The sequence below is a fragment of the Rhea pennata genome, chromosome Z (genome assembly GCF_028389875.1).
Source record: "Rhea pennata isolate bPtePen1 chromosome Z, bPtePen1.pri, whole genome shotgun sequence".
Lineage (NCBI taxonomy): Eukaryota > Metazoa > Chordata > Aves > Rheiformes > Rheidae > Rhea > Rhea pennata.
The window spans coordinates 1384400-1455951 of record NC_084702.1 but is presented as its reverse complement, the minus strand read 5'-3'; the positions used below and the strand labels follow the sequence as shown (position 1 = coordinate 1455951).

At 44.4% G+C, this 71552-nt stretch overlaps 2 protein-coding genes across 2 annotated transcripts; both read right to left on the bottom strand.

The window, feature by feature from the left end:
- Positions 1–13031: 13031 nt before the first annotated feature.
- MELK (maternal embryonic leucine zipper kinase) lies at positions 13032–32630 on the bottom strand. Its single transcript, XM_062599803.1, has 14 exons — positions 32555–32630; positions 31882–32025; positions 30923–30991; positions 29751–29843; positions 28542–28640; positions 25649–25717; positions 24972–25070; positions 23968–24054; positions 22603–22731; positions 18547–18772; positions 16817–16910; positions 16219–16387; positions 14551–14654; positions 13032–13310 (listed from the first exon to the last, which is right to left on the bottom strand). Exons 1-14 carry the CDS (start codon positions 32564–32566, stop codon positions 13058–13060), a joined length of 1647 nt encoding a protein of 548 aa, XP_062455787.1. The 5' UTR covers positions 32567–32630; the 3' UTR covers positions 13032–13057.
- An 11549-nt stretch (positions 32631–44179) lies between these two features.
- Positions 44180–69766, bottom strand: SLC49A3 (solute carrier family 49 member 3). The gene is made up of 10 exons (XM_062599402.1): positions 69631–69766; positions 64538–64696; positions 62978–63197; positions 53565–53641; positions 53310–53447; positions 52638–52754; positions 50861–51013; positions 48806–48963; positions 47612–47724; positions 44180–46224 (listed from the first exon to the last, which is right to left on the bottom strand). The coding sequence occupies exons 1-10, from the start codon at positions 69748–69750 to the stop codon at positions 46070–46072; spliced, it is 1410 nt and encodes a 469-aa protein (XP_062455386.1). The 5' UTR covers positions 69751–69766; the 3' UTR covers positions 44180–46069.
- Between the last annotated feature and the right edge of the window lie 1786 nt (positions 69767–71552).

Here is a 71552-nt window from a genome sequence, read left to right as displayed (position 1 = left end):
ACTCTAGCATTGGCAGCTCCAGTGCTTTTTAGCTGGCATGAAGTAAATTAGAAAATTTTGTTGTATAAAACAAGAATAGTATAGACTATTCATTATCAAAATAATGTTAATGAAAGGAGAATATTTTCTGTATGTTAGAAAACACACAATATCCCTGAAAGATGATTTTCTGTGTAACTTTCTCCCATGTGCCCCCTTTCACATTCAGCCTGAGTTGCCATACGCCTACCTCTGCAATTTTGGGGACAGCTCGTGAATTCCCTACTAAGGACTATTGTAGAAGCACACAGGAGAACCCTGTAATGCTTTCACTGAACTTGTTTTTCAACACACACACGTGCACACACACAAACAACAGCTAAAATCTAAATCATCACTTCTGTCTTCCTAAAAGGAGGGCTGAAATATTGAAGTAGCTGATTGCCAGATTTAGCTGGAGATTAAGCTAGGTAATGTTGTAAGAAACTTCTGGACTTCGCAGATAACGGAAGAGGAAAAGCTATTGGCTTGCTCCAATCTGGGCCTAAACTAACACAGCATTAGCAGGAAAAGCTACCAGAATTTGAAACCAGGTAATTAAAAGGCAGCTTGACGAACTCTCTCCAGTGATGATTGTTAAAGTACACTGAAAGGGAGTAGTGGCTTACCAGGAACATTAACATGCCAAAATAACCAGATGAGGTTGTCAAATCAGTAAAATAGGACTCAATATGGAAAGAGTAAATGTGCATAACTTGATCCAGAAGGGAAGAAAAAATGGTTATACAAGGTAAGATATAGCATGTACTCAGGGCTGTTTGTGGTTCCCTGCCGAGCACCGTTGCACCAGATCAGCATAGCCTGGAGCAGGACAGTAGATCATGAACTGTGCAATGGACTTCTTATTCTTGAGGTTAGCCCCAGGCACCTTACAAGGAGGGGCAGGACAGGCACGAATGGAGCAAGCCCAATCCAATAACCAAGATCTCAGCAGAGCTGCTAACAATCAAGCGAGAGTCCTTATCAGGTCTGAGGTCTTGACAAGACTACTGAGCGTCACATTACGATATAGTATGATACGTATCACAGTATGATACGAAGTGGAAAACATTTTCCTTCCTTCTCCTGCTAGTTAGGGGAGCTGAGCAGCATCAGTGCTTACGAAGGTAGCCCGTGCACTGCGCTTACCTGGCTTTTGCTTCGTGACACATCACGTCTTCCACTCATGGGGGCAGATGTGGTGACTGGGAATAGCTGTCAACTGCAGGAGCCACAGTTTCTCCTCAGCTGGTCTGCATAAGCCAGACACGTAGTAAGTTTCTGTTTTCCTCAGAATTTTCAATCAAACAGGGCACCATTCTTTCAGCAATGGCATCTATAGTTCAGTGTCCTGATTTCAGTCATCATAAACTCGTCTATTAAAATGCCACAGTGAGTTGGAGGGAAACAGAATATTTGGCAAAAAATAAGGTCTATTTTCAACAGAAACAGCAACCAAGTCACTGACAGGCTTCTTCCCTGGGATCCAAAAACCAAACAGAACCAAGAGATAAAAACTTCTACAAAAAGAAAGAAAGAAAGAAAAAAAAAGGTTAAAATAACTTTTTGCAGCAAAGCCATTTTTCTGTGAATCTGTGCTACAAACCTATCTGCTTCACTTGTGGTGGGATCCTTGGATAACCTGGGATCCAGGTTATCCAAGGAAAAACTGGCAGAATACGGCTTTTAATATTCCTTTTAAAAATTATTTCCCATTTCAGCCCAGTGGAACCGTAGTGTTCTGGGAGGCAATGAAGAGCAGAAGCTCTGACGTTGCTGCAGACACACAGACACCATGCGCAGAGCCGATCGCTTGGCTCTTCGCCGCTGCCTAACGCTGTGCTGGACCTTCAGCCCAGGCCAGCCATGCAAAAGCATAAAGTGGCACACAAGCCCCGCGCACGGTGCTGCTGTCAGAGATTCATGCTGTCATCGCTCACCTGGGTGCAAAACGCCATCCGTGGTCTCGGCAACCTACCGTGACAGCACATGACGAACGCGCTGGTTCCCAGTCAGACACCTACTGCTCGTTGTTCTCAGTCCACAACGACACAGCAGTGCCTGAGACATCTGCAATTCCTAATAAGAGGAGAGCTGTAGATATTACTGCGTTTTCAAGTGTTCCCATAAAAATAAGCTACCACACACTATTAGGGAGATCTTTGGAGAGGAAAAAAAAGTGCAGAAGTTTTCCATGAATCTTCTGCTGAGACTCCCTCCAAATAGCTTGTGTCTGTTCAGCTATAAGATGTTTCATTTTCAGTCATTCAAGATTCCTTCCACCTGAAACTTTTATGTTTAGCAAATGAAATCAATAACTAGATCCATTTCTGAATCTAGCAGAAACTACCTAAGTGACATGTGCTGGCAATACAAAATATGCTAGCAGGCATTTTCATCTGTCCAGATTAGCTTGGGAGGAGCAGATTGGTAAAGCTGTCCTTAGTGAATGAGAAAATGGTTCTTAAGTGACACGAAAGGGCTCTGTTGTCCTGGGTGCTCACCTACAGCCTGACTGCTTGGCCCATCTCCATCCTCTCCGAGGTGCTTGAGGCCAAGAGCTGGGGCTGCCCCTTGCCCTGCTCTGCTCCCTCACAGGGTGGTGGGAGGGCCCTGGCTGTAAGGCTCTGTCCTGCTGGCGACCAGCCCCTGGCTCCCAAGGAGCCACTGGCCCACACAGTGCTGTGAAGCTCAGGAACATGAAACATTAAAAACCATGGACTGCTTGAATACATTAAAAATGGTCTTTGAAAAATCTGATGTTCTATTACTAAAGGTTAGTCTGGATCCAAAACACAAGCTGGGCTTGTGCATCATCAGCTGCACAAGCATGAAGAACAGCTACAGTAACTTTGGCCCAAACCCACAAAAGTAGAGATGCATACCAGTGCCTGATGACACTGAGTACTTTCCTATAGAAAGGCAACAAGGATGGAGGTCCCAAGATGCAAGAAAGCTTGCAAATGTCAAAGGAAATGCAGAGGTGAGAGAGACTGGGTATGAGAAGGATGGTGTGAGAGAATCTCCTGGCCTACAACCGATGGTCAAAGTCATGTTAATCACACTGTGACATGAGGAGCGTTCTGTGTGATGCTCGACACAAGTCAAGCTGCTCTGCTCACACAACCGCCACATACGTCGGCTTGTGAGAAACAAGTCACTGGCAGATCCACAAGACATACAGCAACAAGCTCAAAAAGGCTCTCAGAGAAAGTGTCATCCAAGCAGCACATTGGTGTTGCATGTTTGGTACTAATACTAAATGCTATGATCATGTTTGTCTGGGTTCAGGCTCTCTGACCACACTCTTCACCATGGGAGTGGTTTCATGGACTGTTATGGGCAGCATATTCTGGCCAGTCAGGACAGAATCAGTGCACATAGGACCAGTTTTCTACTGTTGACAATGCAAAATCCTAAGAAAAATACAAGGCCATCATAACCTCAAATGTGACAAAATTTCAGCTGATTACATCTAGAAGACGACTAAAATCTTGGGTTAGAGAAGCTGCAGTCAAAGTAATATTCAGACAGCATGATGCAAAAAAAACACAACATATTGCTTAGCATCCTTTGGGGAAAATATTTGGCATAGTATTGTTAAACAGAATTCTACTAATTATTTACAAGGCATACCCTTAAAGAACCATTCCAAGATTAAATTAACATAAAATGTATTAATAAAAAAAATCACTTGCAAATACCTTCTGTTTGGTGATTTCCTTGTATTTTGTTTACCTTCTATAAGACATAATGAGGCCATCTTGGTGCTAATTGTGCCTCTGCTAGAGACATGATTCAGGACCACAGCTTACTATTGTTGAATGAAATTACTCAGAGAAATAATTGCTTTTCAGGATGAGCTTGTGCTCATTTATATGATTATGATTGGTTGATTAACCTTTTTTTCTTCTTTTCCATTCTGTGCATAGTAAGCAGGATCTTCTGCTTTTGTAACTTTATCATTTTAATAAACCTTGGCATGCCAGCAGCAAACCAGAGATCATTCTGACCTGCCTATGGCCACCTGAGCCCTACTTAATCAGTTTAATTAATTTACCTTCCACAGTTTTTAGTATCAAGTTTAATCAATGCCATTTGATACACCAAGAACCCACTTATCACTCTTGCTACACCTTACTTGGGACTTATAAAAGCTCTTGAGTTTCTCTTTTTAAAAAGAAACTAGCTTTCTCCCTAAGACCGTTGCTAAGTAAACCATATGCATGAAAAGTCATTAGAATTCACTGTTAAGATTTCCTCCAAAAAGGAGAAAAACAAGAGCAGCCATATAGATCCTTCCTTACACAATCCACTACGTAATAGCCTCTAACACACCACAGAAGCATTTAGGAGTGCAGGACTCGCCCTTCGCCTCGTTTGTCCAAAGGGATCAAAGCAATCTCCTCTGCCAGGCCTAGCTGCCTGCGCACGACGGTTTGTGCTGAGCTGATGCATACTTTTTCTGGGTGCTGGCACTTGCCAGACTCCTCCATGAGATGTTTCAAGCTGCTAGCACGGCAGCAGAATAACATACGTGTTTGAGGGCAGGAAAGCACATGGTTTCGTGTCAGGCTGCAGACTGAAAGAGCTCTGCACAAAGCCTGGCAAACACCAGAGTTGACACGAGAGGCTCTGGAGCAGTGAGGGAAGGAAGAGTGAGTCCAGAGTCTGAAAAGGGTCCTCTTGTGGGGGGTTCTTTTACATAGCAGGATGATTTGAATAAACCTTTTCAAAATCTTTTGCTGGGATTATTGAAATTATTTCTATTTCCCTGCAGCTGAGTCAGCTCCTTTCTGAGAGAGATCTGCTTGAGAGTCGAGATATCCATATCATCTCAGGTTAAACAAAACATCTCCAGTGACCATGAAAACAAAGTTAACCCAGAACGATTTGCAGTCAGGACTCTGGCTGGCTTTTTACAGGGAAAAGGAAACCAGCAAACCAAACGCTCAGATTAATTGCATAGATTTGCTCCTCCCCAGGGAAGAGTAGCTTTGTCTACTGAAAATCCCTGCCAGAGAATGAGTACAAGCATTAGCCAGGATTTTGAGGTGGCAAAGGAGCCCAATAGTCTGCAACCTAGCTCTCCACTGTATTCCTCACAGCTTAGTCCCTCTCCAGTCTGCCCTGAGCTAAAGCAATCAGCGCACAGGCTTTCTCCCCTGCTACTGTCACCATCCACAAGCTCTCTAGAGATGCTTATGAACTCAAGGTTAATCATATTCCCGAATCTTGTATTCGGGCCAGTGCTTCACAGCTCTGCTAGAGTGCAGCCTGCACAGGACAGGCATACAATTTGTATGATTGGTTAGCTATGAGTTCACAGCATTAGGACCAAGAATTCAGGATTTAAGTTTTTTTTTTTTTTTTAAAAAAAAAAAAAGTGCTGAAGGTTGGACTTTCACTTTCTTTCCCAGTTTTCCATATATTACATGTTCAAAAACAGCTTGCAATTAAAACACACAGATTTTAAGCATACAGAAAATCACATGCATGAAGTTCGCGTGAAATGCTGTCCCCAGCTCACTCCTTCCAAGCTCTCTAAGGTTTAATTCATTCAACCACGGTGCCCCTCATTCCTGACTCCAGATGTTAATTCTTATCAGCTCAGCTGCAGGTCTACACAATTCACCCTCTCCAGGTACCTATAGGTGCAGTTTCACCCACAGTTTCCCCAGAAGGGGATATAAGTACAGCACAAGCTTTTACCTCCCAAGTCTGAGCTCACAATAATTGAGAGGAGAGAGTAGCTTATTTCATTCACAAAACAATAGGAATCTAAGTTGCAAGTCACTTCCTTTTCCCTCTGCCTCTCCTAAAACACCTGTCAGCCCCTGAGTGAGAGGGAAGAATCGCTCCCTCAACCCAATGCAGCAGCTTTCTTTTACTGTCCTGCCTAGAGAGTGTACTTGAAGGGTAACCAATTACGCCTTCTTGCACACAAAACTAGAGACATCAACAAAAAGAGCTCATCTTTACTCCAAAACAAAATGCCTTTTCCCCTCCTGATTAATGATATCCACTTTAGAAATAGGATCCAGAATAACCTACTCTCCACGCAGACAGCACATCCTCAACACATGCAGCTCTTCTGAGATAACTTCTCTGATATGAATTCATACGGAAATTATTTTGGATGTAGAAAAGATACACGGACAAGCACAGGGCTGGGAGCAGTGTTCCCACAGGCTGTCTAGAGAATCAATGGCTATGTTCCAGGTTTACAGAGTCTCGTGATCTGGACCAGATTTGTGAGCACAGCACGTTCTGCTGTCCAAGAGCTGGGCCTGTTTATCGTGAAGAAGAGAAGACTGAGACGGGATCTTATCAACATCTATAAATACTTTGAGGATGTCAAGGGGATGGGGCAGGACTTCTTCAGTGGTGCCTGCTGGAAAGCAGCTCTGCAGAGGACCTGGAGTCCTGGTGACACCAAGGTGGCCATGAGCCAGCAATACACCTTTGTGGCTTGGAAGGCCAGCAGTATCCTGAGTTACATGAGGAGGCATTTCCAGCAGGTTGGGGGAGCTAATCCTCCCCTCCTCCTCAGCCTTGGTGAGGCCACATCTGGAGTGCTGTGTGTACTTCTGAGCTCCCCAATACAAGACAGACATAGAGCTCCTGGAGGGAGTCCAGGAAAGGGCTACTAAGATGAAGGGCCTGGAGCAACTTTCATCTGAGGAAAGGCTGAGAAAGCTGGGCCTTTCAGAAGACTTACCAAGATATATAAATATCTGAAGGGAGGACCTCAAGAAAATGGGGTCCCGATTTTGTTGGTGGCACCCAGGGTAAGGACAGAAGGTAACAGGCACAAACCAAAATACAGGCAGTTCCCTCTGAAGATAAGGAAGAACTTTTATGCTGTGAAGGTAAACTGGGACAGGTTGCTCAGGGAGGCTGCACAGCCTGAATATCCTTGGAGATATTCAAAAGCCATCTGGACATGTTCATAGGCACCCTACTCTCAGTGGCTCTGCTTGAGCAGCAGGATTGGACTAGATCTCCAGAGGTCCCTTCCAGCTTCAACTGTTCTCTGCTTGTGTGACAGGCAGCATTTCCTCTGAAATCTTAGGTTGTTGATAGGCATGGTCTTCTAGACCTTATTAAACTGGCACAAGACCATCTCGTTATTCACTTTCTCTGTTGGGGGTAAGCTCGAGCCATATCTTCTTACAGAGAAGTTCATATGGACCTTGTTAGGTGATATCAGCCGAATCAACAAGGTAAAAGCTGGAATAATTTAGATATGGGAGTCCAGATTAATTTGCCTGAAGAAAATGGGGAAACACTCATGAAACAAAGGAGCAGCAAGGCAGGAGCAGCTACAGCACCCAGCAAGTGGACAGTAACGAATAATGTGTCAATAGCAGCTTACAATACTTGAGACTTATTTCAAAACAGATCAGCATGTGCATAAGGCAAGAAACAAACTAGATATTTGCTTTTTGAGGAAGCTGGTTAGCGAGGTTTTTCTATTTCATGATTTTTTACTACATGCAGCCAGCAACCAAAGAAAAGCTGCTTGTTAGAACATCTATTATTCCTTCTGCTATGGTAACACAATGAAATTTGTACATTATTCTCAGTAAGATTGCTTTTCTTTCCTCTCCTTACACAAAAAGAATAAGTTCCTTAAATTAAACTCATCTTAAATGCACTATTTTCCCAACACTTGAATAGGCTTATTGTTTCCACCATTTATATTTAACATTAAACTTTAATCATGAAGTTGTTAACCATAAAAAATTATTTAATAAGTGAGTATGGGACATTAAAAAAATTAGTAAGTATTTCAGAACAAGCACTTGAAAAGAAAATTTATGCATAGAAACAATGGAAAATTACAATTAAGAACTCTAGGGATCTCAGAATGATTTGTCCAGTCATTACATAGTCATTTCAATTTAAATTAAAATTGTAACTATTTTCTAGTCTACTAAAAATATGTGGTGTCGCATTAAGAGTTTTAATGGAGCTTTCTCTAGGGAATGCAGAGAAGCTAGGCTGTAGCACATAAATAAGTGTATATTGGACACTGAATAAATTTTATGCCAAAAAACTAATACAATAAAAACAAAAATGACAGTGGATTATTCTACATTCTCTAATGAAGCACAGCTCTAATACTAAACCAAGGAAACAGTTCACAGGGTGTCTGATTCTACACCATTTTGTCAGATTTGACTGACAAAAATAAATATGTATGCCTGATGTATTTTTAACTTTGTAAACTTCTGTGTAATATGATGCTGCATATGTTGTTCATGTACTATGTTAATATTTAACTGTACAATTGCCTCTTTTTCTTACCATAGAAAACACAGAATAAGTTGATAGGGTATAACCAATAGCCCTGATTTATACAAAACTGGATTAGACAAGGTTTTAGCCGCTGTAGAAAGTGCTTTCAGAAATAAACAGAAGTTTGAGTCAGTTGATTCAAATCTAGCTAAACACATAGTTCTGACAAAACAAAATATACTAATATGTTATTACAAAACTAGTCTTAAAGTGGAACTGAATAGTTTCTCTAATTCAGAAGGGACTAAAGATCCTAGAATGAAATGCTTCTGTCCTGGAAGTCAAAGCCAATTTTAATAAAAATCAAGGTAATAATTCACGCCTGCTTTACTCGCCAGAACTATACTTCTGATTTCATAGAATCACGTAATCGTTGAGAATGAAAGAATGAATGGAGGTTACCTGGTCCACCTCCCCTGCTCAGAGGAGGGCTGGCTGGCACAGGTTGGCCAGAACCATCTCCAGCTGGGGTCTCAATACTTCCAAGGGTAGAGGTGCCACAATCTCTCCAGTATACTGTCCTTGTGCTTGGCCATCCTCCCTGCTCAGAGAGAATTCGCTTTGCTTTTAACTTGTGCCCATTGTCTCTCATCCTGTCACCGAGCACCACTGAGAAGAGCCTTGCCCTGTCTTCTCTGCTCCCTCCATCAAATCTTTACATCTATCAAAACCTGCACAAACCTCCTCTTGTCCAGGCTGAAGAGCCCCACTTTTCTCAGTCTCTCCCTGGATGACAGATACTTCAGTCCTTTGTCTTAGCAGCCCTTCACTGGATTCATTCCAGTAAGTCCATGTCTTTCTACTTTCTGTATAAAAGTGCAATATGTAGTGTGAGATAAATGGCATAATGAATCTAAGAATGTATGCATGTACTCTGAAGTTACAAAAAACTTCTTCCAGGTGTGAAACAAGCTTTCAGGACATAACTACTTTCAAATATTTTAGGAAGTAACTGCATTTTTTGCTACGAAACCCTAAAGCTTTAATCCTTGGGTTCTTAATTTTAAAGCAAACTGGCTTCAAGTGGTTTGCAATATAATGTTATCTAGGGTGGTGTCTAGATATTTGATATTTTCCATTTGTTTTTTAAACTCTTCACAATTTTCATAAATTGCAGATATCAGCAATACAATAAGGGAACAGTAGTTATTTGATGCTAGTTAAATAAAACAAGTGGCTGATAATTAGTCTGGTAGTCTTAGCCCTGACCAAATTTGGAAAACAAATTTGTGGTATGCATTTGTTGTTTTTAAGGCAATTCTCACTCAAGACTCAACCATTCGCTTATTTACCTTTCAAATTTCAGCATCCTTTGATTTTCCCCTTTTCTCCACATTAATTCCATCTTCAGATCACAGAAACAGGCAACTTAATTTCTCTTTATCAGCTTCCTATTAACACTGGCAACCTAACAGATCACCTGCTTGCTTTCCTGCAAAATCATCTGGTCAGACAAGTTGAGGGAAAGTGGCAGGGAGAAGTAAAACAATGAGATTTTCTAAACAAGATATTTTCTGTGCAATAACTTTTAAGCAGGAGTTTTCAGACAGGTCTTTCCATGAAGCTTTAGTGTAAAGAAAATTTAAAGATTTGAGCAGATGGGCTGTGTGGTTAAAGTAGGAAGGATTCTCTCTTGGCTATTTCTCAAAATAAAATAAAAAATGAAATACAGCTTTAACAAAATGCCAGAATTTGCTTAGTCTTTTTTTGGAAGCTTTTTTTCTTTTTTTTTTTCTTTTTTTTTTTTTTTTTTTTTTTTAAGAAAGACACAGTAGAATTGATTTGTACTTCCAGAGGGCATTTAATATTGCAACATATAGGAAATTAAACTGAAGGATAAGGATTATTAAAAGAATTACAAAGATAGGAGTTAAAGAACTGAAAGGTAACCTGCTGGAGAGGGGAGAGGTTCTAGTGTTTTTAATAATTGATCTGGAACTATTTTTGTTAAGTACTTTTATTTTTTTTTTACTGTTACACAAACTGTAATGTGTGAATGAAGTTTGCCAATAGCACTAAGTTAGAGGTGAAAGGAAGGGAATAGAAAGGATGAATTGAGAACTTGTGCAAAAGAAAGAGCATGATATCCATAACACAAGATATTAGAGTAAGTAGTTGTAGCAGAAGAACGGAAGATTTGCTACTCATGAAATATTTGCAAGCTGTCAGCTGGAATACTGGAAATACATGAATAGGGACTGTTTTGCCCACATGCTATAAAAGAACTCAAATCAGCTAGAGGAATGCTACATACCAGAATGATGAAATGCTGGTAGTCGTAGGAGCTTGGTTTACTCAGTCCCACAAAACAAATGTTGAGCAGTTGTGATTATACTTAAAGAAAACTCAAGAAATAGTAGCATCACAGAAAAGTACAACTTTCACATGACAATGACTAGAATACATTTATGTACAATGACCATGAATTAAATTTAGACCTAAAAAGAGACACTGATAAATACAACTTTACACAGTCTGACTGCCTGCAGAGTAGTACTTAGATCTCTGGGAAGCAGAACATCCCCTCTGGCCCTGGGTTTCTACATACAGAGGCTTCTCCAAGCTTGGCTTACAAACTACACTACTGGTCTACCTATACATTTCCTTTAGTTATTAACCCTTATTCTTTTTTCTTGCTCAAAAATCCACCTGAAATCAGCTTCACATCTTCAGCAAACTCAGTAAAAAACATTTCTGATAGCATAGTGGTACTTCAGTTTCAAGAAAAACACAAAAGGAGTCTCCTTGCCCATTCTGGCGATTTTTGTCACCAGATATTATACATTCACAACAGGGGACATTAACCAAAAACATTACTGTAGCCTCAGAAAAGGAACCTTATTTCACACATCAGAGCATGTGAAACAGCTTAAGAACAAGTGGGAGAACTGTTTCATTTTAAAAAGAAAAAAGATCTCTTACTGTTCGTCCTTTTGTAACATCAGCCTTGTCACCCTTAGCAAGAATGTAGAAATTGACCTAGAATGTACTTTTAAACCTAAGATACTTTACTACTAATTTGAGAGTTAAATACTCCACAAATATAAGAGCAAGCAAGCATTTCAATTCTTCAGCCACTTATACCTTGCACTAGATTGGGTTGGTGTCCAAGACAAAGATATTCACGTTGACAATATAGCTAATATCTTATTCATTCACTCCTCCTGTTTGCTAGCCTTGTTCAGATGAGATCCAAGTAGAAGTCATACTCTTGGGAAGACTAAGCAAAAAAAACCACAAAAAGCTGGGACAATATTATAGTACTCCAGAAATACCAGCCATATCCCATGGTTACATTTTCAGCTGGTTTCCAACTAATATTTAACAAACTCAAATTTCAACACTTAAAAATCCAAGGAAGAGTCTAATATTAAATACTAATAAATACTAAAGTTAATACTTTCTGTACTTGGCAACTGTGTTGTTTACATCTAAACACTAATTTGCTAGAACAACAGGCAGTAGGCATGCTTTTTTCAGCACTAACTTGAGTTTGTTCCTGTCAAGTATCACCTGTAAATAGCAAACTAAACAGTGAAAATCCTTTGTTTCCTTATCAACACTTCCACCTTTTCTTGAAATCCAGATGCCCCACATTCATTACCTATGTGAAAAGCAGCACAGGGACAACATGGCACTGGAAGAAAAACATTAGGCCCTTATCTTTGTCAGTAACAGGTTGGACAAGCAAATCCTTCTACTTTGCTTGATATGCATAATAAATAGACTGGTCAGTAGTCTGCTTTTAATCAGCACCTGGATCTCAACTCCTAGCTGGAAGACTCCAAGAATACTCAGTTCCTGCAGAGGCCAATATAATCTTTAGTTAAGGAGCAGTAACACATGCCACAAGTGCTTTTATATATATATATATATATGTATATATATTACACACACACCCTTTAAATATCTGCAGCACACTCATTAACCACAGTATCCTGTCCAGATTTTAACAGATGTTTTCTTTGTGCTGTGTTTGTATAGAGAGGACTTCAACAGATCTTCCTTCTCACTGCTGCAGCTTGGATTCATACTATTGTGGTTGTGTACTCCTGCTCAAATGCATTATTTAATCAGGCTAAAGTCAAGCCCTGCTACAGGATAGACATAGAATTCTATTCATAGTATCCAGTAACAGAGCTAAAAATTTTGCTCTCAGTACTGTTAATTACACCTCTGAACCAACCGTAGACAGTACGAGTTCTAGATAGCTTCTTCATTCAGGACAGTTCAAAGGCGCTGGAATTCTTATTAAAACACTCATGGTCAGTTAATACAAAAGCATCAGCAAGTACATAGCTGTTAATCATCACAAGGTGCAGTAATGCATCACAGTTACATTTTATATGGGCTGATGTTTTAAATCCTAGTATCGTTGACTTAATATTTATTGAAGACAGTCTTATTTTGTACAACATATTGAGCATATAGTTTAAGTCTCATCTGTGGTTACCAGAGTTAATGACCTCAATAAATCTTATAGCAAGACAGGAGCAGAATTATGCAAATAAGTTTCTGAACATGTACTTGATACCTGAAAACATATCAAAATAAGTTTGAGCATAAGACCACTATTATCCTTTATCCACACACAAAAAATAAGAGGGGAGACCAGTTTGTGGAATTTTATTTTAAAGAAATTTCTCAAAGAAAACATCCAGAAAACATATACACAAAGACAGATGATTAAAAAGGCAGAAGTGACAGATTTCTAATATAGCTGTCTATGTGACAATTAGTTTTCTGAATAGGTTTTTTTAGATGTCTTAGGCAGTACAAAATTTGTTTTCTCAGCACATGCATCAGTAAGCCATACTTTGCAGCTAGATAAAATGTCTTCCACTAGTCTCTTGTAGACCCAAGCATCACCTTTAAGCCGTTGTCTCCTGATACCCACTGCTTCAGAGTTACTGAGGTGGCACACTTCTAAGTAAAACTCCATAGTTACTTTGCCAAAATCTGACCGGGTTTGACATTTCAGGATATAACTATACAAAAAAAAAAGGAAGGAGAGATAGAATAATCATTTAATGTTTATATTTGTTTTGCAAAGAAAGTTTGAATGGATAGAGAACAAAAGCACTTTATAGTGCACCCCATTGGCATACAGAATGCTGGGAACCAACTGAGAATGCAGCTAATAGAGCTTTAGATACTTCAGTTTCAGAATATTACCTCTATGCACAAACATTAACACATAATACTCCATCTTATGACTTCAGCCATAAGAATTACTGCTACCCATAGACTGACTCTCACAGAACTTGAAGGCAAGGACACATTTTTACTACAGAAGACCACTCCCCACTGAGACATTTGTGATGAGAGTCTGGCTATAGCTCATTTTTTTGCCTGTGCACAGAGCAGAAAGTCTGATCCTGAAATTTAAATTACTATAATGCCAAGAGGCACTTCCGAGCAGTTAAGTATCCTTACAGATTTTGAGCTTAGAAATGTATCAGCTTAAACAGTTCTAACAGCCTAAAAAATTCTATCCACATTGACATCTTCAGCTTGAAGTTTCAGCTCACTGCAGAATTGCATCTAGCCCCAGAGAGTAATGATCTTCAAAGCTGAAATATATACTACTAATCTTTTACAGTATCTATCACTTAGAAGATCCAAGCATTTTAGAAGGTGCATGAGTTTAAGGCATGATAACTTTTCATACATCAGAAAATTAGGAAGACAGACATCAGGCTTTGATCAGAAGCAGGAATCAAACCCAGTCTCAGTACCTTAGTCCATTTAGTAAACTTTATAAATTAACATAGGCTTATATAATGGTGTGCATTCTGTGCAGGTTTTAAGGTACACTAATTTGTTGCAGATTCATTATTTAACTGCTATGAGTTAGGGTCATAGGCATCTACATCACATCATGAAGTTGTCCAGTTTGGCTGTGTTACCATAGCCTAACAAACCGCTTGCATCTATGATTTCACAAGAGAGACAAAAATTCACATCACGCTCTAAGATTTACCTTGCCATTACTAGTTAATGTCTGCCAGTCAAGGAGCTCTACTGGAGCTCATTTAACATTTCATTTGTTTTTCATTGTTTGGACCATTTATTGCACACATGTCCACTTTGTGTTCTCTATGTAGAATAGAATCTTTTTACAGGAACCAACATGGCACAGAGAAGGTAATTTTAAATATTTCACTTTATCTAGGACTGGGGTACTGATTTAGACAAATAAAAAGTTAAGTCAGATTTTACACTTACCCCTTCTGAATATATTCTACATTTTTCATTGGAAGGACAGCAATTATTTCATTCAACACCTGGTCTGGATTCAGTAGTTGAGTTGTGGTAACATTACAGTGTGCCTAAGAGTAAACAGCTCATTTAAAAACGTTAGGTGCAGGGGAGGTGGTGGGAAAAAAAAAAAAAAAAAAAAAAAAAGAATTTTCCTCCTCAGACTGAAGTTTCCAGACAAAGCTTTAGAAGACCTAGCCATAGTGTCAAATGCTTCAAATTCCCAGTATTATCATTAAGACATTGTAGAAGAAGCAGGAACACTGAAGAAACAATTTCTGGTGTATTAAAGTATGTACAAAACCTAATCCAGTATAAAATCTAAAGTAGCAGTGATGATCTAGCACAGCACAGTGATTATTAAAAGCCTTTTATCTAGCCAGGAGAAGATTCCTAGACAAGGTTATTGAAGAGACATATATAACTTAAAGTACCGTACTGCATTTTCCATAGTGGGGAGGCTAGCTACAACATGTTGCTCAGCTAAGACTATACTTGTTACAGGCACTGTTCCTGAGGTTTTTCTAGTCCTAAAGCATCACAAAACTGAAAAAAGTAACTTGATACTATGAATTTATATATTTTTAATCTAATTGTTTACTAATTTATATATTTGTCTAATAAAGGACATCTTGAACATTGTTCAGATACCCCATATGTAAAAGGAGAAAGCCTTATGCCAACTGTAATATGTAGCAAATATTCATCTAGCTTCTGACAGTCACAGAAGACCTGCAAAGACAGGATTATAAAAAAGCTTGAGAAATGAACAGGTTAAGATACTTTTTAAAGGAAAAAGTATTTTAAAGGAAAAAAGTGTATTTTGTTCCCTACATGTCCCTACTCAGACTAAATAGTACATAACCCCTTTCTAGAACTATGATGGGGGTGTAAAATGAAGTTCCATCTTCCACTACTTCAGTCTAGTGCCTCTAGAGATCCATCAGTAATTTTGCATATACTGTGTACATGGGAAACTAATGCACAAGGATAAAAACTTTTAGAGACAACAGATTTAGTTTTTTCCCCTACTACTCAAGTTCCTGAACTCCTAGTGCAGTTTGGACTGTCAGATGAGTTGGTCAGGCTTGTAGCCCGATATGTCCAATATGCTTCTGATAAACGCCATTTGGAAAAGCTTCAACTGGAACACAGCAGCCAAATTGCATTTACACAGGCAGCAACACAAAGTCAAAACTGACAGACAGCTCTTACTATCAAGCAGCCTAATAGCTGCAGCTCCACAGTTGAAGATATATCACTTACATCTATGAAATTGTTTAAGCCTCAGGAAAAGCCTAGCCTCCTTCATGTTAATCACTCAATTTCCAAACTTATTTACAGATTCAAGTAGAAGTTCTTCTTTGCATAACTCTCAAAGTACACTGGCTGCTTTTCAGTTCTACAACTGTTCACCACAGGCAAAATTCTAGCATATACCAATGTTTAGCAAAACTAATATGCATCTTCTAAGACTTCTCAGTTTGATGCTACAAGTTAACATAATTCTATACTTACATGCAATGCAGTATTTCTATGGGCATTTCTATACATGAGCAACTCGTCTTTCAATGGCTACTTAAAGGGCTAATAATTGGACTAGACAAAAAATAAAGCCTTTTCTAGAAATCATACCTTCAATTTCCTTGGACCATCTGTGCTGGATCGTTTCTTTTTGCTTGGTGTGAGCATTGTGATCACTTTATCTAGTCCTCTTTCAAGACTTCCAAACATTTTGGCTTTTCTCTTCTTTTGGCTGCTATCTACATGGGCTAGGTTGAGATCTGATTTTACTGAGTGACACCTGTTACATGAACAAATCAGTTTTTCCTCAGTGTTCAAGATTTACTTATTTCAGATACATCAGTAAAAGATTATCAGACCAAGAAGAGTGAATAAAACCAAAGCAAATAGTGTGTTGAGAGTTTCTTAAAAATGCATTTGAGATTTAAACTCAAAATTGTGTATAAAAACTGCAGCTCTCTGGGGAGAAAGAATAAAAAGGAATTTGTAATTCTGAAAAACTATACTCTGAAGATAATTCAGTTGTGTTTTTAGAACTTCCTATCTTCAATATCCTAATGAATGTAGAAAAAGCTTTTAGGAAAGTTTTTACCACAACAAGGGACAACAAGAACAGCTTGATGTTGTACCAGAGCCTCCTAGTCTGTATATGGATTAAAGTAGTCCTGTTCCAGATCAGAAACGTGCATAATTTTAACTGGATTTTTACCTTCTTTCAGGAAGAATCTCAGCTGCTGTCAATTCATCTGTATTTGCTGAGTTTATGGGTTTCTTAATTGGGGTAAATGTAGTGAACGGGCTATCTGGAAAAAGAATCCAAACAAAGCATGTGTGTTTCTACAGTGAAGGATTTTTTCTTTAGCAAGGCTATCTCATGCCCCGTAATTTATATTTAACATTAGCCCCCATTTTCTGCCTCTATTCTGTACCTTTGGAATGACAAAATAGGTTATAATCACAAGACTTCCTCTGTTATATGTATAAAAATTCAAAGCGATTTCCCTAAGGCTCTACAAGTCAAACCTCACAGCAATCAATACAGATCAGTATTAGAAAGTTCAGTATTAGAAATTTGGAAGGGGATACAATTGGAACTGCTTTGCCATTAGTGCCAGGGTAAACACTGAGCAATTTACTACATCAAATATTAGCATTCTGCACCAAGTAGTTTCTATGAAGGCATCCTTTATGAAAAGTGAGTATTATATAGCCATTTTTAATAGAGCACACTAAATAACATCCTAAGAAGGTCTATCTGCACTGAAACCTTCAGCTTGAAGTTTCAGCTTACTACAGAATCACATCTAACCCTAGACAATGATCTCAGAGTTTCCCCACGTATTTGTACTATTTTCTCTCAAATTACTACTATCCTTCCTAAATGAAAGATCTTTGTGTTAGCTTTTGTTTAATCCTCAGAAAAATATCTAATTGAGCTAAAAATTTATTCCTACATTGTTTCAGAAAGTACCTACTTTTGCTTTTTAACTTTAATATGGAGGCAAACTGTTCACAAGTTACCATATACAGTTAAGACAAAAAAATCAGTATATAAATACCTAAGTTTTGCAGTACTCCTGTTCCTCTAATATTTTATGAAGGATATGACTGCTGAACACTGGCATGGTCAGAATCCTTTTTATAAATTAAGTTAGCCTGCGAAGACCTACTGTTTCTGAACAATTTCCCCTAGCATCTGAAACAACAAGGACTACTTACAATAGAAAAACGTTCTATCTGAAGGACAGAGTTAGCCCTTACATTATAAACAAAGTTTCCGTTAACAGGTCCAAGGAAGAGTAATGTATGTACAGGACCAACCATCAAGTATGGACTAAAGAGAAAAGTCTTTGGTAACTCACCAGAAAAATCTGACACAGTTTGACATAATTTAAACAGATGTCTGTGTGGTTCATCACAACTAACTCAGATTTATAAACTGTTAACAGAAGTATTTTCATTGCCACTTTGGCCTGTTACTGTGAAAATGCTGATAGGTTACTGGAAGAAATCAAGCAAGCAGCAGCAGATGCCACCTTGACTAAAAGCATCCCTATATTCTCATTCAATGTAAGGAAAAGAAAAAGAGCTTACAGGAAATTGTTCTAAACCTTTATGAAACAAAGGAAAGCTTGATACAAGTGAGTTTTAGAAACCTAACATTTAGTTCCATGTTAGAGGGCACTGAAAGGCTTGCACACATGATACTGTAAGAAGCAATGACTTCTGTAATTAACAGAAAAGTAGCATGCTCTGATGCATGGTTAAGCTTCTTGCAACACCTTATCAGAAGCAACAGAAGCAACAGACTGGTAAACATACGTTCTTGGAAAGAAGCATTCCTGAAACATAGGAAACAACTATTAAGTGCTGGATATTTTAAGTTAAAAAATTCCTAACCTGTACACATACTGTAAGTATTTGTTATATATGACGTACCTTTGAGGTCAAGTGCCTGAAATGGTGTGGCCTGTGCTTGCTTCTCATTCACACTCCTTGCAAAAGGGGTCTTTGGAGCAGGAAGTGCAAAAGGCACTTCATTTTTTACAGCAGATTCTGTATCAACATTCTCTTTGTTTTCATGCTTCCTCAATGCCGCTTTTCTTGTCACTGGAGTTGACAGTGTGCATTCTATATCATCTAGTTCAGCATCATGCTTTGAATGCTACAAGAGATGTAAAAAAAAAAGCGTACAAAGCTGTATTCTGATCACATTCAGAGATCCTGCTGATCAGAACATTCTAAAAATCTAAGCAGACTAGATGCAATGCTTAAAAATATACAATATAGTTAAAAATTGAACTTTAATACCTCTGATTTTTCCTTACAACTTGATAAAAATTTCATTTGCCATTTCTCTATTCTAAATTTTTCAACTTCTGTATTTAAGGCCATTTCCTACCAACCCATCTGAACTAAACTAAGAATTTGCATTTGGTCTAACTGTATAATTTGTATTGCTTCAACAGATTTTGTCTACTGTGAAGAGGTTAATCTTCTTCCCTTTACCTTTAAAGGCCTGTCCAGCTCAAGTCTAGCTCTGAGATCTTGTTTTCTCATGCATCATTCATTTTAGTGAGTTTTAAAATCCTCTTGGCCTCATTCACACTCCTTACACAGTGTTAGACAAATCAAATGCCAAAGTTCAGGTTTACATCAAATTAATCAAGACCTATGGGTAAAGGAAAGCTACAGTTTGTGTTCAGCTATGACATCTAAAAAGCTTATTTCCTCAGTTTACTCCCTTGGGCAAAGTCTTATATAGAACCACACATTTATATATATATATACACATATATATATATATATACACACACACACACACTATGAGTACAAGATTTTTGAAATAAGTAATTTTTTTAAAGTAGAATTAGTTTTGCAAACACCTGCATTGTTATTGGAATATTTAGACTTAATTCCTCAAATGGAAATTCAGATGAATCAGAAAATTCCATAGATCCAAATGCATATGGTACTTTACTACTGCATCCTTGCACACAATGTTCTTTTCAGACCAAATAAAAAAAGCATGGTTTAGATTTGTATGCAGTATTAAGGGAAAGATTTAGAAATAAGATTTGATTGAAATCTTTTTCTAGGTCCTAACTATAGGTAACAGCTAATGGAAGTTCCTATGCCAGTCACCCAAGCATTGTAACAATATTGTCATTGCGATGTTGTCATTTATATCAAGAGATGTGAAATTAATCTCAAAAAGCCATCTTTCACGATCTGTGCCAAGAAGCAACTTAAAAATATCTGCCTTTGATTTCATTCAGACCATAAGCTCTTTTAACCTAATTATATAACTACAAAGGACCCAAGAAAATATTGCAGTAAAGCCTGTAAAAGGGCCAAATAAACATAAACACATTGCAGCAAAATGATTACAGAATCTGTAACAATACCTGAACTGGCCTTCAGAAGTCTTCATGTAATGGCAAGACCAATAAAATAAGGGTTTTCATTATTAAATAGGATTCACAACTTTACTAAAGAATTCTAACTTGCATATTTTATAAGTCTGCATTCAAAGTAGTGAGTATTGTGGATCTTACTACTGCTTTAGTCATTCCCTGTTATCTTTTATTTAGGCATTACAAGATGCTGCCCATCTTCTATTTAGTAAAAACACACTGATTTTGTGAAGGAAGAAACTACATGAAGCAGAACCTTTACAGATAAGCCACATGGTTCATGATCAGGAACAGGAATCTGGAATAGCTGTATTCTTCCATATAGGTATATCCTTTTCTTAGGGAGAAATAAGTTTTATAATAGTGTGGGTATCCTACAATAGCTTTGAGTCACATTTCTTATATTTTGGTACATAGCAAAATTTGAGCAAATTGAGATTATACCCTCATACCAATTAACTCTTTAGACTAGGATTCGGTAAAGATTTCTGATATGTGGAAATAGGGCAGCAATAATCTTCCCTACTCAATTGAATTTTTCAGGTATTAATGAATGTTCTACTATTAAATACTTAAAATAGGGGATTGATAACATTTTAGAAGCTATCAGGTTCATGCATGATAGCTTCATTAGTCTTGTTTACCAACAAGTAGAATTCTTTCATGAAGAAATGGGCTGCATTTGTCTATAGATAGCGTGTCTATAGAGCAGAGCAGGGATCTGGTTATCTATATCCCTTCTCAGACCAAACAGATCCTATTGACTCTTTATATGCCAAAATTCTTCTCCAGCACTTCACTGGGAAGAGGAAGGATGATTTTAAATTACAAAGGATGGAAAAAGGAGGTAGAACACCAACCTGCCACAGCTCATCCTTCTCCTTACTTAGAAGGAATGAAATAGAAAATATTCTGCTTCTAGGGAAGAGGCAAAGTTACAGCCAGTCTGCAGGACTCGGATGTCACAGGTAGAGACAGTATCACAAGTATTAGAAATATGAGCTTAGTTTTCATACCATATATAATCAGATTTACAATATTACTGTATTCTCAGCTTCTAACAAACTCGCTGATTTCAGGGACCTTGTCAAGAACTTATCTTGTACCGCTTCTCTGAAATTGCGATTAACTTACAGTCTTCAGTTGAAAAGAATGCCATTTTAGAAAGCTATCATAGTGCCTGTCTGAAGTTAACAGTTCCTTGGTCTGGGATCAAGATATTACAATAATCAGATATTTCAATATTATTGAAAACAAGTTTCCCAGCATGTTACCAGCTATACTATGATCACTTACCATAAAATGTTTCAGACATCTATTAACTACTGCCATAGCCCTTTGCAGTTCAAATCTTGTTCCATCATACTATGAATGTCTGACTAGGATATCTTGGCCACTATGTTCAAGAAGAAATTCATGCAGTGGCTAATTTTTTTGGAATACCTTTGCACTTTAAACTGCTTGAAATAAGGTACTATCATGTGTAAGGCTGTGCCATCAAATTGTCAAACTTACTGGAAATTCTGCTAGATCCTTTTTCTGGGCACTAAACCAGTGCTAGCTAGAGAACTTTGCTGGCTGCATGTTGTGGCAAATTCAGTTGATACTCACTTACAGAGGCAAGCAAACTATGTTCTGAGCACTGCATTGGGACTAATGTGTTGCTGCACGACTATCACAATCATCTACCAAAGCATAATGTATGTGTTAACAGTAGCATTGCACCAGATCTAATTAACTTGGGACACCATTTCATCAGTAAAGAGGAAAACTTCATTGCATTAGTTCCACTGAACCTAGAGAAGCCTACATTAAAGTTATCCGAGTTTAGAAGGCTATCATATTATACACATTTGGTAGCACTTGATTATAAATTAGAAATCTAAGATGGCCAGCAATGTATATTTTAGAACAGTTTTCGTAAGTGACCCAGAATGATTTTCATGCAGATGAATCAGACTTACCTAATTACATGCATGAAACCATGGATGAAGCCAGTGGTTTAGAAAGTTTCAGGAACATGTTTCCTTTACAAGTTGAACAGCATGTTTTCAAACATTCCAAAAGGGAACAGATAGTCAAAGGAAGAGAATTCCTTCTTATCAGCTAATGTAGTGTTCATTTCATTTAGAAGTAGGTAACTCAAGCCAGTATGTTTTGGAAGTCCTTTCCTCACCAAGCCATGACAAATACAAGTCGCAGAGTACAAGAGTATTTAGACAAATACAGAAAACTGTTTGCCTAGAAGCTTTTCTGCAGCAAGGTGGCATAAAGGAAGTTCTCCTGGAATGTTCATCGGGCACTGATGATAAATAACCAAGGGGAGGTTCTGCCTGGCAGTCTGTTATAATGCACTATGTCTTTCCAGCCAGTTATCTCAGTGACCTCGGTTTGTAGTACTTGCCCAGCTTGCAAAAAGCACACTAATGAGAATGAACTGTTTAATGAACAAGACTTTGGCTGACTGTACATAGTCCCTCACTGATATTTAGTGAACCAGTCTGTTCTCCTAGGCAGAGCTTGCTTAACATAGAAGTTTTTCAATAAGTATTTTAACCCAATGAATTCTAAAACTTACCTCCAGGCCTATCAGTTGTGTTATACTAGCAAGCCCTGTTAGAGACGGAAGCCTTAGGTGAATGCACTTGCCACGAGCCTTTCTGGATTGAAGCAAGAGATATGTTGCTGATATTTGATCATATTTCCACTAAAAAAAAACAAAACAAAAACCAGGATTTCAATCTATATTTGGAAAAGTAAATATAAAGCAAGTCTGGACTTCAATTTCTGCATTTCTGGAAATTCTATGTATTCTGCATTTTTTATGTTTGATCACCTAAGTGATCAAATTAGCTTCAGATTTCAGTTGATTCACACTGTGCATGGAAGATCAAGAAACAGACTATGTTTGTTCCTGCTTGAAAATTAATGCATGACAATCATAATGAGAACTAGTGCCAAAGCCAGAACCTCTCTATTAAAGTGAATAGTAAAGCTCCTGTTCCTAAGAGCAAAGGTTCAGCATGGCCAAGACTTCAGACAGATTTTTTCCAAATGGCACCAGTTTTTTTGTATGATCTTACTCAACCTGCATAAGGAAAACAGGCATGATGTTGACAGTCTTGCAACATATTACAGTTAAGATTTTAATTACAGAGTATTTGAAGTCCTCCAGTAAAGTACAACATAAGTTTAACAAACTTTTTTATAAAAAACAATTCTCCCACACCTTGTATGTAGTCTCAAATTATAACTGAAAACCAAGTAGCATTGAGTCCACAAATACTCCACTTGTGGAATCAGACATTAAGAATGTTTCTCCTAAACTTAGATTGAAAACGTATCACTTTTTCCAAAGTGAAGAGTTACTTCACTGTTATGTGGAAAACAATTGAAATTCAATTTCAAGGAAATAAAGTTAACTTTTTCCAGCTCAAAGCTGAAGTACAGGAGTTAAGTCTGTTACAAATGGCTAGGATGGCCATTACTAATATTTGTTCTGCTAATGTAGAAGTAATCAGTTAACTTCATGTTATTTGTATTCAAGACTAATTAAACAGATTTAGACTATAAGAATTCCCCCCAAAATATTTTATTCTCTTTTGGAGATCCTGTTTTTCTCTTATTTATTGACTGTTATAAAGCAAAGCATTAACTTAGAATATTGACATCTGTTGTTCAGATATAGACTTCTGCAAGTCTTTTAACTTTAAGAAAAATCACAAGAATTTTAGCATTGTGGGAAATACTAACAGTAAAGTTTAGGTAATACCATGAGTACAATGGAAGAAAAAATAAATTTGAACTCTAGAATCTAAATGCTGGTTGATAACTAGAGTTCTGAAGCTCTGTAGGGGCTCCTTCCTGCCTGGAAAACATTTCATTTTTATAAGTGACCATTAAGTTTAATATATTAACTCATTAGTTCTGACACATTTCTTACCTCTGATATCAACTTTGATATACTTTCCCTGCTCTGTTTATGAAACACAGACAGCTCTGTTATGCAGTCTTCATCAAGGTGTCCTAGCTGCAAGAAATATGATCTGTATTGAGGTATGAGACTTTCAAGTTGTCCTCTATATCTGGTCATGATATTTATCAAGAAATCCACTGGACAGAGTCAAGAATCAACCATTTTAGGCCTCGTATTTTAAGCAGCCAACATCATGTCTAGATATTGTAGGAAGCAGAAAGTCAGAACTTCTGCAACTTCATTCTGGCCCCTTCTGAGTAAAAGGTCCCAGATTCAAATGAGAAAGCATATGAGATTTTTACTAGAAAGCTCTATTTTCATCTCTACACTCAAAAGTTATCAGATGGACACATGTTTTAAAAAGCCAGTTAGCACTGATAAATTACTTTATGTGCAACGTGGTATTATACAGAGAAACAGTGACACCCAATGGCCAAAAGTGAACATTGGGTGGAAATACTCAAATTCTTTAGCACCTACTACTGACAGTTAGAATTTTTCATAATGCCCAGCCTCTTAAGTAAAGCAAGTGTTAGGGATATGGCTACTACTTTTAATGAGCTTAAAGCTTATCCAAATTAACTATTTGCTAGAAGGACTAGAAATAGGACAAAACTGTGTGACATGCTCTAAAGAAAATTTGTATTTTGCACCTTAAATGAAGTACTGGTCTACCAATATTAGAGAATTAATTGTCATACATATGCAGAAACACTTCACATTATGATGAGAAGTCAGTTACTTTTGAACTTACGCAGCAGCTGCAGAATACAATGAAAACACTTAATTCTTCCACTAGAGTGAAGAAGAGCAAGTAAAAAATACATTTCAACAACAAGGGGAGTTAAAGAAGCAACCACAAGTAAACCAAATCTCATCTTTGGAGAGCTGTCATCACACCACCACAAGCACTGTAGCAAGTCGGTAGTGCTTACATAAAATAGTGGCGTTAATTTTGCCAGTGTACTTACTGGGTATTTGCTTTGCCACTGAACAGGATCAGAATAACCTTGTATGAGCCAAGGATGACTTAACAAATGTTTAACTGTAATCCGCTTCTTTGGGTCCACCTAGTGGGTAAGAAAGAATTAAGTTGTTACTTAAAACACAGCAGAACAGAAAATGTGAGCTGACAAAAGCTGAGCAGGGAGGTTGGACTAGATCTCCAGAGGTCCCTTCCAACCTTACTGATTCTATGAAAAGCTCAGATAGAATTCAGTATTTCATAACTTTGCCAAAAGGAAGATCAGATACGTGAATGGTTACAGAACCAGGATCAAATCCAAGAGCAGTTATGAACCTATACTTGATAAGCATTTTGGGATGTTTAGCACTGGTTACATAACTGTAGCATATTCAGTACATTAAGCTTCATCTATAAAAAGGTTTGCTCTTAGTTATATAGCAAAATTACCAAGTCCTAAACAAAGGCTATTTTTAGACGAATGTCTTTGATCACATTATTTCCAATAGCAATAATTCTTACCACAGAATTTTCAGCAAAAGGCAATGCCAATCTTGGAGGAAAAGATCTGGAAGAACTAAACTTGTTTATAAATTGAATATTTTGTCAATATAATACTGAGCTATGCAATAACATTTTATGGACTTACTTGAACAGAAGCTTTATCTGTTAAAATAGACTTACCTGCAGCATTTGATGAAGTAGTAGTGTACTGCTAGGAGATAACCACTTTGGAACATAGTATTTTCCTCTCTGTGGAGAAAAGGAGGTTTAAAATAAACTTTGAACAGTTACTTCAAATGGAATAGATTTGAATGACACCCCTCTTCAGTCAAAAAGGAAAAATAATGGGCACATTAAAGCTTAGCTATAAGAACTACTGGAATACATTTAATATTAATGTTAAAATTGAGAAAATTGTATTATAAGTAAAATACTGTATTTGCACTGTTCAGGTACATTTCTAGGTCAGTTTTCAGATGACTGAGTTGCATGATGTTTTCATCTCAACTTACTTTTATAGCAAAAACAACCTTATAAAGAGGTTATATCAGCTTGATATTTAACTAGAAGTACAAACAGTTGGAACAAATTGTTGATAAAGTATTAGCACTTTGAAATCTGAAGGTTCATTCAAACCACTGTTTTTCCAGATACTAAAAATGAAGCATTCTCAAGATTTAGCTATTCTTACTATGAACAGATTACATCTTTCAAACTCATTAAGGAGAAAAGTTTTACAGGTCTAAAAAAGTGAATTTTTTATTCAAATGATTTAGTGTTTTGGTAACTTTGATTAGAAAAATATCAAAAATTGCTTTCAGATTTGAGGTATGACAATAGTAGCTATGCAAGGAACTATTCACCAAAGGATCATTAACTTCTCAGTAACAATGGAAAGAAATCAGCGCACAGCTATCATGAAAGAAACAATCTAACATGAAAGTTTCATTTCTACAGACAATTGCCTTAATAAAACAGGTGGTATTATATTTACATTTAGATATCTAAGTAGAGTGTGTATTGCTTTGACATCACAAAGAATTTAAATTTCTTTATATATATGCCTAATAAGCTATTTAGAAACAGCACATACTTTCACACTGCAGCTTTACTCTCAGACAAAGCAAAGTTGGGCAACACACACAACCTCTACACTGATCTGAGTACCTAGTTATCTGTTCTGCTTTTAATAAATTACTAAGGAACATGAGCCAATGGAAAACAAAATTAGCACTCAAATGACAGAGCAATGCTGAAAAGTAAAAAGTTCACAATATCCATCAGATTCAGAAAAATCATTAATTTTTTGAGTGAATAATCAAGCATCTGATGCAACTTCTCTAAGAAAAATATTTACTCAAGTATACCCAAATGAGGAGATTGAGCATTCCATGGAAAGAAACATATTGCATGTGAATGAAATGATCATAATTAGATTCAAGCAGCAGACTTACACTGATTTGGAACAATAGCTCTGGGCTGAGATTACAATAAATTCTAGGATCTATAATGTGTGAAATTAAATTCCACAGCAATGTATAAGTGTCCTAATTTGAATCAATTTTCAATTTACAAACACATAAAATTAAAATAAATTGTGTGGAAGTAGTAAGTCTGCATCTTAAAATCTATAATTAAGATTACCATTTTCTACTACACTCAAAGAAATTTTAAAGCTTATTAATCTCAGCTCACTTACACAAGTTTCACTAATCAATGTTCAAGCAGTCCAAACAACTCAACTCCTAGCCCTTGCAAATATTAAACAAATGACTAAATGATGAAGGAATAACCACTGATGCTCTTAAAACCTCAGTTCTACATGGAAGGTCTTACTTCTTACATTCCCAACACTGACAAACTCTTATGAAAATAAATACCTTAAACAATATCATCATTTACCAGGTTCTGCATCTTGGCATACTTTTTAGCAAAAAGGATCTGTTGCTCATGTATACACATGCTCTCACAGATGCATGTGTATACATTGGCTGCAAGTCTTCAATGTATGCTGATCTTGTTACAGGGGACATCATAGTTCATAAATAGAGAGGGGAAAGTAGTTCAGCTCTGACCAATGACTTATTCTATTCTCCTCTGTAGATATTTTACTAGGGAATCATAAGTGCTGGGTCAGTTAGTCTTTGCTTTCTCTTAAGTCCTCTGCCACAATTCAAACTGAGCTTCCCATAGATCTATCAAGGTATTCAAGTCCAGTCCAGTTGGAGTCTTTATTACCTGGTGAACCAATTATGCAATTTATAGAGCTCAGATTGTTAAGCACTCCAAAAACACAGCCTGTACAGATGACCTGTCAGTTGTTTCCTCTGAGTCCTTGAGCACTCTTGAGGTTTCTCTTCTACATTTTAAAAATATTAGACTCCAGGTTAGAGGAGAAAGAGGTAGAGGAAGCCAAAGCCCTCAGGCAACAGAGCTACTGTTCCTCTCATCTGCTTACTGAAGGCTCTATCACAGGAATTTTCAGGAAGCCTAGAAGTGGTTGCAAGAGGCATCTATCCAATGTGGAACAGCAGAAGCTTAGCTACATCAGGAGGAATTTACACTGAAACAGAATCAACCATTGAAATCTGCTATTTACTATTCAGGGCTTTTTTTTGCTGAAGCTAGTTTAGAGTGTCTTATGCATTTCTTCATTCTGGAGGAAGAAAGCATAATAGCAGGTGTAGAATTTTGCTATTCCTAGAAGTCAGAAGAGCTGATATTTAACATTTGTGGTAAACCAAATGACTTAATATGCAATTATACTAGAGGCAGTAAAGCTGGATACAGGCCTAGATATAAAAATCCAACCTACAGGCAAGAAAAAAAAAAACTTTTCCCTAAATCCTATTTGCAGTCATTCTACAGGAGCAAACAGGAGTACTCTAAAGCCAGCCAAAGACAAAAGTGAAATTCACAGATGTTGATAGGAAAAGGAACAAAAAGGAACAAACATCAGCAGACATGCATATTTGTCCCAGGATATAGTCCAGCAAGCTCCACCATTATACAGTCAGAGGTCTCTTAGTGCTTAGCAGCATTCCTAATACTTTCTAGTGAAATCAGCACATACCATGATCTTCCGATAGACAGCCATGACATTTTCATCATCAAAGGGAAGAAAGCCACACAGCAGAGCATACAGCAGTACTCCCATGCTCCAGATATCTGCCTGAAAGAATAAATGTGATATGGCTTTGTGATAGATCATGCTGTCCAGCTTTGGCAAGTCCACATACCACCGAGTAGTCATCCTCCTTCTGGACAGAAATCTTATATTTATAGAGCAAGCATACAACCCAAATTCAACTTTCCTTCCACTAAAGCTACAGCCCTACTGAAACCAACATTCTCTCCTCAGGTCACCTGAAGCAGACTTTTCAAATTTTGATAGGGGAAGAGATTGCTGCATTACTTCCAATCTACAAGGATTTTTACTTGTAAAAATGCAAGCAAACTCACCACAAGGGACTAGTACTGCTGCATCTGTAGAACACTGCCATACCTGTCAGTACAATCACAACTCATTTTAAAGCTCGACAAGATACAACTAGAGAGCAAGCAGTATAGGCATGACAAGGTCCGTATGACTCACTGATACTGTAATTCTCACTAAGATTATAAAGAAAAAGGCGGCCTGAAAAACACTGAAGTCATAAACAAAGGACAGGAGAGCTAGAGTCCAATGCCAGTGGTACAAAAATAAGGGACAAGAAATACTCTGGACATCCTAACAAAGCAGTAGTTGAGAAAGTCTGAGGGGTTTCTAGAACTAGACGGCCTGATAAATGCAAGTAGCAGATCCCCACATCCATGAAATTCAAGACAGACACTTTCACATTTTTTCTTCTCTCATTTTATCAACATTGCACAGCGTAAAGGTGGAGAAGTTCTCGTCTACAGAATTCAAGCTAAAAACAAGCCCAATGGCATGTACAAGACACTGATTGATCAAGCCTGCACAAAAATCTTGGAGAAGTGATGGCTCATGAACAGAATCAAACATTTCTTGAAAGAATCTGCAGCAGAAGGAGAGGGTTTTAAGGTATTGTTTTGTAAGATAAAATACAAAGCAACCTGAAGGATTAGTCAGAGAGGAACTAGCCAACAGCATGACCTGTGATCAATAGAGTGCAATGTGTTTTTCTGGCCTGACTTTAAGGCTAACTTATCAGAACTCTAGGCAACATTATACAGGAATATTTCAGAGGGAAGTCAAGTGTGCATATTTGAAGCTCATGACCTTAAAAACTCCAGGGGAAAAAAAAGCACTGCTACATACCTCTGAGCCAATATATGCTTTGCCTTGAATAAGCTCTGGTGCTGCATAAGCTGGGCTTCCACAGCATGTGTTAAGATGATAATCCAGGCCACCCTAGAATACCACAGAAAATTCAATCACATAGAAGCATTAGACTTCAACTGTGTTGAAGCCTCCATGCCTTCTAATGCCTCATTGCTAGAAGGCTTCATTTTCATCTGCCATGCATCTACCTTGACCTCCTCTTTTGTTTTCGTATAATCTGTGACTTCACTAAGCAGAAATTGTTCAAGACAGTGAGCATCCTACAAACATTCAGCTCCCAAACCACCCATTTATGTATTACTTTCAGAAAGCAACAGTTTCCTCAGCTCCTCATTGGATAAGGATACTTCCCTTCGCAACTGTGAAGGGAATATGAATATGAAACTTTGGAGAAAGTGATCCAAGTGGTACTGGCCACGAGGCTGGATGGCTGTCGATATCAAATATTTAATAACTCCATGAAGAACCACTGTTAAGAATGTTTTATTAAAGCCATATTGCTTTGCCTGGGCTTCATTCTAGACAGCTGGAAATTTGATATTATACCACTTATCAGATGCTGGGTTAGTCATAACAACTAATTAGAGCACCTTGCAGGTAAAGAAACTATGTGGGGAAAAGGAATTCTGTCTTTGGATCAGTAAGATCTTCCTCTTAAATTGTTTCTTAGCAGCACTCAATTCACATGTTAGACTTACCAAAGGGAAAAAGGCTTCTAGAATCCATTTGGAACTCAGAAAACAATTCAACTCAAGCATACAGAACCATGGTATCTATAAATGTCACCTGCACAATGCCCACATAAGTACAAATCTCTTGAATATGCAAACATACACTGTTTACAGTTACTAGAAAATTTGCACACCAACCTAATGTTTATAGTAAGGATTTTATACACATTATAGGATAATCTCCATATTAGAGTATAATACAAGGCTAGATATAAAAGATGATGATTTAGCAGTTTACGCATAGTCACATGTGCGGTCAAGGCCCTACCAAGAAAAAAACAATTGCATGACAACCATGCAAACAGCTCAGATATACCAGCTTAAGTCACTGCATTGCACTGTGAAGTCAAATACACATATTTTACATGTGTGCACTATTTGACTTAGCTCTGTTGAGAAAGCAACTCATACTTCTACCTTTGGCTTTGCACAAAGTCCAAAGTCTGTCAGCTTCAAATTATGCCCATCATCAATCAGCAAATTCTCCTGATGAAAGAGAAAGCAGTAGTGAATGCTTTTTCACATACTTATCCAAGGAACCACTTTGTCTTTCCCCTTATTTCTTCTTGCCATTAGCAGCTAGAATCTGCCCAGAACTCTCCTTCAGAGATTCAGATTACCTGCTAATGAGTATATGCCATATTAAAAGTTCAAGTCTACTGAGAAGTACTTGGGAGCTCCTGGTAGACAGCAAGCTGAACATGACCCAGCAGTGTACTCAGGCAGAAGAGGCAAACAAGAGTATCACAAGCTGTATTAAAAGAAACACTGCCAATAAATTGAGGAACATTACTATAACCCCTCTGTTCAGCATTTGTTGGACCATATCTAGAAAGCAGAAACAAGAGACACAGACTGAATATAAAGAAAAGTCTTTTTCCTGATAAGGACAGGGAAGGACTAAACAAGCTGCCTAGAAAAACTGTGCAGCCTCTGTCTTCAGACTGACTAAATAAAGCCCTGAGCAACCTGGTCAGACCCTGCTTTGAGCAGGAAGTAAAAACTCCAGGCTTTTCCTTGGGGCATGAAAATAGAACAGTTTGAACAGACAGGTACCGTAAAGGTTCTCAAAGTATAAACTAGAAGAGAGGATAATGAAAAGGCCTAATTGAAGTCAAAGCTGGATCTGTATCCTTATTTCATTCTCATCTGGCCCATGTTATTCTATCACTCTTTTGAAGGAAGATCGTTCTTCTGATACAGTCACATTCAGCTCTGAGTGTAATAGTAGCAAGTAGAAATAATGTATTTTCAGAATACATTACAGAAAAAGCTTCTCTGCCCAAGATAATGAAAAAAGTACAACTTCAGCAACTAATAGGGAAATAGAAGTCTATATTTGTTATTATAAACAATTGACTGCTCTCCAGGCTTACTGGTTTGAGATCCCTGTGCGCATACCCCTGACTGTGAACATAAGCAATTGCTGAGACAATCTGCCGAAAAAATACACGAGCCTCCTCTTCTGAAAGGTGATCCTTAGAAACGATGTAATCAAACAGCTCTCCTCCAGGGCAATACTACATAAGAATAAGAAAAAGTATTTGAGAATACATTTAATCTGTTAGTGAGACAGTGAATACAGAGAAGACACCAGCCAGCAGCTAGAGTATACTGCTTCATTGTCTTTGCATTATTAGTGCAATGCCCAAAGGTTCCCAAGTGTGCCCTATGTCACCTCTGTGGCAGACCAAGCAAGCTTAAAAGTATCAATTATAAAGTTTCAGGCAAGTGTCAGACATAACACAGATCAGCTGTGAAATGATCAAATTTGGCCTATTTAGGTTCTTGCAGTTCTTCCCGATCTCTTATTTTAAAATAACTGAAGCATAAATTAATAACACTAATTGTGCCCATTCAGTAGTAGTTTTTACAAGCAGCTAGAATACAGAACAGATTATCAACTTCGTTTTTAAATTAATGAATCATAAACACATGGATTGAGATAAACACATTCAGAGCACTTTAATTTGAACTTTACCATCAGCTACTGCTAAAGCTAAGAATAGTAACCTTAACCATGGCAGAAACATCAGTAACAATTCTTACTTCTAAGACCATGAATATTTTCTTGGATGTCTCTATCACATGATACAGTTGGCAAACATGTTGGTGACTTAAGCTCTTCATGGCATCAATTTCTATTTTAACACGAGGTAAGTCATCCTAGGAGACAAGAAGATTCAAGACATTGAGTAATTTATATATACCTGTGCATCACAGTAAGCAAACTATCATGGTGGGGGGGAAACACTGCATAGAAGTGGCAGCATAAGTCAACTTCTCTAATTCAGTTCAGCAGTAGCTTTGATATCACTACTCCAAAAATCTGGCATACTCATCAGCAAAACCTCAACAGGTAAGTCTAAAACAACCAGTATTTTTAGTAATATTTTGGCTGATTTACTACAATAATTTTTTTATGTAATCAGTTTTCCAGCCAGAGAATGTTGCCCTCTCCACAACACAGCACAAGTTATGTCCTTCAGAGCCAAGAGCAGGCAGCAGGTCTACGTGTCACACCTCTACACTGTTGAAAACTCCTCAAGATAAATAGGTGATGTTACCAACTTTTATGCACCTCCCAGCTTACCCCTAGAGCTAGTTTGTCCATGATTTTTACTGCAACCTTTTCACCAGTCAGACGATGTTGGGCAAGTTTAACTTTTGCAAATCCACCTGAAATTCCAAAATACACATTTAAAGATCAATGTGATCACACAATGTCTTCCTTATAATATCTCCATTACATTACAGCATGTGACATACAAGATTTGCAACATCTTCATTACAGGAAGAAATCAATGACAAGTCCAAATACAATTTCAGAGTTCTGCTTCCCCCTCACCCCCCCCCAAAAAAAATCTACAGTTGAAACCAGATGCACAGATTTTAAAACAAGATAGTCTAAATTTAGACGAATACATTAGGAGTCAAGAACAATCAGCTGCATCTCTTTTCATTCACGGATTAAACCTACCTGTTCCAATCGTGTCATATAGTTTGTAATACTTGAGAATTTCCTCATAGTCACCTGCTGCCATTCTGAGACCGGCACAAATCTGCAGCTCTCCTAAGCACCTGCAACGAGAGAGTGTAACTGGTGTCCATGTTAGACATACCAAAAGGTTTGGAAAGACCGCGTGCTGCAGCTCCAGCATAGCAGTCACCACCCGAGAGGCGCCGGGCGCCAGCAGAGGAACCCGCAGGAGGCCGCGGGGCCCCGCCGCCGGCGCCGCCGCCGCCCGGAGGAGGCTCTTACCGGCGCCGCCCGCCCGCTCAGCCCTCGGGAAACGGCTCCCCGCGGCCGTTAGCGTTCAAATACCGCGGCCGGCCAGCCCACATCCGGCCCAGCCCACGCAACGGCCAATCAGCGGCGCGACCCGGCCCGGAAGCGGCGGGGCGGGGAGGTATTACGCATGCATGACGGGAAGAAGGTCGGCGCCTTGTGTGTGTGTGCGGGGGGGGGGGGAGGGGGGGCGGTAACAGTACCGGCGCCATGCTGGGAGGGTCACCGCAGCTTCTGGCACGGGCGTGGGTGGCGGCTTGCTGTCTGCAAGGCCGGAGCCGGGCTGGTGTGAAGAGAGGAGCTCTGGGGAGCAGCCGCAGGCATCTTCTCCGGGGGGGGGGGGGGGTCCTCACCCCAGCCAGGGCCTGCGGCAGGCGGTGGCGGGGAGGAGCGGCTCCGCAAGCCCGCGCAGCCCTCCTCACCCGGCACCGGGCAGCTCGGCCCTGTGCGTCAGGCGAGCAAGGGCGGGCGCTTGGCCTTGGGTGCTGCGCTGCTCAAGGGCCCGCAGAGTGGGAAGCCCTTGGTGTGAGGATCGCTTGGGGTAGCTGCTGAGCTCCTGGCCTTCTCGGTCGGGGTGCCGAAGGTGAGGGCCGGGGGTGTCCTGCACCACGCGGCGTGGATGGAGACCCTCACGTGCACGTTCTGCAGCGGTGGGGCAGATGTGTACATCATCAGACTACAGATGCACCTTTTATTTCCCTGCTTAAGCCCTCCGGATTTGGCACCCATACTCCAGTGCCAGCATTGTGCTGGGCAAAGCTAGTAAGTCAGTATGCAGCTATATCTGATGAGGAAAACGATGGGGGGTGAGCCAGCCCCACGTGCCATGCCATCGTGCTGCAGGGCAGGAGGAACTACCTGGCACTGGAAGGCTTTGCGAGCAGAAAAGATGCTGTGCTCTCGGGACTCAGGGCCCCAGCAGTCTGCCCTGGCCCTGGTTTGCTTGGTGGGGCACAGAGGTCATCAGAGAGCTATGCCAAGAGACACACCGGATTAAAGGGGCGTAAGGAGCATTTGGGCAACGGTGCTGCAGCAAGCACAGGGCCTGTGAAACCCGTTCACTGAGGCACTCAGCTTCTTTCAGACCCCCATGCTGCAGCCCTGCAGTAGCCTCAAACCTGCACCCTTACCCCAGCCCCCTGCTCTGGGCGTGGCTCCCCACACCTGTAGGCCCTTCGGTGAACTCTTAGCCTGATCCCTCACCCAGGCTAGTGAGGGGGCTCACCTATGTCTTTTTTTCCAACAGGGTGGAAAATGAGGGGGTGGTGATAAATATGCTGCCTATAAATACACAGAATCATAGAATTATTAAGGTTGGAAGGGACCTCTGGAGATCATCTAGTCCACCTCGCCTGCTCAAGCAGGGCCACCTAGAACTTGTTAGGCAGGATCACATCCAGGTGGCTTTTAAATTATCTCCAGGGAAGGAGACTCCACAACCTCTCTGGGAAACCTCTTCCAGTGCTCTGTCACTCTCATAGTGAAGAAATTCCTCCTCATGTTTAGGTGGAACTTCCTGTGGTTCAGCTTGTGCCCACTGCCTCTTGTCCTGTTTCTGGGCACCACTGAAAAGAGTTCTGCCCCACCCCCTTGACACTCTCCTTTAAAGTACTTGTACACATTGATCAGATCCCCCCTCAGTCTTCTCTTCTCCAGGCTAAACACTCCCAGCTCTCACAGCCGTTCCTCATAGGGCAGGTGCTCCAGTCCTCTGATCATCTTCGTAAGCCTGCATGGGACTCTCACCAATAGCTCCATGTCTTGTAGTGGGGAGCCCACAACTTGGCACAGCACTTCAGATGCGGCCTCTCCAGGGCTGAATAGAGGGACAGGATCACCTGCCTTGACCTGCTGGCAACACTCTTCCTAATGCACCCCAGGATACCATTGGCCTTCTGGGCTACAAGGGCACATTTCTGGCTCATGGTCAACTTGGTGTCCATCAGGATTCCCGGGTCGTCCTCTGCAGAGATGCTTTTCTGCACTTCAGCCTCCAGACTGTAGTGGTACATAGGGTCATTTCTGCTAGGTGCGGGACCCTGCATTTGCCCTTGTTGAACTTCATGAGGCTCCCTTCTGCCCAACTCTCCAGCCTTTCCGGATGTCTCTGAGCGGCAGCACAGCCTTCTGATGTATAAGCCACTCCTCCCAGTTTGGTGGAGTAGATTGGATTTTGTTTAAGGATGATGTAGGGGCTCTATTGCAAGAGACATAAGACTAGTTAATATAAATATATGTTCATTAACAGTTAGGTAAAAAGGAGCCAAATTACCAATGCAGGAGGGTTCCCTGTAGCTCCCGTGACAGCCAGTGAGAGAGATGGCAGGGCAGCCCTGAGCATAGCTCTGTTGAGAGGAGTGCTGGGGGGCACTGCAGGGTTTTTATGCACGCTACACATGTGAGTACACATATTGAGCTCATTGCTAATCTCGATTCAAAGCCCGGGTGTAGCACCACTCTAGCACAGGCCCAGCCGAGTGACCATGGCTATGGGTCAGCGCGCCCTGTTGACACACCTTTTCTCACGAAATGGTCTGGCTAGCTTCCCTTGCCTATCTCCTTCTGCACTTTCCCATGCAGCTTGCTGAGGAGGCACTCTGTCTCTTCGTCCAGGTCATTGATGAAGAAGCTGAACAGGACTGGCCCTAGTTCTGAGCCCTGGCGAACTCCACTAGCTACTGGCCTTCTATTAGACTCTGTGCCATTGAGCACAACCCTCTGAGCTCTGCCGTGCAGCCAGTTCTCAAGCCACCTCACTGTCCACTCCTCTAGCTGACACTTCCTGAGCTTACCTATGAGAATGTTATAGGAGACAGCGTCAAAAGCCTTGCTGAAGTCAAGGTACACAACATTCACTGCTCTGCCCTCTACCCAGCCAGTAATCCCATCAGAGAAGGCTCTCAGGTTGGTAAAGCAGGATTTCCCCTTGGGGGAACACAAGCTGACTACTCCTGATCACCTTCTTGTCCTCCAAATGCTTGGATATGACATCCCGAATGAGCTGTTCCATCACCTTTCCAGGGATGGAGGTGAGACTGACCGGCCTGTAGTTGCCTGGGTCCTCCTTCTTGCCCCTCTTGAAGACTGGAGTGATGTTGGCTTTCTTCCAGTCTTCAGGTACCCAGGTACCTTCAGTTCACCATGATCTTTCAAAGATGATGGAGAGTTGCTTAGCAACAACATCCGCCAGTTTCCTCAGGATTCATGAGTGCATCCCATTAGCACCCATAGATTTTTGGATGTCAAGTTTGCCCAGAAGATCTCTAATCCCATCCTCCTCGACCAAAGGAAAGGCTCTGCAATTCCTAAGAGCTGCCCTTAGCAGTGAAGGCTGAAGCAAAGGCGGCATTCAGTAATTCTGCTTTCTCTGTATCCTTCGTCACCAGGACCCCCGCCCCATTCAGCAGCAGGCCCACTTTTTCCCTAGTCTTCCTCTTGCTACTGATGTATTTGAAGAAGCCCTTCTTGTTGTCCTTAACCTCTCTTGCCAGATTTAGTTCCAAATGGGCCTTAGCCTTCCTCATCACATCCCAGCATACTCTGACCATGTTCTTATATTCCTCCCAGGTGGCCTGTCCCCTCTTCCACACTCTGTGTACTATCTTATTCTGCCTGTGTTTGCCCAGGAGCTCCTTGTTCATCCATCTCTTGCCCCCTTTGCTGGACTTCTTTCTCCTTGGGATGCACCGCTCTTGGGCTTGATGCTTGAATACTAGCCAGCTGTCTTGGACCCCTCTTCTTTCCAAGGCACTAACCCGTAGGATTCCTCCAAGTAGCTCCCTGAAGAGGCCAAAGTCTGCTCTCCTGAAGTCCAGGGTTGCGATCCTACTTGTTGGCTGGCTTGCTTCATCCATGCAGGTCCTGAGCTCCACCATCTCATGGTCACTGCAGCCAAGGCTACCCATAACCTTCATGTCTCCAACCAATCCTTCTTTGTAGGTTAGTACAAGATCCAGCAGCCCATCCCTCCCCGTTGGCTCCTCAACCACCTGCGTCAAAAAGTTATCATCAATACACTGCAGGAGCGTTCTGGACATATGGTGCCTGGCTGTGTTGACCTTCCAGTAGATACTAGGGCGGTTGAAGTCCCCTATGAGAAACAGGACCTGTAATTGTGAGGCTACTTCCATTCACCATGAGCAGCTGGTATGCTGTTACATTGTGGACAGAGAAAAGTTGTATTTGGAAGTTAATGAGCAGCTTGAGGAGTCGGTGCTCTCAACACTTCCATCCCAGGGATCTCCAGTTCCTCAGCTAATCTGCTGAGACTGCAGTGGCTGCTTCCCTGCAATTCTGTCTTCCTTGGCAGGTCTCCATGTCTCTTCCCTCCCCATGGGTGGTTGCTGCACAACACCTTCTCAGGAGAGCCTGCGGCCCTCACTTGCACCATAGCTCCCTTCAGCTCCCTGTTAGCACAAGCTATTAGAGTAATGTTTATAAGCAACTAGAGGACAGTCTCTGCTTTGTCTTGTCTTTGTCCTTCTCTGCCCCTTGCCTTTTTTTTTCTTTTTCAGAAATATGCATAAAAGACACCAGTACATGGGAAAGTGTGAAGATCCCCCAGCACCAGCATCGCTGTCTACCATGTGCTGAGTCACTGAGGGCTCTTGTTTCAATAAAGAACTGAGCAGTGCTACTGGATCCCCAAGAAGTCAGACTCAGCAGGGGACGGTGAATCACCATCAACATGATGTTGGCTGGTTGTGATACTGCTGCCCTGGTGACAAGGCATGCATACTCCTGATGGAGCTGCAGTGCAGAAAGTTGCAAATTCAATCCTAGTGGCCAAGAACTGTCACTGTGGATTGAAGTGATTGGTATTCCCCAGGAAAACAGTAATGAACTTAGTCATGCACAGCTTGATTGAGATGCACTTGCTGTGCAGTAGGATATTGCACTGCACTCTGGGGACTACAGTACAGATGTAGCAGATGTTTGAGAATCCAACATTCTGAGGAAAAAGTACATGGGTGCATCCATCTGGGAATCAAGAGAGGTTAACCTGATTAATATGAGATTTCACAGCATTGTCACTGTGTAAATCAGGGAAGATCCTCAGGACTACCTGTTCTAGTTCCAGCTTATTAGAGAGCTTCAGCAGGAAAAAACAAACAAACAAAAAAAAAAACAACAAAAAAACCCCACTTGTTCACAAGATTCTTTTTTTGCAAGACATCCTTCTTGGTGGAGCTGCAGTTTAATTCATGATGGGAAATGCAAGGAAAATAAAAGGTCTGCCACAATCAGCCAGCCCTGGTGAAGACCAGTAAGCTGAGAACAGGCATAGGTGTTTGTGATGGCAGGGACTTGAATAAGTAACCTAGTCTGAAAGCCAATATTTCTACTATAGAAAAGATCCATGGGTAGTTCATGCAAGGCATTCATGACCAGGAGACAAACCACAGAAAGAACAGAGGTGCTCAGTGTGCTTTTTGCCTGTGTTGTCCCACGTTAGGTCTGTCCTAGGTTGTAAAGGTCGCAAGCGAGTGGTCATACAGAAATGAAGCAATGAAGAATGGGAATGAGGCATTGTCTGTGGCAGAATAAGACTGAATTCGGGAACATAGCAGTCAATCAGATGTATAGAAATCCATGGAACCAATGGAATGCCTCCTGGGTACTCAGAGAGCTGGCTAATGTATTTGCAAGGCTGCTCTCAATAACGTGTAAAAAGATAGGGCAATCAATAGGAGGCGGTCCCTGAAGCTCAAGAAAAGGCAAACTTTGCATGGCCAATAGTTTCTCTTCAGTCCCTGTGGAGATGGTGGAGAGAATTCCTCCTGGAAGCCATTTCCAAGTCCAGGAAGCCCAAGACAGTGAGTGGGACCAGGCAGCAGGGAAGTGCCAAGGGCAACATGTGCCTGATTGACTGGTGCCTGATTGTCTTGCCTGAGGGAAGGACAGGTTTTATCCACAAGACGAGAGCAGTGGGTATTACTCACACATTAATCACCAGATAATTGCAGTGTCAGCCTCACACAGGGTCACCTAGGGCGGGCTGCGAGAGCTGGGAGTGTTTAGCCTGGAGAAGAGAAGACTGAGAGGGGATCTTATCAAGGTGTGTAAGTATCTGAAGGGAAGGTGTCAAGGGGATGGGGCCAAACTCTTTTTAGTGGTGCCCGGAAACAGGACAAGAGGTAATGGGCACAAACTGAAACAAAGGAAATCCTGGCTGAATATGAGGAGGAATTTCTTTCTACTGCATCAATCCCAGTGGGTTTTCAGGAATGAGCTTAAAGCAACAGTGTATAACAAGAGCTGAATTTATTCATTTTACTTGCATTTTCCAGAACCAGAGGTTCTGGCAGAACTGCAAATTGCTAGTGGGTCACAAAAGTCCTTCTGCCACTCAAAACCAGCTGCTGTTTGTTTCTCTGCTACAGCATCTCTGCTCATATTCCTGCACAACTCCGTTCGTGAGAGGCATTTGTTATAACGTTAGTAAGCATCGTTCTTTCCTGTCTCTTAAACTTACTTTTTATATGTGCCTGTACCTTCTACTCAGAATTAGCTCAGCCTTAAAAAGGCTTAGGGTTTATGCCACGGGAACAAATCTAAAAAGAAGACGAATACCCACAGTCAGCTTCACTGGGAATTGGGACCAGTGTTGCTTTTCGAAATAGTAACAGAGTGTTGATGTAGTGACAAGCAACAGCCCCTTCTGTCACAAACTAACTGGGGAGATGTGTCACGAGAAGGGTAATAGGGTCATTTGGCTAAATCTGACCTAAAAAAAAGATGAAAAAGAGGAACATAACGAACAGAATGGTTGACAAGAAATAACCGTGGTGTAGCTTTCAGCACAACTTTCCAAAGTATGTTCTGTGAAAGTCCAAGTCAATACTTTTGAAAGTGCTTTATTGTCCAGTGAAGATTTTTGGCATAGCTTGGTGAGCCTGCTTTTCTAGGTGTGAGGTATTTCTTTTGAAATCTCTCTTTCGAGTACGTGACTTCTTTTAGGTATTCTCTTTGAGGAAGCACACCCCTAACGCAACTGGGAAACAAGCTTTGAATTTTTCCTTGTAATACATCACTCCAGAAAACAAAATGGTTCTCATGCGTTACTCGTAAATGAAACCACTTAGAGTGTTGTGTAAGCACAGACAACTGTCATCTCGTCCTTGTTGAGGACATAGATCTGCTGCCAATTTGGACTGTGGAGGAGAATACATTAGCACAGAGAATCATAGAAGAAACGCTATACCAATTTCTCAGTTCTTACCTATTTGATACTGTGTTCAATAAATAAGAAAATAAGAATTGTGCCAATATCTTAACTTCTAAAGGTAGAGCTCAGGCTATAGCCATAAAGGTAGAGACCAACATGTTTCATATGCTCTATCGACTCCAGGTCCACAAATTAAACTGGTAATTGCCTTCAAGAAATGGAATTGGGGGAAAGGGGAAAGAAAAATGAAATGTGTGAGTTTCTCTGTGGGTTATCACCAAGCAGATGGGTAGATGTTTGTACAATGCACTTGCCAAGGGAGGGGCGAGAAGGTGGAGTTCTACTCGTGAAGGGAACAGCAAAGAACTGTACTATGCGAATGAAAAGGGGCTTGCCACGGAGCTGCTAGGGCTGGGATGTAATTTGTTTCAATAGCTAGGGATGTGGGAAAAGGCAGGAGTAGGACCAGCAGATCTTTCCATTTTTCACGTACACTAACTTTCAAATACGTCATGCAATTTGTGAACTCCCTTTGGCCGCTTTTGTGCTATGGAGTTAATGCGTCAGTGTGTCCAGCACAGCTTTTGTACTGGTGTTATTTTAAAATTATATTATGTTTTCAGTAATGATACAAAACAGGCCTTCAATTGTACCTTGGCTATTTTGGCTGGCATGAGGGGAAGTTCTGGATCTGGAGGTGCAAACCAAAGCTTCTGCAACCAGGAGCATTTCTTACCTTATTAGAAATTTCCTTATTAAATAATAATTAAAATATATTATTTCATTTTAGAGCACCAGCAAGATATTTTAATTATCACTCCATATTTTTTTTTTTTTTAGATAATGGACAGATATCCTTTTACAACTCCCACCTGTGTCAGTCGAATTTGCTCCCTGCTTCGTGTTTTAGTGGAGGGCTTATGAGCTTCACGAAGAATCAGTCAAGTTTGCTCATCAGCTGTTCTAACTAAGCTGGTTAATTTTGTCCTGAGTGTGTTTTGGAAGCTGCCTACTACCCTGTTTGCCAGCAGAATTCTACAGGGCAATAACCTCTCCAGCAGAGAGATGTTCACAGAACTCTTGGGGGGATGATACTGCTTGAATTTGGTGGAGCTCTGTACAGAAGGAATGGCTGGACACCTGCAACATCCATTCCTTCCAAGACCATAGTGGCAGTTTTGGTTTGGATTAAACTCTTTATGCTAATGCTCGGTTGCAGCATTGAAGACCTATCATTCTATGTGGCATAATTTTTTGGTGGATCTTGTTGTTCATGATAGCTCAATAGTGGAGATCCCTATTCAACTGAGTTGAAAGATTCAGAGCTCTGCCTAGCTTTGTGGTGAGCAGTTGGCCTACAGGCAAGCTATTTGGGTTACAGCTGGGACTTAGAGCAAGCATTATATGGCAAGGCATTTGGGTGAGAAGTTCAGATGAGTGATCAGGATGACGGCTCGGTTAAGAGCTCATGGCATGACTTACAAACGTGGAGTTTGCTTTAGTAGCCAGAGCTGTGCCTTGGGGGGCTCCCCAGTGCTGACAGGCACATGCCACACAGTGTCACTCGGCACCTGGCACCTCCCCTGCTGGGTGTGTGCCTGGCTCCCAGAAGCTGGAGCTGGGTGGGCAGCACAGGAGCAATGCTGCTCTACAGGACAGGCGAGACCCACTGCCGTGTGTGTGCAACACAGCGACTGCCCTCCTGCAGCCTCCTGGCCCTCTACCCGCAGCCACCCGCGGCTGCTCAGGCTGCGAGCGTTGGTTGTCTCTCACAGGTAGGAGCTGCTTTGACTGGAGCTCAGGTGCTGTGCACTGCTGGGCAGCCCTGCTGCACACTGCCAAGGGAGCTGGCCATGGCCAGCTGCCCTGGCCTCGCACTGGCACTTTCCCCTAAGTTAAGCCCCTTGCTACTCTCTCACAGACCTCCTCCCGTCCCAGACACGTGCCTCCAACAGCACCTGTCCACCTAACTGGACTGAGCTTTGCAGCAAGCAAGGACTGCAATGCCAGATCAGGCTGCCTGTGTCACTCAGGGTCTTGCCAGCTCCTGGGGCTTGAGCAGCTCTCTGCAGTGATGTGGCTGCATGGGTCTCAGCTCTCTGTTAGCTCTAACACCTTCTTATGAATCTTGCATTAGGAGAGAGTGCCACACAATGTTCCTAGAGCTGAAAAATGGACACTTGAGCCATCAGAGAGGCTCCCTGAGCTGTGCAGCAGCCCCCATCCCTGCACATCTGGAGGATCCCTGGCATTATGCAGGGTGTGGGGGTGTGTGTGTGTGCAGTCTTTTACCTAGTGCACACAGAAGGCACCAAGGAAGAGTAGCCAGGAAGTGCTGCCTCCTTTGGCTGGGAACAAGCAAGACCTATGGGCAGCAAGAGTGCTAGGCAGGCCAGGGAAGTAAAGAAGGAGCAATGGCATCAAGGTCTCCCCATCCAAGGGCAGAGGCTGCTGCCTTAGGCCACTGGAGCTGCCCGCACCAAGCAGGCAGGGACTTCAGGACAGGCTGGGGAAGCTCAGCAGAGCAACATCTTCCGACTCCTTCTCTTCTCCTTGACGGGCTTGCTGACAGGAGTGGGCAGGCAGCCAAAGTCCCAAGGAGCACTTGAGGAGGTCAGCCTGTGAGGTGTGGCCACCAACAGAGCCCATGCGAGACCACCCTCTGTGTTGAGTAAGCTGTGCTGTTGGGCGTGCAGAGCCCTTCAGACCCCAAGCCCCAGCTGCAGACTCTTCCCAGCTGCTGGTGGACAGGCCACCCCCTCCTCGCCTGCTGCCAGGATATCAAAGACCTTCACTGCCAGCCATTCTCTCTTGAGGTTCCATCCACTTGGCAGCTCCTCACAAACCTGTACGTCTGATGCACTGGCTGAAGGAAAACCTCCCCTTTTATATTTCTTCTTCTAAATGTTAAGATAAAGATGAGAGTGGCTCAGCTTGGGCAAGGCAGACTTTCTAATCAGGAAATTAGTAGATTTTGGAGACATTTGCTAGCAATGTGCTTCCTCGCTCCTTCAGCCTAGAAATGTGGTCTTCAAAACAGAGCTAACATGGGTGAAACCTAGCATTTGGAGCTATCTGAAATACCATTCACTCTCATCATTTTGAGTATCACTTAACACAAGGAGAACATCGTGACCTTAGACTTGTGCTGACTTGATCCACTCTTGCATTTCTAAAATACTCGTTTCAAGATTCAAACAGTGAGAAGAGCTGAATCTTTCCTTAAATTGCCCTTTATTAAAAAAAAAAAAAAAAGTGTGTCTGTAAATATACAAAATCATCAAGCACCAAGCACTTCTTGCTTCACAGTACAGTAGGACTCAGGAGTGACAAGTAAATTTAGTGTTAATCTGTTCAGTATATTAGGTCCAGGGTTGCAGAACTGACAAGTTAGTTTTGAACAAGACAGCCATTCCAACTCCTGACATATCCAAGTTCATTTTCTTTGAACTCATCTTCCTTCCTGCTCCTTCAGATAGAAATTAGTGATTACTGGTGACAGCAGGGCTGCAGCTATAGGAACTAGCATGCTCTTTCTGTATGCAGTTAGATGCCTTCTAGAGGCTTTCTACTTGCCTCTAGAGGTAAGAAAGAGACTCCAAGCAGTGAGAGAGCTCCTCTTTATAGTATTCCCCAAGAAAAGTGCATCCTTCACTTTGAGTAGTGTTCTAGCTAGACTGGAGAATGTCGCTTAATCTTCAGAGCTCAAATTTGCAACAATTTTCCTTGATTAACAAAAGTGCTGAGATCTCCTTGCAAATTGCATGATACAAAGACTCACCCAGCCCTACCTATCTTATTTCTTCTAGCATGGAAATGCCACAGGAGTACAAGTGCTCCAGCTTTATACCTAGACTTGAGAAACGAAGCAGGATAGTTGACTGCCGTGCAAGTATTGCTGTTTGTAGACAGCAGAAAGGTTCACTTGCACCCTTTGCAATTCTTACGGTAACTGAATTCCAAAGGGGATCTTTTGTGCATCTACCATCTCTTCAAACACTGAAGGACAGCTGTGAATTGCAGCAGGAACTAGAAGATGTCTGTGTAGTGTTACTCCTTACTTGGCCTTCCTCAAAACCACTCATATTATTTGCAAAAACTTTGAAGACTACCTGCACTCTTTACATGGTAACCTTTGCTTGTTTTCTTGCCACCTTTCCCAAGGCACTGCGATTTTTTCCAGAAAGTAAGCTGCTCTCTCAGTGTTCTCCTGTAGAAGGGCACAAGTCTTGGTCTGGGGAGGTTATACAACCCTGTTCTTACAGTGGCAGGTTCATCCTCCCATGGAAAATTTGAATCACTGGAAGAGCAGGAGAGCTGGTGAGACAAGAGGAGCACAAGGCAAAACAAACTGATCCTGAATTTCTCAATATTTGGCAAGGGACTAGAAGCAGCAAGGAAGGCTGCCACATTTAGCACCTGCTGCTTACTGATTTCTTTTTTTTTATGGTCAGCCCTGCAGGCAGAGCTTTCCTTTTCCCATTTGTAGGAGAAGACAATGTGGCTCATTGTAACAGAGTTATACTGCAGATAATATGCCTAGGTCTCCCTCCTGCCAGAGAAAGATAGATGCTCTAGCTCCTGCCTCCTTTTAGGCAAGGAAGAGGCACAGCTAGCTCCAGGTTAGAGGGGGAAAGAGCGTCATGCTACACAAAAACCGCAGTACTTGCAAGCTAATTTTCTGACAACTTTATGGTAGGCATGGCTTCTACCCCTCCGAAAGCTTCACCCAAGGTCCAAGCACATGAAAACAAAAAAATGGCTGAAATGTGCTCTTCTCCTCTGCAACAATCCTTTTGCTTGAATCAAGACAGCTGAAAATACCTGCTGTACTTCTGTAGTTGACCCCCCTCTGGTCTTTCTGGCAGCATAACCACCCAGTACTCCGCACCCCAGTCTCAGAAATAAATGCAAGAGTTGGGGAAGCTCAAGAAGTAGCACCCCAGTAGCTCTGCTCTAGCCCTTTTCTTCTTAAATCCAGGCTGCTTGTTGTGCAACAGAAATCAAACATCCCAGTGTTTCAGATGAGCACTCACAGTCATAGCCCCTGCCCACAGACCTGAGTCCTTCCATAACTGGCCCTTGATGTGTACCCTTTTCAGCCTGGTTAGGCTTCAGGAACAGTTCCCGCTGCCGTATCTTCTGCATTGACCGACGTGCCACTGTTTGTCTCGGCATGGAGCCGCTTGTAGTCTGTGTTGAAGAAGATGACGTAGAAGCAAGCCACAGCACTGCAGAGCCCAGCCAGCACCAGCGTTGGGACTGTAAGAAAGATAAACTTTTAGAAGGTGAATCTGTGACTCCCCAGAGCTGCAGAGGTTTAGAGGTCAGCTCCCCAGAAGCTGCAGAGTCTCAGTGGCCTTCCCAAAGGGTGGCCCCAAGGCAGGTGTGCAGCTCATAGTGGGGCAGCAATAGTCTGTTAAAAGCCAAATTTCCTCTCACACACCACACACATAGGAAGAGGGCTTGAATAAATTGTGGGATGTTTCCAGAATTCCTGTCCTGCTTGGTCCCACAAGTTGGAGATCTTATACTGATGCACCCAGTGTGTGTGTGTTGGGGGCATGTTGGGGGAGAGGTAATGAAAGGTACAGGGAAGACCTAATCAGGACACTTGGGCTTCGTACGATCTACACCTGCGATGTTCCTTGCTAGAAGGTCACCAGAGAGCAAAGTGTAGTAAAGGTCCCTGAAAGAAAAGCTTTAATCTAAGAAAGGTTTTTGTGCTAAGAACATTTTTGATGCAAAAAAAGTAAATCTAAAAAGGCTATATGTGATGGCTTAGAAGTATGTGTTCTCACTTCAGTGTTGTCTCAAAAAAAGCACCTCCCTACCTTTCTCCATAGATGTTCCTGACCATTTCAGATCATAAATTGAACAGTGACAGGTACCCAGTAATGAGATCCAGCTCTAATTTGACAAGATGGGCAACTGCAGACGTTCAAACATGAAGCAGCCAAATTACCAGGGCGGGGGGCAGTTATTGTGAAGTTATTGGCAATTACTGTTCCCTGACAGCTATTGGAGCTGGATCTTGAGATCTGCTCTGCTGAAGAAGACTTTTAGAAAAAGGTGTTTGCCAGCCTCTGCATTACAGTATGTCCACAGGGCTTGGTGTCAGTATTACATGAGTGTGAATCAGCTGAGAGATCAATGCCAGCGTTTAACCTACAGTGCAAATGCATTTTTTTCCCTAGTTCATCTCAGTTGCTGACTCTTCTCCTGACCGTCTGAGAATAAGTCAGCAAAACGGTACATGAATGTATACGTGCTTTTGCATGTGTCTGCAGGAGCAAGGGAATTCACTTTCTGGCAGTGCACTGGTGCTCTTCAGCCTGCCACACTGCAAAGGAGCACAAGCTGTGCTGCCTGCATAGCGCCTTCCCTTAGAACAGCTTCTCAATATCTTGGTGAAGTTCAAGTCTCTGGAGTATGGCCAGAAGAGGAATTTTAATCAGATGGCACCTTAGAGATCTCCCATTTCAGCCCTGTTTTAGCCGTACCAGCAGAGTGCACTACCGGGTTGGGAAAGGCGGCCAAAAGATACAGCAGTTACCAGTCCTGCAGGCTCCCTGATGGTGAGACGTGGTTGGGGAGGCACATGGAAAGCAACTGAGTGTTCGGTGTAGTTTCCCAAGGAGGTACTTACTGGTCCAGTCCAGGGCTCTGTCTTGGTCGAGGGCACAGGTGGAGGATGAGTCATCAGAAACCCGCACGGTGAGGGCTTGCAGCAGAATCATTAAAATCATGCCTTGGACCTGGCTGTGGGGAGAAGCTGTCGTGCAGTTACTGATCTTGCCTGATTCACCAGTCCTTCCAGGGCAGCCAGGCTGCGCCAGTGGGGAGGAAGTGAAGCTTCTGTCTGAAGCAGGGTCTTCTAGGGCGGCAAACTACTGACAACTGCCTCTGACCCAGGCCCTCAGCAACCAGCCCTGGCTCACAGAGTGGGCAGGCTGGCCTTTCAGCGTACCCACACGGCCTGCATGGCAGGGCTGCTGTGTACTTCCAACAGAAGTGGACAGGTGTTGAACCACAGCCGCCAGTGAGCTGAGGCTTAGCTGCTGGGCAAAGATGCGAGGATGGGAAAAGCCAGGCAAGGACTTCAGCCTCCTCCTCTTTCACAGCTAGCTGCCAGGCAACCATAAACTTGACATCGAGTGGAATACAACAACCTTCAAGAGGAGGTGTTCGATGCCCCTCTTTGACAGCTGATCATTGCTGCTGCTGAATTCCCAGACACACCTGGTGCTGGGCCATGCACAACTGCTTAGAGCTCCAGGACACTGTTCCTGCTGCAGCTCACTGCCAGCCCAAGGCACATACATTGAGTGTGGAAAGACATGACACTGCCCTGTTTGGTGTGGACCAGCTGCCCCGAGAGTGATGAGCCCCATCTTGCCCGTGGGAGCTCTGAGGCCTGACAGGTCCCTGTGTTGCCACGGAAATGGGCATCACTCTCAGGCACACAGCTCGTGCTTGCTTCAGACATAGGCGATGCTGGTTTTATCTCCCTGCTTTGTGCCAAGGAAGGGAGACCTTCAGCTGTGTTCTTGCCCTTCTTGCACAAGACCCACATGCTCTTCCTCGCATTAAACTCTTTAGTGGAAGCTCATCAGCTCTACAACTCAGATCAGGATGGATGGCCATCAGCTGTCTTTATTTTGTTTAAGACAAAACCTACAGATGCACAGCTCCCCCTTGGCCATGTTCATGTGCATGCGTACCAGACAGAAGAAACGCAGCAGCAGGGCTGGCACCGATATCCATGCTCTGCTTTATCTGCACCCACACCACTGTCGCTACCCAAGCTCAACAGTCAGATAGGTTTAACTTGCCTCCTTACCTTGCAACAAAAATCAGGCCGGTAGATGTGCCCTCTCCCACGGGGTAGGAGCACTCCACAGCCAGCTCCATGGCAACGGGGTAGATGGCAAAACCGAAGAACCCAAACAGTGAGCTGGCTACGGCCAGTATCACGGCCTCGTGTCTGAAACGAGATGCCTGCAGGAGGAGATACAGTGTCAAAGCCTCAGTGTCAGCACCACTGCACAGAAAATCTCTGTTTGAACCTGTACTTCACCATCACCTGAGGGAAGTCCCAAAGGTTCACCGTTCTCACTAGTACCTTCCTCATCCTTTTGTTGAAAGATCTCTTTTACCTGCAGCCCTCCAGAGTCAACAAATGGTTATAGAAGATTTATCTGTTGAGTTTAAGCAAGGGGAGAGAGATCAGCAGAATTATCTGAAAAACACAGGTGTGGTCCTATTACTGTGACTTGTCTCCCTGGTCAGAAATTTACCAGTAATACACTCAGCTGATCTCCAGTATGAAGTGAAACACACCTGTTCCTCCTGACACAAGCTAATGTGTCTAAAGTGGCACTTGGAGTAGGTTACAGATGAGAACTGCATTCTCATCAGAATTGCAGATTGCTGCAGTTCAGTCTAGGCTGAAAAGTATTCTTTATCATGTATCAACACTATCAGACTCACTTTTATAACACCAGGGTATTATTAAAATAAATAAATAAATAAAAATAAAAAACCCCACCAACATCATCCACAAACCCAAGTGATTAGTTCAGTTCCTAAAAGAGCCTCATCCTCAGCTCAGCATGAAGGAGCATGGCCTTGTCCAGCCAATGCTGGTAAAGCCAGTGGGGTAATAACTGCAGCCATAGGGTTGGTGTCTCCTTCATTACTTTCTGTATTACACTCCCACGGAGGAGCACTAGGTGTCCCTCCTGACCCAGTTGCAGCAGGACTGTGCTGCCTTCCCTAGTTAATGGCAAAGCAGCAGCCAAACACATGGAAAACTGTATTTGTTTGGAATCCAAGTTCAAAACATCAAGATACCAAAACCATTTGGATGTGGGTTTTTTGTGCTTCTTTGTGCTTGGAACGTGCTCTTCACCTGTTTGAGCAGAAAGGGAGGGGAGGGGAGAGGAGGGCAGGGCCGGGTTTGCTTGTTGCTCCTGACTCAGCCTCATATCTGTTCCTTCCTTTCCCCGAATCCAGGAATGATGACCTGTATTCAAAGCACCCAAAATGCAAGGGCACTGAAAGGGGAATGTGAGGTCTGCATCAGGCATCCCCTACTACACTGAGCAAAGCACACCATTCATCTGTCTCTTCAAAGTGGAGCTAACATCACTGAGATCTTGGCCTAGTGGGAGGAGTAATCACACCTGTGTTATAAGGTAGTCTGAGTCTTTCAACAAGCAGGAGAAGTACATAGCCCTAGTCTGTCAGGGAAGCAGTCACCTGCATGAGCCTGGGCCCTCTACAGGTCAAGGAGCCCTATGCCTCATGCTCTGTTTCCTGCTGGATGATGGCTCGTGTTGGCAGTGACTGGGTTTGTGTGCAGTACCTGCACTCCAGCCCCACGGGTATGAAGTTTCCCGGCTGTGCATTCCTCTCCTAGCTGTATTTGTGCAATCTCCTTTTCTTGCTCTTCATCCCTGTTTTGACCAGGTCCTTTCTGCTGGCCTTAGACCTCCTAGTAGGCATCACCGTTAAAGGCAGGCATTGGGAAAACTACGGTTATGTTGTTTATTTTTTGTAAGACTGATGCTTAGCAATTCCATTGCCTTTTTGACAAGAATGACCCTAGGGAGAGTAAGCAAACATGGCAATCCAACTGAAGAAAGTAAACTAAGCCCATTTATTCCTAACCTGAAGCAATTTGTCTGAGTCTCCATGGTGTGACTCCATGAAACATACAGGAAAGGGGATTTCTTTAAAACATTCCTACCCCATGGAGGGGTAGGAATTCCCTAAGCAGAACAGGTGGCTTAATAAATACCATGACATCAGTTCACTTGCTTCAAGGTGATGACTTATCAGATAGCAACAGAAGTAGACCCACAGATATGGTGCAATGCAAGGGAGAACTCACCACTGCAAACATGATGCAAGCAAGAGCAGTCAGACAGAAGCAGACCTTGGTGGACTCTATAAACCTCCTTGTTCGGTCAACATACAGTCCTAATAGGAAAGCACCCAGCAAACCGCATGTGGTGAATAGTGCACCATTCAGGCCAGCAAACACCTGCAGGGCAGAAGAACAAGTGACTGAGCAGCTAAAGTTGGAAGGCAAGAGGTTTTAATGTCACTGACCCATCTGCCTGCTTCTGGTAGAGCATTTAATGAGGCAGGACAGATTCTCCAGTGCCTACTCTGGTCTCAGAGTAGCAAATACCTTGCCGTAGCATGACCGCTGCTTCAGGGATATGTGGACAACAGGGTGACAGCAATTCCAAGGTCTCAGTGGAGAACGAGCTTTTGCATATCTGGCCAGGGAGGCTGGGTATGTTCTATGGTATTGAATGTTTCATCCCACATGTGAGGGATTCTTGGTTCCTCCAGCAGGACCTGGTCCACACTTGCTGTGGTAACAAATCCTTTGGGATCTTCTGTTTATAACTGCGCTCTGGGCCATTTTCTTACCAGTAACTTGTACTGGCTGACTGCCCATCACAAGGCTGGTTGCCTCAAAGACTGTTATACCAGACACTGCACAGCCAGGCTGGGGCAGGGAGGCAGAGGCTGGCAGCAAGAATAGGACCTATGCTTTACTGCCTGTGATAACTGTCTTTGCTTGTTCTCCCCCTTCAGCTCCTTGAGAAGCAGTCAATGTCAGACACCAAACCTGAAAGCAGGAAGGCTTTAACAAATTTGGGTAAACATTTTTGGGAGCCTCAGGGGCAGAATAGATGGAAAGGGTATCTGGAATAGCTCCTGTGAGCTCTGCTGTGGGGTTGGGGCTGGCCAGCCACATGCAGACAAAAGCACTGCAGTGCATGAGAAGCAAGGCTAGCAAGCTTGGAAGGTTTCTGGTGAAAAGCCACCAGACTGAATCAGTCTGACCAAGCTGCATAGCCAGGTTTCACAGCATTAAGCTGGCTATCACATAGTTGTAGGAAATCAAGAAGGAGAAGAATAAAGAGCAGGTAGGTAGATGTGCAGGTGCAAGTAGAGCTGGAGAAGTGTTTTAAAACTCTCCACGGGAACATGAACAGCAGAACAGGAGTGCTGCCTGTTGGAGGGGAAGCAGAGGAACTGGGGCAGCCCCTGGTAAGGCAGGGAGAGAGCAGGTGGAACCAACTGTGCTCAATCCCAAATGCAGCACCTAGCCACTGCCATAGGAGGGAAGGGTGCAGGTTTTGTGGCAGCTCTGTTTATCCAAGCAATCTCCTCTGTTACCGTGCCTTCATTTTAGACTATGCAGAGAAGAAAGGTGATTGCATCAGCCTGCCTCCAGCTGCCTGCTCACTCCAGTGCCTGTCTGGGACTTCTTCCCTTCTGGGGAAAGGATCATAGGGCTGCAGAGGCAGCACTGCTCTGCAGTGGCTTAGAAGGAACTCCAACACTCTTCCTTCCTCAATAAGGAAGGGAATGTCTAAGGAGAGAGGGCATTTCATCTGCAAATAGAGGCCTGGCCTGGCCAAAGGCAGTAATGAAAATGCTGATCATTTGTTATACTAAAAGCCTGAAGGTGATCTGGATTAATGTGCTGCTTAATATATAATGGACGTTATCAGGAAATGAGAGCTAGACAGTACAGCTTATTCACTTGTCTTCATTTTGCTCTGAGTCCCTAATCACTAAAAAACATTTTGACTGTATCATAGATCATGTGGGAAGAGGGGATGGAGGGAGACAGATAGGCTCACATTTGAATATCCTTTTTCGCAGAGGATCTGTTCCAGTAGAGCTGAAAAGCAGGTGAACATCCCAATTCCTCCTCCAAAGCACACAGCCAGGATGATGTATGACTTATTTCTCAGGAGCTAAAAAAGAAGTTACGACATCATTTAAAATGAGTGAAGGGGAAAGAAAGGCCCAGCTTCAACTGGCCTTTAAGGTCAGTGTCTCTGACTCCTCAATTAGAAAGGTGAAGAGGGCAATCCCGTAAGCGTTAGAGCAATTCGGTTTTCTGCTATCAACAGGGATTTTAAAGCCAGACAGAGGCAGGCAAAAATAGGTAGTATGTAGGGCAGAGGGGACTCTGCAGTGACCTTAAATTCTACTCTTCACTTTGCATGCGCCTTGCTACCTGCATGCGATCTGCTCAGATGGCTCAGGGTTGCAGTCCTCTTGGAGGAGCCCAAGTTTATCTGTCTGAGCCACCAGAACAGCAGCCAGTCCATGACTGAATAGCCAGACAGCATCTGCCCCACCTCTGCAGTGAGCAGATGCTAACTCCCTGAGGTAGGAAGAAACCTTGCTCTCCCTCAGAGGCTTTCCACGGCAGGCGGAGCAGGGTTCAGAGTACACTTTATCGGCAGATTCCCCAGCACAACCCTCACTGCAGTGATGGTTTCTCTCTGTGCTATGGTACTTACCATTTTGAGCCCTGTGAGGAATGGCTGGGAGGTGGAGTTACTGGCACTGGCAGAAGGAGGTGTTGGAGGAACCTTTTCATGAATCCCAACAGTTGCTAGAACACAGGCTGTTACTGCTGGGATGGCGTAAACACCCAGCTGTACGACACAATGCAAAGACATGTTACCAGCCTTTCCATCTCCACTGCCTGCAAATACAGAAAGCAGCTGGACCTCAAACAGCCCAGCTGCCCGACTAAACCAGATTTCATTTACCATCAGCGGAATGTGCTTTCCTTCTGGAACTAGTGCAGGTGACAACACGTTTGCTATTAGAATACCCAAGGGATTGGCTGGAAGAGAATAAAAAACACACCTGTCTTCATGTGAGCAATCAGAATCATGTGTCCACCTCTTCTAGTCACATTAGTCAGCACTAGTGCTGTAGGGTGCAGCGGAGCAGCAATAAGTAAGGACAGAGCAAGGCATATATGTGGAGAAATGAGGAGAGCAACACTTGCAAAATTGAACTATGAGGTCTCACTATTGCCACATAAGTTCCCCCACTCCCATTATGTCCATCTCAGAAACTGATTTTCCTATGGCCCCTAACTCGCATAACAGGAAACTGTTTTTCATCTATGATTTCTGCTGTCCCTATTTTCACAACGTTGCCCCCATAAACACCAAGTTGAAAGGAAAAAATGAAGACAGACTTATCCAGATCTTCTGCCCTGATGTCATATTGCAGTTACAAACAGAGGCACTTTCCCTTGGCAACCTCAGATTCCCACTTGAACCTGGAACTGGAAGGGAAGGTATCCCAGCATTAGCTGGGATGCCTCTGAACATGCTGGGATGCCCTCACACGCCACCTGTTCAGCCTTACTCTCAGTTTAACATCCCCTGCCTGCTTCCCTGACAGAGAATCTTCCCATTCATTTTACACATTCCTGCAATGTGGTTATCCTGAGTCACAGCCAGCCAGCATTAAAACAGAGAGTCATTCACAGCAAGCAGAAAAAAACAGCATTCTGTAAGCAACTTGCACTTCAGGAGAAAGAACCAAACCACAGCCGGTTCATCCTAACCTTTCCCCGACAAAGAGTGTGCTTGTTGAGACTCTGACCAAGACTGGTGGGAAACAGTGATAGGTGTCAAGGAGAATTGCCTGGTCACCTTCTGCCATACCCTTATGCTGTGTTTAGCACTTTCATTCTCATGAGTAACAAGCATCTCATCATTTGGTGACTCTGTGAACTTGTATTTATTCTAGAACAAAACATACAGCAAAACACCCCTTGCAAAATAATAAGAGCCCATGTTACCGCTGTGACACAGTACATGGGTTGCCAGTACATGGGCTGAGAACCCACACACCACAGCTGTATTTCACATTTTCAAAAGACCAGCCATAAAGGACAATGTTTGCTCATGCCAGTTGCAGCATGTCAGCATGAGCACCTTCCCATTTACACTCAACAGAAGGATACCAATGGACTGCAAGACAGGACAGAGTTCAACCACTGTAACTGAGATACCACAATGAACTATAGAAATGTTCTCTGTGAAGCATAAGCAGTTCTGCCAAAGGCAAAATTACAGAGACTCACAAAATCATAGAATTGCTGAGGCCAGCAGGCACTTCTATAGATGATCCAGTCCAACCTTCCTGCTCAAAGAAGAGTCTATTAGCGCCAGGTTGCGCAGGGCTGTGTCCAGTTGGGTTTTGAATAGGCAACCTGTTCCAGTCTTCAGCCACCTCTCAGTTAAAAAGCTCTTTCTTATGTCTAAACAGAAGTTCCTGAATTTCAGTATGTTCCCCTTGCCTCTTGTCCTGTCACTGGATACTGCTGAGATGCTAGCTACAGCCAGGCCACTCCTGACAGCTTGCAAGCCAAAACATTGCTCAGTAAAGCCCATCCTCTGAGGCTGGATCTGAGTACTGTGTGGACCACCACTCTCTGACTCTGCTTGGGAATGTCCAAAATTGTAGGGGACTACTTCCTAACTTTAATGAGATGTTGTGCAAACAGTCAAATGAGCAAAGCTGATTTTCTACTAATATGTATGTCCTGTCCCTCCTCTTCTTTCGTTTCCACTACAAAACCCCAAGTCTTTCCATATTTCTCATAGTCTCGTATTTCATCTCCCTGCTCTTCCCCATTATTTCCTATTTTACTCCCCTACTGCCAGCTCCCTTTGCATCCTCCAATAACCAGATAGTTTGAGGCACAGCGTGCTGCACCTGCCTTGAAGTAGATTGCTAACTGCTCAGCAGTGGTCCAGGCAAAGACAGCAGATGGAGGGGGGGGGGCACGCTGCAGGCCTGCTGAACCATTAGGGCTTTTCATGTGGGTCTGGCTTCAGAAGCAGGCTGTTAATTTACAGAAAGTGCCTGAGAGCTCTTGGCCTCTGTTTTTACAGGACCTAACTCAGATCAGAGTGTCCTACTCTGTACACACACAAACTTCTGACACTTGGAGATCTTGGGCATCTCTGAGCCTGGAGGCCATTCTGGTTAAGAGTTCCTTGGGAGTGCAGATGGATAGGCAGCATAGTTGCATATGCCCTGTTTTCCTTGAGGGTGAAAAGCATTACATCTTTCATGGAAAATGGGCTGGAGCTCCTCTGGACAGTGTCACTGGCTGAAAACCAGGAGCAGTATTGCCAGCCTGCAGAAAAACACTTCCACTAAGTCAGAACCAACTCCAAGCCAAAAGGGGAAAATTCTAGGGAAGATGGAGAATATAAACTGTTGAAAGTTACCACTCCCCAGTTGAGAAAGAAGGCTAGTCCACTGGCAATTACCCATCTCTACGAGAAAGTGAATGCAGCTGTAATATGTAACGAACAGGAAATCAATAGCAAATGTATGCTGGAAGTTAGGGTGTAAGAAAAAACGATGCAACAAAGGCAGGCCATCAGAAAAATACAGGGCTGAGACACACATGAGGGAGCAAATCCTGGCATCAGCACTGGACTATTAGTGGAGGCATTGCTAATGGTGCTGTAGCCAATTCTACTGCAGTCACAGCATTTCTGATCTGTATTTGGGAAAGTCATGTAATGTGTTGCTACAGGAATGCTCTCTGCTCCTAAAGTATCTTAGAGGGTAGAGTTAAACAACAGTTTCCAAAGAGATAGGTTAAAGCTTTTGCACCTGGTTAAAATGCATCAGGGCATCCTAGAGGAATGTCTGAGAAGTACTCCTTGTGAGAGGTGTTTTCATAAAATATCTGTGTACAGAAGCTGTTTCTGAAGCTGTGAGGAATGTGAACATTGGCTACATTTGGAAAGACAAAATCAAACTATCTTAGTAAATTTCAGACTCATACTGCTCTTGGGAAATGTAATGATGTGGGACTAAGAAAGAATGAAAAGCAGGTCACTGGAGTTGAGCAACAGCAAGCTATGGGCCAAGGTCCTGGGGGATTAGCTTGCACCAGTTTGTGATAGGAGCGTGCACTTTGTGCATGATGTTGATGCACTTAAATGTGGCAGAATGCTGAAAGTGACACGCTGCCTGAAAGACCATAGCAAACCCAGAAGCCAGTAGATGAAGCCTGAGCTGCTGCAGTAGACTGATACAAATGTTTCCTGTCCTCATGCAGGAGAATTTCTCACAGATTTCCCAGGGAATAAGATAAGGCCCTGCGCTGCTTCTGTGTCAGTCTCTACAAGTGATGGGAGGATGGAAGGGAAGATAAATACTGAAGAGCACAGCTGAGTCATAGTGATCTCAATCGCTCAGTGGAATGAGAAAAAGGCCTCTGTGCTGAGCTGCACACAAAGAAAGCGAAGCCAAACACTAATGGGAGCCCAGCTTCTGCGTACTGCAGAGACACAGGGAGTCCTTGTAACACCAAGTGTTGCTCTGGCATCCACACAAGAGATAGATGTCAATAAAATGGAGCACGATGAGAGCAGCAGGCAGACAAGGATGGATGTGGGAAAAGATAAAGGGCAATGTGCCTGTGAAAGGACTGTGCTGGAGCAGTTCAGTCTTTCTAGACAATCACAGGAGAGAGGAGGTGACTCCATCTGTAATTACTTGACAAATGGGTGCAACAGGTCTAAATGTCTGGGGGATAAGGACGGTCCAGACAAGAAGTAACATGTAGACATTAGCCAGAGAGGTAATTAACTACTGGAGCAAATCACTGGGGCCATGGCAAATTATCCTTCTGGGGAATGTTTACAACCATTTTAAAATCACATCTTGATCTTACATAGAAGTCATGGGTGTGACAGACATAGTTAATGGAAGCCCTCAGAAAGGCACTATACAAGAATCAAAGCAGATGATAATCACAGCCTATTTGTTCCTCACTTTGATACCTCAGTGCATCACAGAGTAAGTAACTTCACATCTCAAACTTCCACTGCCCCTTGCTCTTCAGTTTACTCTCTCTTCCCCATGGTTAATAGATCTATTTATTCCTGTTAAAAGGCTGAAGAGCCAAGATCACTAGAGCAATCTACTGCTATTTGGCTGCTTTATCTCTCTATCTCATTTAAAAAGCAAGACTAAGTTGCCTACAGACTTGAAGCACATGTTCTTTCCTTCTCCGTTCTGTTCTTCCGGGCTCAGAAACCTTCTTTAACACATTCTGCCCTAGCGGTGAAGAATTCCAGTGCCTGGTGGCCCCCACTGGTACCTCCTGAGTTCTTTGGTAGTATTTCCTCTGTAGCCCACCACTGACAGAGCTCCTTCTCCAGTGCAGAAGGTGAAAATTTATCACAGGCTTAGGAAAGCAGGTGAGCAATCAGGTCTGCCCCTACAGTGCAGAAAAGAAGTGATTCAGCCTGTCATCATAAATCTGTTCTTGCTAAATAACAGCCCCTGCTCTGACATTGGAAAGTGGTATGGGAAAGCTCCCAGACTGGCCTTTCCTTCCAGCCTATCTCTTCTCACACAGCTCCAAGTCAGTGTGCAGGGAAGGTGGCCAACAGGTGTTGATGAGAGCGGCTGCCGATCTCCATATGGTGCAAGTAATTTGAGATCTGCCAGCTGCAGCCAGTGGGTCAGCCCAGTTTCTGGAGCACCTCCCAGATCACTGGAGAAAGGAAAAAATGTCACATGGAGGGAGAAACAGGTCTGTTGAGTACAGTATCCTGTCTCTAGCAAGGCCCAAATGAACCAAGAGCAAGAACAGAGCAAGCGTATCAGATGCAACCCCTTCACAGTCTCTTAGCTTCCAGGCACTTTAGCTGAAAGACTTCCTGATTCAGATGTGGTTTCTGCATGGGTAGCCTTGGTGCACTGAGCACCCACAGTGGGTTTGTTTTCTGCAAACCTGCCCAGGTGCCAGCAGTCAGCATCCACAACAGGAGCCTCTGTTTCTGTCATCTGGTGAGTGAAAAGCCTCCTCTTTTGTTTGCTTTTAGCCTGGCTCCTGACAGTTCTGCCAGGCGGACCTTTGCTCTTGTCCTGGAAATGACTGAACAGTAGATCCCCTTTCGCCTCTCTAGGCTCCTGGCATCATGCAGATTTCTGTCATATTCTCCCAACTCATCTCTTTTCCAGACAGCTCACATGGGGAATCTCCAACTGCTCCTCATACAGAAGCCCTCCCAGACCTCTGATCATTGTCTTCACATTCATGAGCTCTTTCTCAGCCTATGATCTACTTTCTCAGTGCAGAGACCCAGAAAGCACACAGAACTTGAGATGCAGGTGGCTGAGGTTAATCCCTCAGCATTAACCCTTTGGGGGGGGGGGGGAAGAGAGAGAGAAAGGGGAGGGGAGAGAGAGAAAAGCCCTACTCTTCTCCTGTGCCCAGTGAAGAGCCCTGAGCAGAAACCAGCCCTGCTATCAGCTCCCACTGACACTGGAATCCTCCAGCAACTGCCGAAGGGTTGGCTAGCCTGGTAAGGAGGACTTTAAACTAGGGAAGATGGAGAAAGGGGAGAGTTATAGACGCAAGGTAGTCAACAAAACATGGCTCAAGTCTCCAGCAGCTGCATGCAATCAGGGAAGTGCATACAGGACATGACTATGGAGGATCCTGTTGCACCCATCCTGAGAAACCTGCATGCTCTATTATCTCTCTGAAGTTCCTGTACACAAATGTAAGCAGCATGGGGAATAAACAGGAGGAATTAGAGATCTGTGTGTGGATGCAGGGCCATGATCTCATTGCAATTACAGAGATATGGTGGGATTACTTCCATGACTGGAATGCTGTCATGGATGACTACATGCTTTTTAGGAAAGACAGGGCAGGAAGGTGAGGTGGTGGAGTTGCTCTTTATGGCATGTATTGAGCTCTGCCTAGGGGTGGATGAAGAGTGGTAGACTAACATGAGTGACACTGTTGTAGGTGTTTAATACAAGCCATCTGATCAGGAAGAAGAAGTTGGTGAGTCCTTCTACAGACAGCTGGAAGTAGCCTCATGATCACAGGCCCTGGTTCTCGTGGGGGACTTCAACCACCCTGATATCTGCTATAAGGACATTACAGTTAGACACAAACAGTCCAGGAAGCTCAAAGTTATTGATGATAACTTTGTGACACAGATGGTGGGGGAGACAATGAGGAGTGGTGTGCTGCTGGATCTTGTAATAACACAGGAAGAAAGACTGGTGAGAGATGTGAAGGTTGGGGGCAGCCTTGGCTGCAGAGGGAGATGGTGGAGTTCAGGATCTTGCAAGGAAGAAGCAGGACAATAAGTAGGATCGCAACCCTGGACTTCAGGAGAGTGGATTTTGGCCTCTTCAGAGATCTACTTGGAGGAATCTGATGTGTCAGTGCCTTGGAAAGAAGAGGGGTCCAAGAGAGCTTGTTAATATTCAAGCATCACTTCCTCCAAGCTCAAGAGCAATGCATCCCAAGGAGAAAGAAGTCCAGCAAAAGGGGCAGGAGACCTGCCTGGATGAAGAAGGAGCTCCTGGCCAAGCTCAAATAGAAGGAAGCAATAGAATGTGGAAGAGGGGACACGCTGCTTGAGAGGAATATAAGAATGTTGTCAGAGTATGCAGAGATGAGATAATGAAGGCTAAGGCCCACTTGGAATTAAGTCTGGCAAGAGATGTCAAGGATGACCAGAAGGTCTTCTTCAAGTATATCTGTAGTAAGAGGAAGACTATGGAAAATGGGGGTCCACTATTGAATGGGGTGGGTGGCCTGGTGACAAAGGATATAGGGAAGGCAGAGTTACTGAATGCCTTCTTTGCTTCAGCCTTCACTGCTAAGGGCAGCCCTCAAGAATCTCAGAGCCTGGAGACAAATGAGAAAGTTTGGAGATAGGAAGACTTTCCTTTGGTTGAGGAGGGGGATTGGGTTAGAGATCATTTAGATAAAAACGACACCCATAAATCCATAAGATCCAATGAGATGCACCCACGAGTGCTGAAGGAGCTCGTGGATTTAATTGCTAAGCCACTCTCCATCATCTTCCAAAGGTCATGGAGAACAGGAGAGGTACCTGAGGCCTGGAAGAAAGCTAATGTCACTCTAGTCTTCAAGAAGGGCAAGGAGGACCCAGGTAACTATAGGCCAGTCAACCTCACCTCCATCCCTGGAAAGGTGATGGAACAGCTCATTCTGGATGTCATCTCTAAGCATATGGAGGACAAGAAGGTGATCAGGAGTAGTTAGCATGGATTCACCAAGGGGAAATCATGCTTAAGCCATCTGAGAGCCTTCTACGATGGAATATCTGGCTGGGTAGAGGAGGGGAGAGCAATGGATGTTACTAAGCAAGGCTTTTGACACTGTCTCCCAGAACATCCTCATAGGTAAGTTCAGAAAGTGCACGCTAGATGAGTGGATTGAGAACTGCTGAAAGGCAGAGCTCAGAGGGTTGTCATCAGTGGTGCAGAGTCCAGTTGGAGGCCCATGGCTAGTGGAGTCCCCCAGAGCTCAGTACTGGGGCCAGTCTTGTTCAACTTCTTCATCCATGACCTGGATGAAGGGACAGAGTGCCTCCTCAGGAAGTTTGCTGATGCTACCAAACTGGGAGGAGTGGCTGATACACCACGGGGCTGTGCCGCCATCCAGAGGGATCCGGACAGGCTGGAGACTTGAGCGGAGAGGAATGTCACGAAGTTGGACAAGGGCAAGTGCAGAGTGCTGCACTTAGGGAGGAATAACTCCATGCAGTGGTACAGGCTGGGGGCTGACTTTCTGGAAAGCAGCTCTGTGGAGAAGGACCTGGGAGTGGACACCTGGGGGTGGACAACAGGTTGATTATGAGCCAGCAATGTGCCCTTGTGGCCAGAAAGGCCAATGGTCTCCTGGGGTGCAATATGAAGAGTGTTGCCAGCAGGTGGAGGCAGGTGATCCTGCCCCTCTACTCAACCCTGGGGAGGCCTCATCTCAAGTACTGTGTCCAGTTATGGGCTCCCCAGGACAAGAGAGACCTGGAGCTACTGGAGAGAGTCCAGCATAGGGCTACAGAGATGATCAGAGGACTGGAGCATCTGCCGTATGAGGAACAGCTGCGAGAGCTGGGCCTGTTTAGCCTGGAGAAGAGAAGACTGAGAAGGGATCTTATCAAAGTACTTGAAGGGAGGGTGTGAAGGGGATGGGTCTGAATTCTCTTCAGTAGTGCCAAGCAACAGGACAAGAGGCAACGGGCACAAAGTGAAACACAGGACGTTCCACCTGAATATCAGCAAGAACTTTCCTGTGACAGTGACAGAGCACTGGCACAGGTTGCCCAGAGAGGTTGTGGAGTCTCCGTCTCTGGAGATATTCAAAGCCTGCCTGGATGCAATCCTTCTAACATGCTCTAGGTGAACCTGCTTGAGCAGGGGTGTTAGACTAGCTGATCTCCAGAGGTCCCTTCCAACCTCAGCCATTCTGTGATTCTTTGATTCTGTGAAAGTGTCCTGCATAGATCTGTGAGGATTATTAGGGGACTGGAGCATTTCTCTTATGAGGAAAGGCTGAGAGAGCTGGACCTGCTTAGTCTGAGAAGAGAAAACTGAGAGAGGGGAATCTTATCAGTGTCTACAAATACCTGAAGTGGTGTGTCAACAGGATGAGGCCAGAACCTTTCTAGTGATACCCAGTGACAGGACAAGAGGCAACAGGCAAAAACTGAAACAGAGGAAGTTCTATTCGAATACGAGGAAAAAATTATTTACTGAGAGAGTGATAGAGCATTGGAAGACGTTGTCCAGAGAGACTATGGAGTCTCCTTCTCTGGAGACATTCAAAGCCTGCCTGGATGCAACCCTGTCTATGTTGCTCTAGGTGACCCTGCTTGAGCAGGGGTGGGTGTGGACTAAATGATCTCCAGAGTTCCCTTCCAACCTTAACCATTCTGTGATTCTTTGATCCTGTGACCAACAGCTTCACTGGCAATGTTGGCACCAGCCTCACAAGCTGCAGAGTATGGGGCACTGCAGAGACTTTGGATTTAGTAACACTGTCCTCAGACTCTGTCATATTTGTGTAAAGATGATCACCTTGGCAAGGCAGAAGGGAAAGGAACAGGGAGCCTGGGTTGCTTAAATTGAATTTTCCAACTGGATGTAGTCAAGTCCTACTTCTTCCTCCCCCTTATCCTGTGGAGCTGTGAAGGCACCCATTTATTGTACAAGGCTCTAAGATTCTTGGGCAGAGCTGGGTTTGCAGAGTGAGTTAGGTGTGGTATAGAGGGCCTGCTCTCCCCAGGAGGAAACAAATGCTGGCAAGTTGTGGAGGTATAGGCATTACTTTGCAGCTATAACTTACACATCGACGCAATCATGTTTGCTGTTGCTCTCTGGTGGTCTGGGAACCACAGTGCTGCCAGTTTTGTTGGTGAAAAGATGACAAGGGGCTGTGCCAGTGCACAGAGGCATTGTCCAAGAAACAGGAACCAGTAACTCTGGGAGCCCAGACTCAGGAACTTCAGGACGCTGAATGTCCGGATGATGCTACCTGCCATGTTCAGCCATGCACTCAAGGTCACCTGGAGCAAGCAGAAACAGCCAGAGGTTTTGTGCTGCAGCCTGAAGCACAAAGTAATAGGGTAGCATGAGCAGGGTCTCAGATGTGCTATGGGAAACACTGGAGTGTTGGTAATGACAGCACGAGGAGTTCTGTGCAGACTGTCCCCACCTCTTTAGCTTGGGTCACTGTAAACTGTGTGTGTTTTTTCTTCTCTCCCCCCAGGTAATAAGGCCGTCTCTGGTACCCTGACCCTGACCAGCCTGCAGCCTGACTGAGCCTGCCTCAGGACCTCAGCGAGGAAGGAGGCAGAAGCAGCACCAGAGGATCCCTGGTCCACCCTGCAGGGTAATAGGAAGGCTGTGACAGGCAGTTCTCCAGCAAGCTTATGAACCCACCCTGACTGCAGAGCTGCTCTGTTTCAAGTGACTTTGACTTCTTCCCTCAGCATATTTCATTCCAGCTGGTAGCGTCAGGCCACAGTGAGGTGAATCCCAAGCTGGGCTCAGCTCTGCCACCATCCTTCTGGGTCTCTCCCACATGTACACTCCACCCCAGCCCTGATTAATCTTTGAGAAATATAAAGATCACTCGCTTTACTCTGTTTTCAACTCCATGCTATCACCCATATCTTGCTGTGACCATCTAAAGATCATGGAAATAAGTCCTTTAGTGCATAGATGCTGTTAATGCTTTTCTATCCCACTACAGGGCTACCTCCTTTAAGGTCAAAAAGATTCATTATCTTAGTACCACAGGAAAAAGCAATACTTATTTTTACCATAGGTCTTAAAAGCTCAGCAGTGGCAAAGAGGTCTTTGGGGCCAGGGACAGCTGAACTATAGAAGTAAGAAACTTCAAACTTGTGAGTCATAGAAATCACACAGGGAATGAATCTCTAAAATCTTTTCATTGAGGAGTCGACTGCTTTGGAAATACTGAGCCATAACAAAGTATACATGAAACACTACTAACAGCAGTGTAAGCGTGCTGTGTAACTGCTCTGGCATGCCTTTCCAAAGGGCTCTGACACAGTAAGTCAGCTTAGAAGCAAGGCAAGGCAATGGGATTCTCATCACGCATTGTCATAAGGAAAAGTCTTATGCTGCCTTCAGAAAACCTTAATTATGTCTTTTAATGTCTTCTAATGTATTCTGTCTTTTCCCACTATTCCCCACCTCAGAGGTGAGGTTACAGCTAAACCAGAGCACAGCTTTCAACCCACTTGTCCTCTGCAGCTTTCGACAAGACTCCCTCCCACTTAGCATGCGTGTTAGTGCTTTGTGCAGCTAAATACACGGAGATGTCACCATTGCTGTCTCTGGGTGAAAGGTCCTTGGGGTAACAAATAGTTCAACTCACGGCCCATCTGAGCCCCACGCTGTCGAGGACCCACGTTGCCACCAGCCCAAATGGGATCGAGATGAGAAGGTACACGAGCGAGAGCCAGTTGACTGCCTCCAGGGAAATGTTGAAGTAAGAAGCTGTCTTATCAGCCACAGGAGCAAATGTCAGCCACAGCTGCAGAACAGAGAGCAAAGAGGGTAAGCGTGAACCTGTTTTAGTCTCTTCTTGAAATCCGGATGTTAAGACAGGTGATCAAAACTCAGACATTTGGTACATGCCGTTACTCAAAATACTCAACATCTGATCTCATCGTTACCATGACCCTGAGCCCTCCATCCATTTCGTAGCCTTATCCTCATACTCCTGCTGCTAGGAGCTGGGTGAAGTAGAGGTCAGTACCTTTCTACGTCCTCAGCCTGGATGTACAGGCCTCGGATGCACTTACTTTCCTGTTGCAAACCCCAAGCAACTCCTCTATGTTCGTATAAACAACACAGATGCCACTATTTCCTATCTGCAGATAGCAGTCTCTTAAACTCAGTTGGGTGTTTACGGCTAAGTTAGTAAGCCCAGATGTGGTCTTGTAAGAACAACTTTGTCATGTGTCAGCCAAGATAGATATTCGCATTTGCCACACACCATATTGATTCAGAGCTGTCCAACACATCCTCGACATTAAGGAGAGGGCCTACAGATTTGCATTATTCAATATACTCTTCAGAACACGTGATAGGGAAACACAGGAGGTACATTAGTAATAGTCCATCTGTTCCAGTTCAATATCTGAAATTATTTCCTTAAATCTTGTTTTAGGCACTGGTTTCATCAACAAAACAGAATTTTAGACGTGAAAAACAAAATGATTTGCAGAAGGGCAAACACACACGATTAGGGTGAAAATTAAGGCATTTTGTCAAGTTAATAGTGGTGACAGCCAGCACAGACTGCCATACGGAGTGACCTCTATGGCCTGATACACTGTATTGCCATGTACAATGTGGCAATGCCTCTGTGATACCTTTTCAGTACAGGCTTGGAAAGGAGGAGCCAAAGGGATGACTTGTGCAAAATGGTACTTCTGCTTTACGAAAGGCACAGGCGCAGCTGAGCAGTTTCCAGTTAGGCACTGCCTGCAGCAGCTCTCCCAGTCCCAGCTTGCTCCCTCCCCTGCACTGGGACACAGGAACACAGCAGGGTTGAAGGTGGTGCAAAATGTTTCTCTGAGACATACAGAACTCCTCTTCCACTGAGAACAGTCTGTGAAGCGGGAGGACAATCTCTCCGTTACCAAATTCTCCATGTCTAAGTTCACTCATCACCAAAGGGCCATACACACTGGAAGCAAATGGCATCCGGCCTCAACAACAAGCCTCTACACTGACAAAGCAGCTCAACAAGGAAGAACAGAGGTAAAATCTCCAGAAAAGTCAGATCTCTGCCTGGATGTCACTTTTAACCTCTACAGCTCTCTGGAAGACCAGGAAGACAGCAGCCAGCCACAGTTGCTGTGCATCCAGGCGTATCTCCAGGGACACCGCTGAAGCAGACCCATGTGGACGAGAAATGTGCACACTGCCTTGGAGCATGTCAGTCTCCAGTTGTGCAGGTTTCTCTTCCTTTCCCAGGTATACTAAGTAGTGGTGGAAGTCCTCCAGGCTGGATGAGTCAGCATCCAGGCTCAGGAACTACGTGGTCAAGTGTGAAGATAGTCCCAGCCCTCTGCTCCCCTCCTCCTCTCCTGCTTGCTCGCACTGACAAGCATAGACAAGAGTAGGAAACACTCTGTGATATGCTCTCCAGTGCATCTCTCTGTCCCCAGTGCTAGGACAAGACAAAGTGTGATATGCAGAGCCAGAAAGAGATAAAGAGGAAGGAGGCATATGCCTCAGCAGTTCACCAGTATGGCTGTGGTCAGAGCAGCCAACCGGCCCAGGGCTCCAGGTTGGAAGCAAAGTGCATATGCACACTGGTGCCTGCTCGTGGCCTTTTAAAGATAATGCGAGGATTTCCTGCACTACACTGGAGCTAGGAACTTCCAGAAGAGAAGCACCTAGGAAAAGACTGGCAATACCAGGCAAGCTAGTACCTGCTTTGTATAGATGAGAGATACGGAGGCTTCTGAACTCAGCGCAGTAACAGCGATTCAAGCGAAGGGTTATTTACCTACACTGTGAAAGCCTTCTCCGTACCTCATCCTCCCTGCTGCGCTTACTGGTTAATGAGAGCATTCCACACGAGACCTGGAACAGAAGGAAGCAGGGAGGAGCGCCCCTTTTGCTGCCTGGTTTGGCTCAGCCACAGCTCCAAGACAGGAGCTGCTTGCTGTGTTTGGCAGCAAAGGTTTCTTAGCCTACTCTTAGTCTACGCGCTCAGTCTACCTGAGTGTCCTGGTAAGTTCCTCCTGTGTTGTCTTCCTAGTCGTGACAGTCCCTCTTTCTCTCTCAAGGCAAAGTTAGTGTTGCTGTCTGCCACTTTTTGTGACACTGAAGGCCACTACACAGGAAATTGCATGGGTAATATGGGGGAATATGAGCTGATATTTGGAGCAGGCATGGTCCTGGAAGCTTGGTCTACCACATAAGGCTAAGGAGGTGACCTGTTTCCTCCAAGTAAGATAACTCAAAAATCACGCGTCCTCAGCAAGCTGAATTTTGCAGGTGTCCTGAGACACAATACAGAACATAAAGTTGCCTGAAACATCTCCACAGAAATGGAGGGCACATCTTTACTTGCAAAGCACTTTTCATACCACAGAATTGGTAAATAAATCTTTCTATCTAGAACTCTTAAGAACAAATCTGTCTGCAAGCTTTGTTGATTTCAGAGTCTTTCAATAGCTCTCTCCATTTTGATGTGATTTGCCTCAGGAGCACATAGGAAAAGCACTAACATCAGGGCAAACCTGGGGATAACATCATACGCAAGCATACTTGCAGTTCCAATCATTTGCATTGGCCTTAGACATGCCCTAAGATATTTAATAAATACCCAGTTTTGAAGTGGTGAAATTCTGGTGTAAGTTCTTACCATGGGAGAATATTTCTCTTGCACTGTGGACAGAGTCAGAAAGTTGGCAAGAGACCAAACTAGACAACACTGCAACTTTTCAGAGCTACAAAGTTATTAGCAACACCATCCAGGACACTTTCAGATATGTGGAAAGGACCTTTTAAAATAATCATTCAGTTTCACCGCTAAGTCCTGAGTGAAGTCCAAACCTGTCAAAACAGCCTGGAAAAACACTATACAGCTTTATTCACCCATGCTATCACTGTTAAATTCTCCTAGGACGGATATGGATTTAAACTAATTGTGGTGTATTTTGCCTGTTAAACAGGCTTAACTGTAAGCAAGCAATTAGGTTTCACATTGCTTTTCTTGCTTTCTTAAGATCTTACGGTTTTAAAGGATACATAGATTTACCACAGGATACAGCACGTAAGTCTTTTTGGCATTTCAGTATATTACCTGCTTCTCACTGTATTATCCGTTTCTCTGTTCTAGCATCCATTGCATCCAATGCTGCATTCCAGCATTCCTGGCATGAAGGAATACCTGTTCTCCTTTCCCAGAACATAAGTATTTGCACATTGCAATGCCTGATCTTGGCTGTCAGACTGCCTGCAGTCACAGCATGGTAATCCTCAAGCACATGCATAATTCTGTATCAGCCTGATGATTATCAACAGTGGCCTCAGTGATTTGATGATGGTTGTTGCCTACCTTGATGGATGTTGTCTACCTTGACTTCAGCAAGGCTTTTGACACTGTCTCCCATAATATCCTCATAGATAAGTTCAGAAAGTGCACGCTAGATGAGTGGACAGTGAGGTGGATTGAGAACTGGCTGAAAGGCAGAGCTCAGAGGGTTGTCATCAGTGGTGCAGAGTCCAATTGGAGGCCCATGGCTAGTGGAGTCCTCCAGAGCTCAGTACTGGGGCCAGTCTTGTTCAACTTCTTCATCCATGACCTGGATGAGGGGACAGAGTGCCTCCTCAGGAAGTTTGCTGATGCTACCAAACTGGGAGGAGTGGCTGATACACCACGGGGCTGTGCCGCCATCCAGAGGGATCTGGACAGGCTGCAGACTTGAGCGGAGAGGAATGTCACGAAGTTGGACAAGGGCAAGTGCAGAGTGCTGCACTTAGGGAGGAATAACTCCATGCAGTGGTACAGGCTGGGGGCTGACTTTCTGGAGAGCAGCTCTGTGGAGAAGGACCTGGGAGTGGACACCTGGGGGTGGACAACAGGTTGACTATGAGCCAGCAATGTGCCCTTGTGGCCAGAAAGGCCAATGGTCTCCTTGGGTGCATTGGGAAGAGTGTTGCCAGCAGGTCAAAGCAGGTGATCCTGCCACTCTCCTCAAGCCCTGGAGAGGCCTCATCTTGAGTATTGTGTCCAGTTGTGGGCTCCCCAGGAGAAGAGAGACCTGGAGCTACTGGAGAGAGTCCAGCGTAGGGCTACAGAGATGATCAGAGGGCTGGAGCATCTGCCGTATAAGGAACGGCTGCGAGAGCTGGGCCTGTTCAGCCTGGGGAAGAGAAGACTGAGGGGGGATCTGATCAATGTGTACAAGTACCTGAAAGGCGGGGGAGAGGGGCAGACCCTTCAGTGGTGCCAAGCAACAGGACAAGAGGCAACGGGCACAAAGTGGAACACAGGAGATTCCACCTGAATATGAGGAAGAACTTTTTCCTGTGAGAGTGACAGAGCACCGGAACAAGCTGCCCAGAGAGGCTGTGGAGTCTCCTTCTGTGGAGATCTTCAAGGCCCACCTGGATGCAACCCTGTCTAACGTGCTCTAGGTGACCCTGCTTGACCAGGGGGGTTTGGACTAGATGATCTCCATAGGTCCTGCGCCCCGGTCCCGCCGCGCCTCCCGCCCTTCGCTTCCGGGGGGGAGGCGCAGACTGCGCGCCCGCCCGCGCACGCTGCGCGCCCCGCGGGGAGGCGGCTCCGCGCAGCGCGCCGGCAAGAGCCGGAGCGGGCTCCGCTCGCGGGCGGCCCGGCGCTCGCCCTGCCGCGGCGGCTGCGCGGAGCCGCGCTCCGCGGGGCGGCGCGGACGGCGGCGCCCGGCCCGCGCGGCAGCGCGGAGCCTCCGCACTCACCGCGGCGTTGGAGCAGTTGAGCAGGCACACCACGGCCAGCAGGAACCAGCGCCGCCGGTACGTCCTGAGCCGGCCCGCGCTGCGCTCCGCCAGCAGCCGCGCAGCCTCGCCGCCCTCCATCCCGCCGCCGCTCGGCCCGGCCCGGCCCGGCCCGGCCCCGCTGCGCTCTGACCGGGGCGGTCCCAGCCGAGCCACCGCCTCCCGCCTGGCCCAGCCCGGCCCCGGCCCGGCCCGGCCCGGCCCCGCTGCGCTCTGACCGGGGCGGTCCCAGCCGAGCCACCGCCTCCCGCCCGGCCCAGCCCGGCCCCGGCCCGGCCCGGCCCGGCCCCGCTGCGCTCTGACCGGGGCGGTCCCAGCCGAGCCACCGCCTCCCGCCCGGCCCAGCCCGGCCCCGGCCCGGCCCGGCCCGGCCCCGCTGCGCTCTGACCGGGGCGGTCCCAGCCGAGCCACCGCCTCCCGCCTGGCCCAGCCCCGCCCCGGCACGGCACGGCCCGGCCCCGCTGCGCTCTGACCGGGGCGGTCCCAGCCGAGCCACCGCCTCCCGCCCGGCCCAGCCCGGCCCCGGCACGGCTCGGCCCGGCCCCGCTGCGCTCTGACCGGGGCGGTCCCAGCCGAGCCACCGCCTCCCGCCCGGCCCAGCCCGGCCCCGGCACGGCTCGGCCCGGCCCCGCTGCGCTCTGACCGGGGCGGTCCCAGCCGAGCCACCGCCTCCCGCCCGGCCCAGCCCGGCCCCGGCACGGCTCGGCCCGGCCCCGCTGCGCTCTGACCGGGGCGGTCCCAGCCGAGCCACCGCCTCCCGCCCGGCCCAGCCCGGCCCCGGCCCGGCCCGGCCCGGCCCCGCTGCGCTCTGACCGGGGCGGTCCCAGCCGAGCCACCGCCTCCCGCCCGGCCCAGCCCGGCCCCGGCCCGGCCCGGCCCGGCCCCGCTGCGCTCTGACCGGGGCGGTCCCAGCCGAGCCACCGCCTCCCGCCCGGCCCAGCCCGGCCCCGGCCCGGCCCGGCCCGGCCCCGCTGCGCTCTGACCGGGGCGGTCCCAGCCGAGCCACCGCCTCCCGCCCGGCCCAGCCCGGCCCCGGCCCGGCCCGGCCCGGCCCCGCTGCGCTCTGACCGGGGCGGTCCCAGCCGAGCCACCGCCTCCCGCCTGGCCCAGCCCCGCCCCGGCACGGCACGGCCCGGCCCCGCTGCGCTCTGACCGGGGCGGTCCCAGCCGAGCCACCGCCTCCCGCCCGGCCCAGCCCGGCCCCGGCACGGCTCGGCCCGGCCCCGCTGCGCTCTGACCGGGGCGGTCCCAGCCGAGCCACCGCCTCCCGCCCGGCCCAGCCCGGCCCCGGCACGGCTCGGCCCGGCCCCGCTGCGCTCTGACCGGGGCGGTCCCAGCCGAGCCACCGCCTCCCGCCCGGCCCCGGCACGGCACGGCACGGCACGGCACGGCCCGGCACGGCAGCAGCTCCTCCCTCGCCCCGCGTGTCGCGAAGGGAAGCGAGGGAAGTGGGAGCAGCCGCGGCGGTCTGGGGCGCGGTGCTGCGGCGGGCAGAGCCCCGGCGGAGCGGTCCGCTCCTGGCGGCTCCTGCGCGGCCGCAGCAGGGCTAAGGGAGGGGGAGAGGAGGGCGCAGGACCCGCGGGCTCTGCCCGCCGTGCGCGGTACCGGTTGGCCGCGCGTTTGCGCGGACTGTGCTGCAGCACCCTTGCCCCATAAATCAGAGACACCCACGCGTGCAGCAGTCGCCTCCCCCTCCACGGCTCCCCGGCCAAGGGGAGAAGGCTGCATGTTTGGCGAGGATGCAAAGTCCCTCCGTTCCTAAAAGGGACCTATGGCCACAGATTGGTTCGACGTTGATTTAGTTTGACGCTGACGCTGGCTGGATGTCCGCCACTCGCTGTCCTCGGTCACCCTCCCACACGGGCACTGTTCAGCCCCAGGAC

Bases quoted from the DNA above. Each gene is read 5' to 3' on its own strand.
- MELK (XM_062599803.1), bottom strand. The intron at 29,844-30,922 runs GTAGAAGTATGA...GTGGTATTCTAG, and splicing joins GACTTTGTGCAAAGCCAAAG to GGTGGCCTGGATTATCATCT. The intron at 13,311-14,550 runs GTAAGTGTAAAA...TTTTTTGTATAG, and splicing joins GTAGAATATATTCAGAAGGG to TTATATCCTGAAATGTCAAA.
- SLC49A3 (XM_062599402.1), bottom strand. From the start codon at position 69,750: ATGGAGGGCGGCGAGGCTGCGCGGCTGCTGGCGGAGCGCAGCGCGGGC. The intron at 63,198-64,537 runs GTGAGTTGAACT...TGCTTGCTCCAG, and splicing joins GCGTGGGGCTCAGATGGGCC to GTGACCTTGAGTGCATGGCT. The intron at 51,014-52,637 runs GTGAGCCTATCT...TCTGCCCTGCAG, and splicing joins GCGAAAAAGGATATTCAAAT to GTGTTTGCTGGCCTGAATGG.